The sequence below is a fragment of the Pinus tabuliformis genome, chromosome 8 (assembly GCF_031772625.1).
Source record: "Pinus tabuliformis cultivar Carrire ecotype Pingquan chromosome 8, CPIR1, whole genome shotgun sequence".
In the NCBI taxonomy this organism is placed as follows: Eukaryota; Viridiplantae; Streptophyta; class Pinopsida; order Pinales; family Pinaceae; genus Pinus; species Pinus tabuliformis.
This window is the reverse complement of record NC_142294.1, coordinates 49,743,544-49,815,632: the sequence shown is the minus strand read 5'-3', so window position 1 is coordinate 49,815,632 and position 72,089 is coordinate 49,743,544.

Below are 72,089 nucleotides of genomic sequence, written 5' to 3'. Positions count from 1 at the left end.
CCCACTTCGTAAAAGGACCGACAGTGATAACAGGGAAAAGAGGAGTTGGATGTGAATGCATCTTCCTAGTATAGACTTGACAAGGGTGGAAACGTTTGATCGCTTCAATACAATATTTGAAAATTAAAGGCCAAAATTAGTCGGCATGCAGGATTTTCTAAGCTATTGCAAGCCCTGATAGATGACCACCACAAGCTCCGCTGTGACAAACATTGAATACAAACTTTGCTTCTTCCAGAGTTAAACAACGCCTAAGGATTGAATCAACCCCTCGGCGATATAAAATATCACCAAGGATAACATAGTTCTTAGCAAGGTGACGTAATTTTCGAAGTTCATCCTTGGAGGAAGCAGGCGGAAACTTCGAATTCTGGAGATATATGATAATATCTCCATACCAGAGATCTTGTGAAGAGATGAGGAATAAATGTTCGTCTGGAAAATTTTCCTCATAAACAATGTCTTCTTCAAAAGGCAACTCAGAAATTAATTCTGAAAAAACTAATGACTTCTTAGACTTGGCTGACAAGAACTCGAGATCAAATTCTTGTAAAATAACAATCCATCGATTGTATTTGCCCTCAATCACTCGCCTATTGAGGACAAACTGAAAAGGATTAACAGCCACTAAGACGAACGTTTTGCGTAGTGGAAAATAATGACAAAGCCGTTGAACAGCATGGACAGCTGCCAAGACCAATTTCTCAACAAGAGAATAGCGTAGTTCAGGACCTACCAAGCCTCGACTCAAGTAGTAAATCACAAGCTTCATGAGAGCATCATCCTCCTGAACCAGAACCATACCTACGGTTTATTCTGTCGCTGCAAGATACAAAAGGAAATCTCTGCCATAATCCAGTGGACTCAACAATGGGGCAGAGATTAATGTTTGCTTCAAGGCATCAAAAGATTGTTGCGCAAAGTCATCCCATAAAAATGGAACTCCTTTCTTCAGCAAACGCATAAATCCTTTAGTTATCTCAGTGTAGTTTGTTATAAACCGTCTCAAGAAATTTGCCTTTCCTTGGAGACTTTGAAGTTGTCGAATGGAAGACGGGGGAGGCAACTGAATTATTGCCTCAACCTTGAAGGGATCAACTCAAATCCCTTCAGTTGATACAATGAATCCTAACAACCGACCAGATGTGACTGCAAAAATGCACTTATTCGGATTCAACCAGATTTTGTAAAATCGACATCTCTCAAAAACTAACCAAAGGTGGCTGGGATGATTGATTCTCTTTCGAGAACGAGTAGCTAAATCATCCAAGTATGCTTCGATGACATGCTTGATGTCATGGAAAGCGTAAGACATGGCCCGCTGAAACGTAGTGCCAACATTTTTAAGACCAAAAGGCATCTTTTTGTATGCAAAGGTACCCCAGGGATAAATAAAAGTTGTCTTATGCTGGTCCTCTGGACGGATAGATATTTGATTATAACCAGAGAATCCATCCATGAACGAGAAAATTTCATTTCCCACACATTCATCAACTATCTGATCAGTAAACAGTGTGGGGTAATTGTCTTTAGGACAAGCCTTGTTCAAATCCCTAAAGTCAACGCAGACTCGGATCGTTCCTTGTTTTTTGTCTACCGGGACTAGATTAGAAACTCACTCCGTTAGAGGAACGGGGTATATGAAACCCGCCTTTAGCAAGTGTTAACACTCAGGTTGTTCCCTTTGACTCCAAAGGGAATACGGCCGAGGTAACCACTAACCAATCTTTTAGCCACAGGTCCTAGCCTACCTGCAACCAGAGAGGGCTCTCTCTTTTTGATTTAGCTCTGTTTTGGTGTAATTTTAGGCTAGTTATGATGCACAGGTTGTTTTGAATTTTTTGGGATGATGATTTCAGTCAGAACTGGTATGTTTTTTCAAAATAATCTAGGCCATTGGGCATGGAGTCGATGATGGTGAACTGCTGGCAATGTTTCTTGAGAAAAAAGGTTATGCTACAGATCCAGACAGGTATCCATGGAAAAATTCTTCAAATCTGTAATATGATGGCATGAAATCAGGCTGTGAAAGGCAGCTAAGGATCTTTCACTAAACTGATAGAGGGAAAAAGTAGGAACATTATCTAGGAGCATTTAAGAATTCCTGAACAACATTCATAATGATAGAATGAATACAAACATGAGCAGTTAAGAATTCATGTTTATGATTAATTCTAAAGAAAACACAATTAACAACAGAGATTGAGCAGAGGGTGCATTCAAACAATTCCTCAGCTATTCTTTTTCTCTTTTGCTAGGCTAATGAAACATATATTTGAGTTAAGCAAACATAGAAAGACAAAATATGGTTTAGAATAACTTATTGCTCCATCAAACAACACAGGAATTCTGTAGCAGAACGCAAATCATCACTTTGACATCAAACAATGCAGAGATCATGAACTTTCCCAGCCATTTGTATTAGATAGTCTGAAAATTTACAAGACAGTGTCTCAGAGAGAAAATCACCAACCCCAAATACGTTCTGTGGGGAGGTATATATACAAAAATAAGATACAAAATATCTAGCTGATGAGTTAATAGCTCATAAACTCTATGCCAACCCCTGAGGAATTATAGCTGAAAGAGTAAATGTTGTAGTAAATATTTAATGCATTAGCTTTCCATCTTGTCAGAGAGTTTTGACTTTTGTGACCAACTGAGTCGGCTGGGGCTGCACTGTCTAAAATCTGCGTTTTTTCCTTTTTGGGCTTGCTGTCCTAGTATTTTGCTGAGTCATTATTCTCACCCGCTCTGCCTATTTTCTTCATGCTATATTCAATTTCGTTGACCTGAGGCTGACCAAGAGAGATAGAACCGAGATTATTTTGGCAAAATTTGCAGCATTGCTTGCCACCAATCTTCTTTAGGCAGTTGGTGTCTTTGTATTTTTATTAAAGTCTCATCTGCCTCTGTGTACCTGTAAAAATTGGGTGGGACCTCAAACAAGTGATTAATTTCATGTTCAATGTAAAATAAATTTTCCAGCTTATCATAGAGGCTCTGCCCTGATGGAGGTCCTGCTTCTTCTGAAGTACTTGTGGATGTTGTGATCTGATTTGAAATGAAATTAGTCATCCTGGTGGCATACTGCTCACGGGTCAGCAGTCTTCCAGCACCGGTCAGTAGGCTGGGCAATCCTTTGCCTTGCAATGCTCCCATTCTCAGCTTGTAATCATCTACCTCAGCCTGCATTTCCTGACATTTTCTCTCCAAACTTTGCACAAAATTTCTAAGGGTCAGCACCTTTTTGGCTGTTAAAACAGTCTCTGTTCTGTTGCTGATGTCTAAGGCTGCCAACTCCTCTTTAGTGTGAGTGTTCAGGAAGTGTATCATCTTGCCAGCCTGCTCAGGCATATTTCCTAGTGCTGCTCTAGCCTTTTGACTTTCAATTTGGGCTTGGCCTATTAACTCGATCTGCTCATGCACAGTTTTGATTGATTTCCACTGTCTGGTGATAGAGTGGTCAATCCTGGTCCACAAAATTTTCTTTATTTCAGCCAGAGTCTTTTCTAAATTCAGCTCCTTCTCCAAGGCCTTTATTCTGTCCTTCAGGGCCTTAATTTCTCTGGTCTGTTCAGCCACTGTCATTTTGGATTTATCATATTTTTCTTCTAGCTCAGCCAATTTTTCTTTGGCCTGTTTAATCTTTGTTGCCTGAAGCTCTAGCTCCTTGACAGCTTTTGTCAATTCATCCATGCTTATGCTAGACTCAGGAGTTGTTGTTGTTGCCGCTGCAGCATCTGAAGTTGTTGTAGTCATTGGAGGGGTCACTGCTGCTTCTGTAGCTGCAGCAGTAGTTGGGGCAGTTTGAGGTGGCTGGGAGGTCAACTCTCCCTGCTTGTCTTGCAGTGCCCTTTCCAATTCTCCTTCCATTTGGACTATTCTCTGATTCATTTGCATTAGTAGGTCCAATGTATCCTCAGCTTCTTTTTCCTTCACCAGCTCTCCCGTTTGTGGATGCATGGTCGAGGAGAGCCTCATTTGCTTTTTTAGAGCAGCAATATCATCCTCCTTTTTCTTCATTAGGGCCTTGATAGCTTTGGGATTCTTAGGATCATGCCCCAGGTCCACAATAATGTCCTCCAATGTTTTGATTCTGTTGTCTTTGGCTGTGGAGGACATTCTTTCTAAATCAAGCTGAGTATTAGTGTTCCTCAGAGATTCCTTTAACTCATGGGCCAGTGTGGCCTTGTCTACCAATGTGGCATAGACCATTTCCCCTGTTTGCTTATGTAATTCTATTTGATCCATGGGGTGAATGTCTTTTGCCATAACCTCTAACTTTGTCCTGACATAATCTGTAGTTGACTGGGTTGCTAAACCTTGGGTTTAAAATGGCTGAGAATCATTTTTTCTTCTTTGATGTCATACGCTGCCATCAACCTTTCCTGCTTGGCAGGTGTTGCTTTAAGAAATTGGTCATATAACTGTACTCTTAACAGTTCATTTTGTGCCTTAATTTCTTTAAAGGTGGCCTTGATGCTAGCTGGCCTCTTGCTTTGCTGTGTGGAGGAGGACACCTCCATGCCATGCTGCCTATCTTACTCTTGTTGGAAAGAGCTTGTAGCTGTTTGTTGACTATCTTCTCTATCTTTCCTTGGACTTCCAAGGATTTCTTCACTTACTTCCTCCACAATTGGAGAATCAACATTTTGCCTCTTGGCTTCAGGCTGCTGAGTGGACCCACTAGCAGGTGTGGAGTCATCTCGATCTCGTTTTCTGCCTCTTTCCTCATGGGCAGGAGTCTGCAAGGCAGGCACTGTTGGTGCTTCTGTTTGTTGTAGAGGAACCTGTACTTGAGGTTGCTCCATTGAAGAGGCAGGTTGTTCTGTGATCACTTCTTTCTCTACATCCATTATCTCCTTCCTTTTTGCCGTACCTATTGCTGATGTAGATGGTCCCTGGGTGGCTTGTGTGGCTGCAGCAGCGGATGTGCCTTCTCCAATTTGATGTGGCAACTTGAATGTTACCTACTGCAAAGAATCCAAGTCAAGAGTTTTTTCTAAATCCTTGACATTTTTCTCCATTATTTCCTCTTGAGTCAATTCCTCAACTAATGTGCCTTGCAACCACTCATCTTGGTTGGCATATTGTTCAATTTGTGGATATTTACAGTGGTCATAACCTAGCAGCCTGTATTTAACTCTTCTGGCACTGATAAAACCTTCCGGGTCATAAGGGACCCACCAGAAGCTCCTCTTTAGCTTATATTTGTCCCTGAGAATTTGATCAGCATCTTGCCAACCTTCTTTCTTGTTCATAATGAAGGGGCCTAGATGGTCTTTGAATTTGAGGTGAGCTTTCTTTTTGGCACTATGAAAATGGGTAAGATCAGAACTAATGAGTTGCCTATAGTATTCCAAGGCAAACAGTCTCATTGGTACATACCTTGGAAGCCTGTAAGGATAGAGCTCACAGCCATAGATTCTAATGACAGTGTGATTTTGATATAGGTACCAATCACCTATTTTGTAGCTCTTGGATAGCTGCAAGGTCTTCTGTATCTCAAATGACAATCTGGGAGGAGGGGATCTCATTAGGAGGCAAGAGACTGGGTATACAAATTGGTCAATAAACTCACAGTAAGAAAATGGAGAGTTTTGAACTTCATGGAAAACTGATGACCAGAAGATGATAGACCTCTTTTCACCCCTAGAATCCAATTTCTTGATGGGGCATTGGAAGCTTTCAGACTGGTAATGCATGAATAAGTGGTAGATATATGATGAATATTTGAATACTCCCTCCCTATCCACTTTCAATAGCTGATCATGTATTTTATTGGCTATGAAATTGGCAAAGTTATACTTGTAAGCAGGGGGTTGGCCTGGACTATATGCAGCTAATAATACCAACACTATGTGCTCACTCGTTTTGAAGCCCAGCACATACGAGATCATATCAACTAGAAGCTTGCCCACCTCATTGAAATGGACATATAAGAACGGAGGTGGCCCTGTAGGCTGGCGGTCTGCCCTCATGAATGTCTTGGTAATTTTTTCGATTTCAGAACTGGAGAGTTTGGAGCTTGCATCCAGCAAATAGTTCATGGAAAAGGGAAACAACAGCTCAGTCTGCTTGAAGTTGAGCATTTGGTTGATGGAGTCAGGAGTAATGTGGAAAAGTATGCTCCCAGATGGAGACTTAACAGCTCTCTGAGTTGGTTCATAGTTCTCGGCACATAAGCGGATGACCTCAGGAAAAATATTAACAGATGGGAGGAAGTAATAAGGTAAATTGGACTCCCATATACCATACATGTCACAGTTGCTCTGATAGTTGTTTCTCAACTGGTAGAAGGTTTGCAAGTGATTTCTGTCACCGACTAGATCTTGGATAAGGTAATCTCTATCAGCAAGAGGCATGGCTTCAAGCTCTTTGTTTGGTGGATTCATAGGAGTGACACTAAGAGCTGATGGAGTAGCCATTACAGAACTTTTCAGATGTTATCTTTAGAGTGGATGTTTTGAGCAGAAATAGGCTAAGGATAACTGCTTGTGAGGACTTGTAGAGGAGTGGCAGAATGAGTTCAGCTGAACCAAAAGTCTTCAATATTTGTGGCTGTGGTAAAAAGAACAAACTTTGCAGAGTTTGATTTAAGCTTTGGTTTCTTTTTAGCAAATTCTTTGAATTTAGAGACTGTGAGGGCCAAATTCAAAGGAGAAAAGGATTAGGCAGCTTAATGTACTGAGATTTTGTAGTGAAACGCAGCAAAAGGGAACAATGCCGAGCAGGTGTAAAGTTATATCAGGAATTCAAGCTCGAAAATGGATTCTGGCACGGTGAAATTGTGAACGGACCGTGGTTCTCTTAAACAGGGGGTGTATTAGTGAATTTAGGCCAAATTTTTGAGGGACAGCACCATTAAACTTAGGAGATTGCAGGCAATTTAGTGAATAAATTCGAGAGAACGGGAAGAACACGGGCAAACAGGTGGAATTCGGCAAATACCTGGTTTAGCTAGCGCCGAGGGTGGTTGAGTTGATTGAATGGCGAGTACTGACGTCGAATTTGCAGGTGGCGGCATCCGAATTGTTCAAATTTGAAATCTGGAGGCAATTTGGTGTGAACAGCAGAACGGTGCTCTCCAAACTTTCCAATGAAAATGACCGAAAACAGTCACTTTACGTGTTTTTAATAAAAAAATTGGCGCATATGCGCTTTTGGCGCTTTCCCGCGATGACGTCAGCATGATGTCATCAGCGGGTCCCGGGTACGGCCAAGGTGACGTGGACGCTGACTCGGATGACGATGTGGCGGGACACGGTGGCACAACGTGGACGCGGGCGGACAACGTGGCGAGTGACGTGGGGCAGCGGCGGAGACAGGGTGGTGACGTCATGGCTGACGGGAGTGCTGACGTGATGGGGCGGATGGTGGTATCCGGTTTCCCCGCACCACCTTTGAGCAAAGGCGGTTTTGGGGGGGAGGCCTCCGAACACCCCGGGCGGTCAACACATGGCGGGGTACGGCAGGGAAACTGCCCATCCCCCAAACGTTAACCCCCAGCATGTTGTGGGCTGAAAATACCCGCCCACCGTTGGATCTAGCGCAGTGTGGAATGGACGGCTGGCGGGGCTTTTGGCGCGGCGTGCAGCTTCAGAGCGGGCCCTCCCATATAGTTAAATAATATTGCGTTGTGTAGGGTCGGAACTTTGGTTTATGTGGGTTTTTGCGGGTTGGGTTAGTGTGGGGTGACATAATGTAATGTTTAATTTAAAATATTCAAACATTAAACATTAGGGTTTGACTGCGGGGGCAAATTGCAAGGGTTTAGGTGGGTGGTGGTTTAAGCATAGGTTATTAATCCTAACCAGAGGTTAGATTAATTCTGGTGTTAGGACGTGGAAGGGTTGATTATAGCCCCAAATGGACTAATATCTCCCATAACTATGTTACCTAGCTATAATGCTAGGGGGTGGGATAGTTAATATTTTTTTGGAAATTTTATATAGTTTTTTGTAGAAAATAGGGGTGGGGGATGTAACTAGGGAGCTATATAATAGGGTTAGGAGTTAATATGGGTATGTGAGGTGAAGTGTGAAGGAGAGATTAAGCTTGTGAACTAAAAACTTAGAAACAAGGAATGGATGAAGTATGAAATGAGGGTTTTACTTAAGAAATGTGGCTTCTTTTTGAAGAAGAAGGTCAAAACTTGACATGATTTTTTCAAGGGGGAAATGTAAGCAGGACTGTTTAGGCGGATTCTAAAGTCCTCAAGGGGATATTAGTAAGAAACTTTTTTAGGGGATTGAGGGGAGTTAGACATGCTTTGATGGTTCTGCCATTTAGACCATTGCTCTAACCCTTCTCTTATTGATGAGATAAGACATGATTTTCAATATATCAGGTGGTCAGATCTTGCTTCTGCAACCTCAAACTACCTACCCAGCCTAATACACCTAACATTTTTTTTTCTTTTGAATGGGTGCACTTAGCCTTGCAAACCCTGATAATCCTCTTTTCTTTTGACTGCCCTCCTATCTAAATCTACCCTTATCTCTTCCAAAGGCCCAGATTAAGCAGTTGGGCTCCCTTATTTCTCTATCTAGCTACTCATCTGCCAAGCTTGAACTGTTTGAGCAGATATTCATTCTCTAGTCTAGAACAAGCAATTTAAAACATGGCATGGTCCAGTTTGAACTGTTGGGCCATCCAGCAAGCTAGCAGTGGCATTTTGGTTAGCCACTTTCCTGGTCTTTCTTTGGGGTTCATTTCAATTATTTCTTCTGACCAATTCCTTTTCTTGCCTTTTGATCATTCTTTTAAGGCATACCCTCTTTACATTTTTTAACTCTCTGTTCTTTTCACAAAATATGGAACCTTTGTAGCATCAAAGATGAACATTTTTGGCACTTCCACTGTCAATCATGAAAAATGAAACCTATTGGTATAGGAGACTAACAGTGGCTCCACTTGGGGATGGCTTTTCCAAATGAAAAGCCAAGAACAGCAGGTCAGATCGCCTTATTTTTCCATTCTTGCTGCAGTCTGAATTTTCCTTCTGTTAGAGACCATCGATCTGAATCCTATTAACTTGTATGAAATACCCTTTGAGCTGATTTGCTGTGAAATTACAGCTCTTTTTTACTGGTTTCTCTGAGTATTCATCACCACCTTCATAGTTCCCAAGTGTTTTCTCTTGCTTTCCGATGATAGGATCAAAACATATATCAAAAAATGGTGCAGTACCCTGATCTTCCTCAAAATCTGCTTCACTTGGTCCTTTATCTATCTGCTGTAAATGAAAATACTGGAAATACAAATATTTATGTACAATATATAGCAGTGCAGTGTTTCATCAAAGGGGGTCAAAATAATGTTTGAGCATCTTCCCATTGACTGGGCCTTCCTCAGTATTTGATCCATCCAAACTATTTAGAAAATAGGTGTTATTACATTGTACAGCATAAATGAGATAAGGTCCCCTCCACAAGAAATCAAACTTGCCATGTTTTCCTTTTTCCTCTCTCTTAGAGTCCCATCTCAGCACTTTGCTTCCTATGAAGAAGTCTTCAGCTTTGGTTCTTTTGTCAAACATTTTTTTGAGCTTCTCTTGCAATACTTGGGTTCTCTCATAGACTTCCTCTCTTGTTTGTTGTAAGTGATTGATCCTTCTTTGAATATCATTAGGCTCAGCTTGTATTTCTTGCAGCAACTTGATTACAGGGATCCCTAAAGATCAAGGAAATCTTACTTCCATTCCATAAACTAGTTCATATGGGCTTGTGCCAATGGATCTTTTGGTGGTCAATTTGTCTGCCCATAGTGCATTTACCAACTTCTTATGCCAATCCTTTTTGTTCTTCTCCAAGACCTTTTTGATGATGTTGATAAGGCTTTTGTTGGAAGACTCAGCTAGGCCATTGCCTTGAGGATAATAGGTTGTGGAATGGCCCAGGGTCATGTGGTATTTATGGCAAAAGTTGATCATTTTTTTGGACTTGAAAGTAGGAGCATTGTCTGTAATAATTTTATCTAGACAGCCAAACCTGGACAGGATGTTGGTTTCTAAAAATTGCATAATAATGGAGTCATTGGCTTGCCTACAAGGGATGGCTTCTATCCATTTGGTAAAGTAGTCTGTAGCAGTCAAAATCCACCTATGCTGGCCAGAGGACGAAGGGTGGATTTCACCAATGAAGTCTAAACCCCATTGCTGGAATGGTCTCTCAGTTGAAACAGGTTTAAGTGGTAAAGGTAACAGCTTTCTCTTGCCTTCGAAAATTTGGCATTTGTGACAAGACATTACAAATTTTCTCACATTAGTAAACAAGGAAGGACAATAAAATCCGGCCCTTAGGATTTTATCAGCTGTGGATTTCCAGTATAAGTGTCCCCCACAGTCACCTGCATGAAATTCCTTAAGGACATTGTCAGTTTCATCCAATGTTAGGCAATTAAGTAAAATTCCTTCATGATTTCTCCAAAACAAAACATTGTCTATGATACAAAACTTTGATGGTTTCATTTTCAAGAACCTTTTCTTAGTTCTAGAAAACCCTGGAGGAGCTTGTAGGTTTAACAATACAAAACATATATCAGCATACCAGGGAGATTGCAAAAAGGCTTGATTGATCTGTGGAGTTGCCATCTCCTCTTCGTTGTCCAGTTCATTAATGTCAAGGGCTTGAAAATTGGTTTCAGTCATTAGTTTGGCTAGCCCTTGTCCTTTTATCAGTTTGGTAGGCTTGATTTCAATGTCATATTCTAAGATATCGGCAATCCACTTGCCCCTCTTGCCTTCAATTCCTTCTTGGGTTAAAATGTCCTTAACAACTGCATTTGGGACATAGGCAATCACATGAGAGTATAAAATATAGATTTTGAAGTCTTTGATGGCCTTTACCAAGGCATAGGCTTGCTTTTCCATAATCTGATATTTTAAGGGAGCATCTCTAAGGGCTTTGCTAAAAAATGGAATGGGTTTTTCACACCCTTGGTAATCTTTTTGTAATAGGACAGCAGCAATTGTATGCTCAGATGCGAAAGAAAAAATGATGAAATCCCTATCAAACCTAGGAATTGTGAGGACTGGTGTGTTTGTCAGAGCTCTTTTAATATCCTCAAAGGCTTGTTTAGCTTCCATGGTCCATTTGACCTCAGAATCCTTCTTCAACATATTGTTTAACAGTCTTATGACCTCAACCAAATTAGGAATGAATCTTCTCAAGAATTTGATCTTTCCTAAGAAGCCTTATAGTTCTTTGATGTTTCTCTGATGAGGCAGTTGAAGGATAGCTTGAATTCTGTCCGGATCGATCCTAATACCATCTTTTGAGATTATATGACCTAGGAGCTTACCTTCCTCTAGGCCAAACAGTGATTTCTTTGGATTCAAAGATATGCCATATTTTCTACAAATTAAGAAAACCTGCCTCAAATGTTCTAAGTTTTCTTGATCTGATTTTGAAAAAGTAGTAAGATCATCAAGGTAGACTACTAGGAAATCATGGATTTCTTTGGCAAAGGCTATATCCATTGCTCTTTGGAAAGTGGCCCCTGCATTCTTAAGCCCAAAAGGCATTTTGACATATTTAAAGGTTCCCCAAGGTGTTGTAAAGGCAGTTTTGTCTTGATCATCCGGGTGCATTAAAATCTGATTGAATCCAGAGAATCCATCTAGTAATGAGATCCTAGAGGCTCCCACTACCCTTTGTAGGATATGATCCATTTTTGGTAAGGGGTAATGGTCTTTGAGAGAGACTTTGTTCAAATTCCTTAGGTCAACACACAGTCTAATCTCTCACGTCTTCTTCCTAGTGGGCACTAGGTTTGAAATCCACTCTGAGAACCTGATTGGAGCAATGATTCCTGCTTCATACATACGTTTAACTTCTTTTTCAATGAGGGGAAGGAGAACAGGATTCACTCTCCTAAGCTTTTGTTTAAAAGGTTTTTGGTTTTCTTTCAAAGGTATGGTGTGTTGGATGACTGAGGTATCATAGGACTTGAGGTCCTCATAACTCCAGGCAAAGATATCTTGGAACTCTTTGAACAATTAAATGTATTTCAACTTCTGATCAGCTGGTAATGCCTTGGATAATTTTGCCATTTTGGGATTTTCTGTGGTTCCAATGTTATAGTCTTCAATTTCAGCATTCAATGGTTGCATTTTTGGTTTTCTTGAGATATCATTTGAATCAAACAAATCCTCCAAAGGGGTTAAAACTATGGGCAGAAAATTGTCTTTTAGATCAATTACTTCGGCTTTTGTCTTAGCTATTTCATCCAAATTTGTTTGCTTCAGCTCCTGTACATTTTCGTTATTAAAGGTAGTAGGATGCAAAACCAGATTCGCTGTTTCAGCTGATATATTCTGATTGATGGTGTGTGCCTGTTGTTGATCATCCATAGTGCTAGTATCAATGTTCATGCCGGAAAATTCTTCCTTTAAAGTGAGGAAGTTATTTATCTATGTGTCACTTTCAAAGACTTTCCAATTCTTGATGTTATCCGGGACTGCAGGTCTATGTTTGATTTCAGCAGTGAAACTGTGATTGGGTTTAAAAGGTAGCTCGCAAGTGCTGGCAAAGGTTACCAAGCTATGAGCATGTAAATTGAGCTTTCTGGAAATTTTAGTTAACTGAGATTCTGAGAAGGTGTCAAGTATTTGAATAGCTGCTCCCTTATAAGCCCTTAACCTAAGATCATTTGTGATAAAATTTCCCTTCATCTGTTGTATGATCAGATCTGAATCCCCTAAGATTGAAACTTTGGTTGCACCTAGATTTTTGATGAGTTTGAGACCTAACAAAAGGGCTTCGTACTCGGCCATATTGTTTGTGCATCGAAAGTTTAACCTATATGCATGGCCTTCAACTTGTTCATTTTGCATATTGTGAATCCAGACCCCTGCCCCAGCTCCCAACTTCTTTACAGAGCCATCAAATTCTAAATACCATAAGGTTTCATGGTCAGGGTTTGCATTGAGACTCTTAAAAAGTTGGATCATGGGAAGATTGGTTACTTGCAAGTCATTTGTTGTATCATTCTCCTTTGTTGTATCAGTTATATCAAAAGTTTTTTGATCTTGAGAAGCAAATTGTTCATTCAATCCCTCTGTCTGTGTTGCCACTAATAGTTTGGGATAAGCTTTGGTACACATGTCAGCATTATACAAAATGAATGAATCCATGTCGGAATGTATTGAATAGATGGGGAAGTTTTGGGGCTTTTCTTGACTACTCACCACATATTTCATTAATGTTTCACGGTATAATCTCTTTGGTTGTCCAAAGACTGAAATGGTGGCGTAGGACATGTCTAGTTGCAAAGATCCTTGGAGTTTGGCCCCCCAAGATCTGGATAAAAGCATACCGTACTTGGGTGGAATGTCAGCTACCACCACGTCCATCAAAATTGTTTTGGTTGGGTATTGGACCAGGGAGACACACAAATCTTTAATTAGGCCTAGACACCTGACTTGGCTTGAATTGAATGAGAACAGATCTTTATAAGGTCTTGTGATATCTAGGTCTAGTTTTTCCATTACAGATTTGGGCATTAAGTTGTGTGAGGCCCCGGAATCAAACATTGCATTGTGTAAAACCTTGTCATGAATGTTTAAACTGACATAGAAGGGTGGAACCCCTCCATTTGTTTTCTTTCCGTTAACCTCAGGACCAAACAATAATTTAGGTTGATCATCTATAACATTTACAGCATCCCTATTGTCTGATATTTGGAGTGACCTATTAATTTGTTGTCTATATACTTGATGTTTGGCCAATTCAGAAAGAGGGATAGCTATATTCAGCTTACTTATTTCTGTTTCCAAGTTGAAGGGTTTTTCCATTTGAGTCTTAGCATTAAGTGCAGCAGATTTTTCCTTTTCAGTTGAATTTTCAGTAAGCCTTTCTTCATGATTGGTGTGATTTTGAATGGTATCAGTCCTAAATTTATTTTCAGGAATGTTGTTCGAACTTGCTTTTGAGGGGAGGGATGGCTGGTTTCCAGAGGGTTGTGCATCTGATATATCCTCCACAGTGACTTCTCTAGGATGTGGGTCTGTTTTATCAGAGGATTCTGGAAGAACAGTTTTATCTTTTGTCTTTTTTAGCTGTTTATTGTCCTTTGGTTTGATAGGTTCAGGCACATCTATGGTTCTGCTCCTTAGTTTATACTGTTTGTGTACCTCATAAACCGCTGCATCATAGCCTTCCCTAAAGTCAAATGACTCTCCTGATTTGGTTTGAAATTGATTGCAATTATGGGCCTCTTGATCTTCTTGTGTTAGAAGGACTTGGTGTTCGCTGTCCAAACCCATTAGGTTGATGTGAGGGTCCTCAGTCGGTTCACTAGATGTTGAGGCCTCAGCATAATTTTCTTGAAAAGGAGGTCTAATGTGCTGGTCGGGATCAGCCCTTCCAACATTTGGATTTTGATTCTTTCTAAAATTTGGGTTTCTAGCAGTACTTGGTTGACCTTCCCATGATGATTTTCTCTCTATGGTTTCTACCCTGTCCCCAAGTCTGTCCATGCCTTTGATGATTGCATCTAGCTTTTGTTCAAATGCTGAAGGTTCTTCCTTAAAAGTAGTTCTTCTCTCAGCTCTTGCCCTATTTCTTTTAGCAATCAGATTTGCCTCTACACTAACAACTATGTTTTGCATGTCTGCCAAGGTTAGAGGGGCTCTTTCCCTCAGTTGATATGCCATGTCAGAATCGAATCCATTAGGGAATTTGATTAAGGCTAAATCAGGTGGAGGTCTAAGGTTTTGAGGGATGGCATTATAAACATTGTTGAATCTTGCACAATAATCTAGGACAGTTTCTTGTGGGCCTCTTCTTATGTTGTCATACTCAAATAAGATATGTAGTGGGTCTTTTTTCTTTTCCTATCTGTTCAAGAAGGATTGGTAAAGAGCACCCAGATCGGCTATGGAATTTGCAGCAAGTGCTCTGAACCAAGTTCTTACTTCTCCTGTTAGACTTTGGACAAAAATTTTCATTCTCACATCATCATCGTCTATTTCATAATTTTCAAAGTAGTCTTGCATTTTCTTGGTATGTTGTAAGGCAGTATATGTGTCGGTACCATCAAAAACAGTGATCTTACTTTGGTAGTCCTGCGGCATAGCCCCAGGATTGCCAGGTAGCTGTAGAGGGGCATAACGATTTTCCATATTTACAGGGATAAATGGGACAACAGGAAGGAAGGGAACGACTGGAACAACAGGGACAACAACGGCAGTTTGTGCAGTGGATGGAGGTGTTAAGAATATGTTTTGAGAAGTGGATGAGGAAGAAGGAGAAGGAGTTATGTGAGGACGAACTTATGGTTTAGCAGGGGTTGGGATATAGCTTTGTTGAACTGCTTCAGGGCTAGAATCAGCAAGATATTCTTGTTCCTCTTGCTTCCTAAAAATCTTGGGGATTAAATTAGGATTGTCAAAAACATCTGGAGGATCTGGGTCAGGATTTGACCTGGTATACCTAGTTTTCTTTTTAGGAGCCAGCTTCCGAATTTGTTTTTGGTATTTTTGGGAATGTTTTTAGAATTAACAAGGAACTGCTCAAATTTTGGAACAACTATCTAGAGTCTAAAACCAGCATGAAGTTTGACTGAAGCAGCTTTTATTTACTCCTGTAAATGTTAAGCAAGAACAATTTCAAAGGCTTTTTGGCTTACATTTAGGCTTCATCTGTAGTTTTAAAAAATAGACAGCAATCGAAAAATTCATTCTGTTCCCAGTGGAGTCGCCAATTATGTTAACGCTCAGGTTGTTCCCTTTGACTCCAAAGGGAATACAGCTGAGGTAACCACTAACCAATCTTTTAACCACAGGTCCTAGCCTACCTACAACCTGAGAGGGCTCTCTCTTTTTGATTTAGCTCTGTTTTGGTGTAATTTTAGGCTAGTTATGATGCACAGGATTTTGTTTTGAATTTGTTGGGATAATGATTTCAGTCAGAACTGGTATGTTTTTTCAGAATAATCTAGGCCATTGGACATGGAGTCAATGATGGTGAACTGTTGGAAATGTTTCTTGAGAAAAAAGGTTATGCTACAGATCTAGACAGGTATCCATGGAACAATTCTTCAAATCTATAATATGATGGCATGAAATCATGGAGTGAAAGGCAGCTAAGGATCTTTCACTAAACTGATATGTTGGGTTGTGTTATATTCTTTCCACGTAGTTAATAGGGGGTTTGAAGGGCACTCGTAACCCCACTTTATGGGGAATTTTGGTTTTGAACCATATGTTAGGTTGGGCGGACCCACCTATGGTTTTGTGCATGATTTTCGCACATGTTTTTTGGACGCGATGGTTTTCGGTCCATGGTATTGGATGCTTCGGCATGTATAAATATGTATTGTAACATTGAAAGGAAAATAATGAAAAATCAAGCTGGTAGTCCCAGTTTTGGGATCCAGGGAAAAATCTCTTTGCATATATGTTTTATGGGTTATGCTCTCGCATTGTTTATTTTCTTTGTTTAAGAATTCGTATGCAGGTAATTTCTGTACAGGGTTAAAACCTACATTTGGTATCAGAGTTGTTTTGGCTTCAAGGAGACGCCTTTGTTGCTGAGGGGTTTCGCTCGGGCCTGTTGTAGACCCTGTTCAGTGGGAGATCTGCGAGATCAATTCTGGTGGTGAAAGAAGATGGCGAGAAGTGGAAAGATAGAGATTGAGAAGTTCAATGGTCAGAATTTTGAGTTGTGGAAACTCAAGATGGAGTATCTGTTGGTGGATAAAGATCAGTGGATCGTGGTAGATCCGGGTACTAAACCATCGGGAGTGACCGATGAAGAATGGAAGAAATTGGATCGGAAGGCAAAGAGCACAATACGATTGTGTGTCTCAGATTCAGTATTGCTGAATGTATCAGGGGAAGCTACGACAAAGGCTTTGTGGGTCAAGTTAGTAACTTTGTACCAATCTAAGTCTCTGGTGAATAAACTTTTCCTACGGAAAAAGCTGTATAACCTGAGGATGAAAGATGGAGACTCGGCGACAGAGCATCTGAATGCGTTTAATATTGTGGTAAGTCAGTTATTATCTGTTGATATTAAAATTCAGATGAAGATAAGTGCATCAGTCTGTTGTGTTCTCTACCAGATTCGTGGGATAGTCTGGTTATTGCAATAGGTAGCAATGCAACTGCTTTGCAGTTTGATGAAATAGTCTCAACCTTGCTGACGGAGGAGATGAGACGGAAAAATATGGACAACCAGAATGGTGATGCCTTGTCTGTACGAGGACGGTCCCAGAATAGAAACAAAAATAAGTCATCGAGTGGGAGATCTAAATCTAGAGGGAGATCTAAATCTCCAGGAAAACCTACAAAGGTGGTGTGCTGGAAATGCGGAAAGGAAGGGCACTTCAGAAGGGATTGTAAATCTAAAGCTCCTGATAAAGGAAAGGGATCTGATGATGCTCCTTCTGCAGAGGTGAAAACCACCTCAGATGAAGGTGGGGATGTGTACTTGGCTTCTTCAAGTACACATGTAGATCATGAGGCATGGTTGATTGACTCAGGTGCATCCTTTCACTTCACTCCCCATAGAGAGTGGTTCTGTGAGTATGAGAAATACGATGGTGGTGATGTCTTCTTAGGAGATGATAGGAAGGCTAGAATCATTGGTCGGGGAAAAGTAAAGTTGAAGTTGCAAAGTGGAAGAGTTAGAACACTTCCGGGTGTTCTACATATTCCTGCATTGGCCAGAAATCTGATTTCTGTAAGCAAGTTGGATGATGCAGGTGTAAAGACGGTGTTCGAGAAAGATACCTGCAAGATGGTTCGAGGAGCACTAATAGTAATGCGGGGAGTTTGGATTGGAACTCTGTACAAGCTGCAAGGTAGCACTGTTGTTGATGGGTGCAATATTTCTATGGTTCCTGAAAATGGAGTAGAGAATGTAGTGGTCTCTGGAGAGAAGACCATGTTGTGGCATCAAAGGCTTGGACATATTGGAGAGAAGGGCCTTCGAATACTTCATGGTAAAGGTATGGTAGAAGGTATGAATAATAACTCCCTGGATTTTGATTTCTGTGAAAATTGTGTATATGGGAAGCAGAATCGGGTGAGTTTCCCCTCTGGTGGTAAGAGGACGAAACAGATATTAGATCTTGTGCACAGTGATGTGTTTGGACCTGTGAAGGTTCCATCACTGGGTAAGTCTGTGTACTATGTATCATTCATAGATGACTTCTCAAGGAATACATAGATATATTTTCTTAAGAAGAAATCTGAAGTCTTTGACAGGTTTAAAGAATTTAAGGCTCTGGTGGAAAATCAGACAGAGAAGAAGATAAAGGTGTTGAAGACAGATAATGGTGGAGAATTTTGCAGCAAGGAATTTGAAGAATTTTGTAAGAAGTGTGGTATAGCACGGCAAAAGACTACTCCATATACACCTCAGCAAAATGGAGTCGCAGAAAGAATGAATAAGACGTTGATGGAAAGGGCAAGAAGCATGCTCAGTGGTGCCGGGTTAGGACTTGAATTCTGGGCAGAGGCGGTGGATACTGCATGTTACCTGATCAACAGATCACCTTCATCAGTGTTGGAGGATAAGAATCCACAAGAAGTATGGACTGGTAAGAAACCCTCTCTTTCACATCTAAGGGTATTTGGATGTGATGCATATGTACATGTTCCAAAGGAGAAACGAACCAAGTTGGATAGTAAATCTGAAAAGTGCATCTTTATTGGGTATAAGGATGGTTTAAAGGGTTATAAGCTTTGGAACCCAGTCACACGGAAGGTTGTTTATAGCCGAGATGTGTTGTTCAGAGAGGTAAAAGATGTTATTCAACATGAAGTCCAACCAAAGGAACTTGAGAAGATAGAGTTTGAGCCAAAGGAGGAAGAATCAGACTCTGCAGCAGAGGAGGAATCAGAAGATGAAGAGCCACAAACTACGGCTGTGAGAAGATCAATTCGAGAAAGAAGGCAGCCAGAAAGGTATAGTCCATCTGCTTTCAGTTCAAATTTTGCTTTGTCTGTTACTGATAATGATCCCAGAACTATGAAGGAAGCAACGGATTCAGAGGATGGAAAACTCTGGAAAGAGGCCATGGTCGATGAAATGGCATCTTTGCACAAAAATGAGGCTTGGGATCTGGTAGAGTTGCCGACTGGAAGGAAACCCATTGGCAGCAAATGGGTGTTCAAGAAGAAGACAAATGCAAAAGGAAAGGTGGAGAAATACAAAGCTCGGTTGGTAGCAAAAGGTTATTCCCAGGTGCCGGGAATTGATTTTGGTGATATTTTTTCTCCTGTTGCCAAGGTAACTTCTATTAGATTACTTTTATATGTTGTTGCTACTTTTGATTTTGAGGTAGAATAGATGGATGTGAAGACAGCATTTCTTCACGAGTATTTGGAAGAGGAAATCTACATGAAGCAACCTGAAGGCTTTGCGGTGAAGGGTAAGAAAGAACTGGTATGCAAGTTAAAGAAGTCTCTGTATGGGTTAAAACAGTCACCAAGGATGTGGTATCAGGAATTTGATACATTTATACGGGGACTTGGCTTCACCAGAAGCAAAGTAGATCATTGTGTATATTTTAAATTAATTGCTGACCATATTATTTATCTGGTCTTGTATGTGGATGATATGTTGCTGGTTGGAAATGACAAAGAAATTATCCAGGATTTGAAGACACAATTGTCCTCCAAATTCGACATGAAAGATCTTGGCGCTGCAAACTATATTTTGGGCATGGAAATTAAAAGAGATCGGTCAAAGAGGAAGCTCTGGTTAAACCAGAGGAAGTATGTCGAGACAATACCGAGAGGTTTAATATGCAGGATAGTAAACCGGTGAAGGTTCCTATTCCTGTAGGTGTGAGGTTATCTGCTGAACAGTGTCCCAAGACACAAGAAGAGGAAGAGGACATATCCCGTGTTCCATATGCAAGTGCAGTGGTTAGCCTGATGTATGCAATGGTTTGTACTAGACCAGACATTGCACATGCAGTGGGAGTATTGAGCAGGTTTATGTCAAAACCTGGGAAGGAGCACTGGACAGCAGTGAAGCGGGTTTTCAGGTATTTGCGTGGCACTAGCGATTATGGTTTGTGCTACCAAGGAAGACCAGGATTGGATAGAGTGTTGGATATTCATGGCTTCGTTGATGCAGACTGGGCTGGAGATCTGGATCAGAGAAGATCTACAAGTGGGTATGTGTTTAACCTATTTGGAGGTGCAGTCAATTGGATGAGTAAGAAACAATCTGTAGTGTCACTATCAACTACAGAGGCAGAATACATGGCAGCCACTCATGCAAGCAAGGAAGTAGTTTGGTTGCAGAGATTGTGTTCAAGTATGGGGTTAGTACAGGGAGCTATAAGAATAGACTGTGACAGCCAAACTGCAATTTTCTTGGCAAAGAACCCTGCTTATCATTCAAAGACAAAGCACATTGATGTTCAGTATCACTTTGTGAGGGATATGATAGAAGACAGAAAGGTGTTGCTGGTAAAGGTGGACACTTTGAAGAATACTGCAGATGCATTGACAAAATCTGTGAGCTCTGAGAAGTTCTCTTGGTGTAGAGAAGCAATGGGAATCTCAGGGCTGAAAAAATGACTAAGCTCTCATGTGGCCCCCTGTGGAAAGAAAACAACAAGTGGGAGATTGTTGGGTTGTGTTATATTCTTTCCACGTAGTTAATAGGGGGTTTGAAGGGCACCCGTAACCCCACTTTATGGGGTTCGGGGCAGCGCCCCGGAAAATTTTGGTTTTGAACCATATGTTAGGTTGGGCGGACCCACCTATGGTTTTGTGCATGATTTTCGCACATGTTTTTTGGACGCGATGGTTTTCGGTCCATGGTATTGGACGCAATGGTTTTCGGTCCATGGTATTGGATGCTTCGGCATGTATAAATATGTATTGTAACATTGAAAGGAAAATAATGAAAAATCAAGCTAGTAGTCCCGGTTTTGGGATCCAGGGAAAAATCTCTGTGCATATGTGTTTTATGGGTTATGCTCTCGCATTGTTTATTTTATTTGTTTAAGAATTCGTATGCAGGTAATTTCTGTACAGGGTTAAAACCTACATGATAGAGGGAAAAAGTTAGAACATTATCTACGAGCATTTAAGAATTTCTGAACAACATTCATAATGATAGAATGAATACAAACATGAGCAGTTAAGAATTCATGTTTATGATTAATTCTAAAGAAAACACAATTAACAATAGAGATTGAGCAGAGGGTGCATTCAAACAATTCCTCAGCTATTCTTTTTCTCTTTTGCTAGGCTAATGAAACATATATTTGAGTTAAGCAAACATAGAAAGACAAAATATGGTTTAGAATAACTTATTGCTCCATCAAACAACACAGGAATTCTGTAGTAGAACGCAGATCATCACTTTGACATCAAACAGTGCAGAGATCATGAACTTTCCCAGCCATTTGTATTAGATAGTCTGAAAATTTACAAGACAGTGTCTCAGAGAGAAAATCACCAACCCCAAATACGTTCTGTGGGGAGGTATATATACAAAAATAAGATACAAAATATCTAGCTAATGAGTTAATAGCTCATAAATTCTATGCCAACCCCTGAGGAATTATAGCTGAAAGAGTAAATGCTGCAGTAAATATTTAATGCATTAGCTGTCCATCTTGTCAGAGAGTTTTGACTTTTGTGACCAACTGAGTCAGCTGGGGCTGCGCTGTCTAAAATCTGCGTTTTTTCCTTTTTGGGCTTGTTGTCCCAGTATTTTGCTGAGTCATTATTCTCACCCGCTCTGCCTGTTGTCTTCATGCTATATTCAATTTTGTTGACCTGAGGCTGACCAAGAGAGATAGAACCGAGATTATTTTGGCAAAATTTGCAGCATTGCTTGCCACCAATCTTCTTTAGGCAGTTGGTGTCTTCGTATTTTTATTAAAGTCTCATCTGCCTCTGTGTACCTGTAAAAATTGGGTGGGACCTCAAACAAGTGATTAATTTCATGTTCAATGTAAAATAAATTTTCCAGCTTATCATAGAGGCTCTGCCCTGATGGAGGTCCTGCTTCTTCTGAAGTACTTGTGGATGTTGTGATCTGATTTGAAATGAAATTAGTCATCATAGTGGCATATTGCTCACGGGTCAGCAGTCTTCCAGCACCGTCAGTAGGTTGGGCAATCCTTTGCCTTGCAATGCTCCCATTCTCAGCTTGTAATCATCCACCTCAGCCTGCATTTCCTGACATTTTCTCTCCAAACTTTGCACAAAATTTCTAAGGGTCAGCACCTTTTTGGTTGTTAAAACAGTCTCTGTTCTGTTGCTGATGTCCAAGCCTGCCAACTCCTCTTTCGTGTGAGTGTTCAGGAAGTGTATCATCTTGCCAGCCTACTCAGGCATATTTCCTAGTGCTGCTCTGGCCTTTTGACTTTCAATTTGGGCTTGGCCTATTAACTCGATCTGCTCATGCACAGTTTTGATTGATTTCCACTGTCTGGTGATAGAGTGGTCAATCCTGGTCCACAAAATTTTCTTTATTTCAGCCAGAGTCTTTTCTAAATTCAGCTCCTTCTCCAAGGCCTTTATTATGTCCTTCAGGGCCTTAATTTCTCTGGTCTGTTCAGCCACTGTCATTTTGGATTTATCATATTTTGCTTCTAGCTCAGCCAATTTTTCTTTGGCCTGTTTAATCTCTGTTGCCTGAAGCTCTAGCTCCTTGACAGCTTTTGTCAATTCATCCATGCTTATGCTAGACTCAGGAGTTGTTGTTGTTGCCGCTACAGCATCTGAAGTTGTTGTAGTCATTGGAGGGGTCACTGCTGCTTTTGTAGCTGCAGCAGTAGTTGGTGCAGTTTGAGGTGGCTGGGAGGTCGACTCTCCCTGCTTGTCTTGCAGTGCCCTTTCCAATTCTCCTTCCATTTGGACTATTCTCTGATTCATTTGCATTAGTAGGTCCAATGTATCCTCAGCTTCTTTTTCTTTCACCAGCTCTCCCGTTTGTGGATGCATGGTCGAGGAGAGCCTCATTTTCTTTTTTAGAGCAGTAATATCATCCTCCTTTTTCTTCATTAGGGCCTTGATAGCTTTGGGATTCTTAGGATCATGCCCCAGGTCCACAATAATGTCCTCCAATGTTTTAATTCTGTTGTCTTTGGCTGTGGAGGACATTCTTTCTAAATCAAGCTGAGTATTAGTGTTCCTCAAAGATTCCTTTAACTCATGGGCCAGTGTGGCCTTATCTACCAATTTGGCATAGACCATTTCCCCTGTTTGCTTATGTAAATCTATTTGATCCATGGGGTGAATGTATTTTTCCATAACCTCTAACTTTGTTCTGACATAATCTGCAGCTGACTGGGGCTGCTGAACCTTGGGTTTAAAATGGCTGAGAATCATTTTTTCTTCTTTGATGTCATACGTTGCCATCAACCTTTCCTGCTTGGCAGGTGTTGCTTTAAGAAATTGGTCATATAACTGTACTCTTAACAGTTCATTTTGTGCCTTAATTTCTTTAAAGGTTGCCTTGATGCTAGCTGGCCTCTTGCTTTGCTGTGTGGAGGAGGACACCTCCATGCCATGATGCCTATCTTGCTCTTTTTGGAAAGAGCTTGTAGCTGTTTGTTGACCGTCTTCTCTATCTTTCCTTGGACTTCCAAGGATTTCTTCACTTACTTCCTCCACAATTGGAGAATCAAACTTTTGCCTCTTGGCTTCAGGCTGCTGAGTGGACCCACTAGCAGGGGTGGAGTCATCTCGGTCTCGTTTTCTGCCTCTTTCCTCATGGGCAGGAGTCTACAAGGCAGGCACTGTTGGTGCTTCTGTTTGTTGTAGAGGAGCTTGTACTTGAGGTTGCTCCATTGAAGAGGCAGGTTGTTCTGTGATCACTTCTTTCTCTGCATCCATTATCTCCTTCCCTTTTGCCGTACCTGTTGCTGATGTAAATGGTCCCTGGGCGGCTTGTGTGGTTGTAGCAGCGGATGTGCCTTCTCCAATTTGATGTGGCAACTTGAATGTTACCTGCTGCAAAGAATCCAAGTCAAGATTTTTTTCTAAATCCTTGACATTTTTCTCCATTATTTCCTCTTGAGTCAATTCCTCAACTAATGTGCCTTGCAACCACTCATCTTGGTTGGCATATTGTTCAATTTGTGGATATTTACAGTGGTCATAACCTAGCAGTCTGTATTTAACTCTTCTGGCACTGATAAAACCTTCCGGGTCATAAGGGACCCACCAGAAGCTCCTCTTTAGCTTATATTTGTCCCTGAGAATTTGATCAGCATCTTGCCAACCTTCTTTCTTGTTCATAATGAAGGGGCATAGATGGTCTTTGAATTTGAGGTGAGCTTTCTTTTTGGCACTATGAAAATGGGTAAGATCAGAACTAATGAGTTGCCTATAGTATTCAAAGGCAAACAGTCTCATTGGTACATACCTTGGAAGCCTGTAAGGACAGAGCTCACAGCCATAGATTCTAATGACAGTGTGATTTTGATATAGGTACCAATCACCTATTTTGTAGCTCTTGGACAGCTGCAAGGTCTTCTGTATCTCAAATGACAGTCTGGGAGGAGGGGATCTCATTAGGAGGCAAGAGACTGGGTATACAAATTGGTCAATAAACTCACAGTAAGAAAATGGAGAGTTTTGAACTTCATGGAAAACTGATGACCAGAAGATGACAGACCTCTTTTCACCCCTAGAATCCAATTTCTTGATGGGGCATTGGAAGCTTTCAGACTGGTAATACATGAATAAGTGGTAGATATATGATGAATATTTGAATACTCCCTCCCTATCCACTTTCAATAGCTGATCATGTATTTTATTGGCTATGAACTTGGCAAAGTTATACTTGTAAGCAGGGGGCTGGCCTGGACTATATGCAGCTAATAATACCAACACTATGTGCTCACTCGTTTTGAAGCCCAGCACATACGAGATCATATCAACTAGAAGATTGCCCACCTCATTGAAATGGACATATATGAAAGGAGGTGGACCTGTAGGTCGGCGGTCTGCCCTCATGAATGTCTTGGTAATTTTTTCGATTTCAGAACTGGAGAGTTTGGAGCCTAAAGGACAGTAAGCGGTATTTCAAGCGGGCTCCAAGCAGTAAGCGGTATTGGATGGGTTCCACCCAAATCCATACATCGACTGACGCGTGGCACTGTGGAGGAGAGAGGAAACCGCTTTTTCGGAAGGTTAATCCCCGTGTAAGTTACGCGCCCAAAACGGACTGTCAGCCGTTGGATTAGCAGTCGCAGATCAACAATCAGGATCTGATCAGCAGATCGGCGATCGGCATGACAAAAGGGAAGACCCCCGGGGCTGTTACGACAGCGATATGCGATATTTCGATGTTCTGATGGGTCGATCAGCGATATTGACGATTGGCGAACCCCCGATACCAGGGCCAATGCACATTGCGATTGCGACTTGCGATATGGCGATAAAAAGGCAGACCCGATAAGAATTATAGACCCGATTTCATAAGTTTTGAAATCCGGATTTTCAAATTTTCTGTGTATTATCTGTGTATTGGGTTTTTTTGGCCATTACACCATGCGATAGCGATAAGCGATATTTGGACAGACCCGATAGGTTTATAGGGCTGATTCCATAATATTTGAAGTCCGAGCTAAAGGCCCATGATGTGTTTTGCGTGTGTTTCCTGTGTATTTCCGTTATTTGGTTGACACAGCCAAAGGAAGGCAAAACAACCGGGTTTTCCTACCCGCCTGTTATTTTCCATTTGTAAATGGATTCTTGTGAGGAAACAATCGGGTTCTTCAATGATGGAGGACTGTAACCGATGCATGATAAAAACACAGAGAGCACAAGTGCTGAAGGTAGCTGAAGGTTGCCAAGGGAGCTGGAGGACTGAAAAAGGTCACTGGAAGGTTGCTGAGAGTCGCTTGGAGGTCAAGCGGACTACAGAGGCATGCAGAGGCCGAGAGAGAGCTCAGAGAAGCCAGAGCCAGAGCCGAGAGCCAAAGCCGAGAGCCAGAGCCAGAGCTAGAGCCAGAGCTAGAGCCACGAGCAAGAGCCAAAGCCAGAGCCAGAGCCGAGAGCCAGAGCGAGAGCCAGAGCCAAAGCGAGCTCCAGAGCCACGAGCCAGAGCCAAGAGCTAGAGCCAGAGCCAGAGCCAGAGCTAAAGCTGAGAGACAGAGCCAGAGCCAAAGCCAGAGCCATAAAGTCGGAGAGCTTCAAAGCCATGGATAAGATGGTGTTCTAAACCCATTGTGTTCAGTATAAACTAGTGGAGTTGAGCGTGGAGCTTGTAAAAGGACTTTTCCATAATCCCAAAGAGCCTAGTCGAGTTGCCTAGAGCTCAAGGAGACATAGCCTAAGAGTTTTAGGTGAACTCCATATTATATTGTTGTTATGTGTGATTGCATGTCGCTGCATTCTATTTGCTACTTTATTTGTTGTTATATGTTTTATATCAGTTTAAGCAAATAAACTTAAGGCACATAAACAGTTTAAAGACAAAAACAAGCATATACCTATTTTCAAGCACTTTTTAATTCCGCAATTGGTAATCATAAGATCTTGGGAATATTTAAGCTTTGGAAGTGGGAGAGTTTCTTGTAAGCTTGACAAGAAGCCTTTAGTGCCCCATTTTCAGATCAGGTGGTATCAGAGCCTGAGATTGATTAAACCCACCTTCAAAGAAGGTTATATCAGAATGCTTGATTGACAAAGCAAAGATTGCTTGTCTGAAAGGTGTTTGGGCAATCAAGGATTGATTGTCTGATTGATTGTATGCTTGTTTGCAGACTAACTATCATTTGAGTTTGCAGAGGTGAAGGGAAAGCTATTGATAGCTCAGTCCAGGAAGGACAATAAGGAAGAAGGGTTAAAGGCATTCTTCTTATCACAAAGGACCTCAAAGCAATCCTTGAAGCACAAGAGGTTTGTTGCAAAAGATTGCTTGAATAAGCTCTTTATTAATCTTGTTTGAAGTTCTTTTGTTCTTTGGCATAATGACAACTTCTACAAGTGAGTCCTCAAATTCTGCTTTCTTCACAAAATTATTTGATGAAGACAAGAAGCAAGACTTGTTCACCATGATGGATATGGTGAGGGAAATGTATGAGGATGGAAGAAAGAGCAGCATACTTAGAGAGCAGTTGAATTTCGTGGAGGAAGAGAAGCAGATGCTTTCTGACAAATTGCAGGAAATGGAGAGGCAACTTCATATTGCAAATATGAACCTGAAAAGGATGCATGAGTTGGAGTCATAGCTCTCTGTTGCCAAAGAATCCTTAGTCAAGTATCAGCATGAATAAGAAGTAAACCATTCCTGTTTGTCTTCAAATTCTTCTAAGAATGTTTGTATTGTTTCTTTTGAAAAACATACCAGAGGCATAGGTTCCAAGCTAATGTCCAAGACGGGCTATGAAGGAAAAGGCTTGGGTAAACGTGCACAAGGTATTGTTGAACCAATAATGGTTGAGGAAATGCCTAAGTATTTGGGTCTTGGATATGGACAGTCTTATGGAGAAAGTTCCAAAGCTGCCATGAAGGCCATTGAAACAGATCCAAGAAGGAGTTGCATTGCAGGTCTTCTACCTCAAGAGTGTGAAGATTGTATTAAGGAGGAATGCAATAGCTTGAAACATCGTTTGCCGGATGCAAGTGTTCAGAAGCATGCACTTGAACCAGAGAGTTGTGGAAACTCTGACAGCCTTGAAGAGATTGATGGTGTTCCAAGGGAGCTGCTTCTTCATTTGATTCACCTCCTCATGAAGGTAATAAAGGTGAAAGAGAAAGGTATAAATCTGGTTCTTATCATATTCCTTTTGATTCTATTCAACATGATAAATTTCCACATAGATATGGGAAAAGAATTGCATGTTCCTTTTGTGGTTTGGATACCATAATGTTTCTAGATGTTGGAAGAGAATGGCCACATACATGAAACTTTTGAAGGAAAAAAAGCAAGAATCCAAAGGTCCATTAGACAAAGCAAATCATGCAGTCAAGATGATGCACATGTGTTTCACTTACTGCCATAAGCAAGGACATCTTGTTGCAAAATGTTGGACTCTGAATCCAGAAATGCTTCCACAAAACTTGAAGAAGGTGGAAAGAGAAAATGGCAGAAATGGAAAGGAAGTTTCCATGAATGGTGTGTTTCAGGATGATTCACATGTTGATGCTGATGTGCAGACAAAGGTAGTACCTTTGAAATGGATTGGTAAGAAATGGTTAGAGTTCTTATCCAATTAAGATTGCATGTCTATTGATGCATCTATTTGCATTTCTTTGTTAATGAGATGCAAGTTGCAGGGTTTTACCAAGAAGGTGAATGGAAAAAGTTGAGTAGGAGACTCACTTTGTTGTTGCAACATTATATTTCATTTCAGCTTCGAAAGTATAGTGTGCTTAAGCGAAAGTTGAAGGATGAAATGCATGCATGAGAATGATATTCATGAACACAGGGATGTTGATTATTTACTTGTATTTAAACATGTATGTGTAATTAATTTGAAGGGTTGGTTGCTTTGGCATGCATGTAATTCAATATTGACTTGAGAAAAGTTGATTTGGTCTCCAAGATGGAGATAATGATGAAGTGTTTCATCTTTTGAAAAGAATCCTTGAGTTATTTTCCACATCCTTTACTTGAAGGGTCATTTGTTCTAAAGGCATGTTTTGTGGGCTTGTTATCTAGTCCATCATTTGTATGCAGATGTAAGACATGGAGGTGTTCACTAGATGTGAAATATGTTTCTTTTGTTGAAGCAGGAGTTTAGGCCATCTAGTTGTTGTCTGTATTTCTGTTGTTGTTGTTGGCAGCTTTTCAAACAAGTACAAATGATAATTTTGTGAAGCAGATGTAACTTCACATTTGTTTGAGCCACCTTGGATCAATGATCAAGGCAGAGAACTTCAAATTACCTTCTGTGACCATCTCACCAGGAGTTCTACATGAAGTCAAGGAGGAAAACAGTTCTTCCCAGGAGGACCAGCAAATCCAGGAAGGAAAGTGGTCAAAAGCTTTGATTTAGAGACACTATGCAAGGCAAGTGTGTGGAGGCTAAAAGAAGAGGGTGTTTTTACTCTCATTTACTGTTCAGATCAGTATATCAGTCTTTTGGAGACCAACTTTTAGTGGGAGGCGTGATCCAAAATGGATATTGGATAGACTTCTAAGTCTAAAGTGTTCCTCACGAAGGAAAATGAAAGTCCAAGGATTCTCTTAGAAATAGCCCATTGCGTAGATCTTTTCATTTTGAATCTACTGCAACCTGAATGGGCTAAAATGGACTTCGAATGAAGGAGTTATCGCAAAAAGAAGTTTGCCTTTGTCCTTTGAAAAGGAGGCAAATTCTTATATAAATAGGAATTAAGGGAAAATGTGTTTTTAAACATAAAAACCCTTAGAACCCATCACATCGCATTATTTTATCGCATCGCAATAAACCCAGGTTGAAGGACTTAAAATAGGAACAAAGGCCTTCAGCGGACCCGACGGATTTATAAGTCAAATAGGGAAACCTTTTGAGTTCCGAAAGGAAGAGGCAGTAAGCGATATTTCGGGCGGGCTCCAAGAAGTAAGCGGTAATGGACGAGCTCCACCCGAATCCATACATCGACTGACGTGTGGCATGGCGAAGGAGAGAGGAAACCGCTTTTTCGGGCGGTTAATCCCCATGTAAGTTACGCGCCCGAAACGAACTGTCAACTGTTGGATTAGCGGTCACGGATCAACGATTAGGATCTAATCAGCAGATCAGCGATCAGCATGACCAAAGGGAAGACACCTGGGGCCGTTGCAATAGCGATATGCAATATGTCGATGTTCCGATGGGCCAATCGGCGATCGGCAAACCCCCGATACCAGGGCCAATGCAAATTGCAATTGCGACTTGCGATATGTCGAGTCTGAAGTTTAGGGAATAGATTTTGCCTTAGTTGTTTCCGTTTCACTGTAATCGCGTGCGCGTGTGGCAATGTCGACATGAGAGTTCATCATATACACATTTGAGGAATTTTCCCCTTCCTGGTTGCCCCCTGCAGAGGTACTAGTGTTCAAATTCAGGCCAACAAGTAATTGCTGCCCTTTGGGAAAAGTGTTAGTCAGGACAGCTTGGGAGCTAAAGGACCCTTGCTGCACTAACAAGCGCTGAGCATCCTAAATCTTGGGGTAGAGGTGAGTCAAATGATCTCCATTGCATAACTTGCATGGAAATTTAACCTTCTTCTTAGACTCTTTTCTACCCTCACCGGCACCATTGCCAGGCTTGTTCGCATTACCCTTCCCTTCCCGATTCTTCTTCTTACCTCGTCTCTTCTTCTTCCCATCGGATTTTTGATTTCATTTGGGGTTAGAAGCCTGGACGGCGTTAATGGAGGTAGGCTGGGAGGGCAAAGGTGTAGACGGTGCTGCTTGATTAGAAGAAGCAGTTTGTAGAGACAACTGCTGCAATTGGTTCAAAAGGTTCACAGTATTTACGTCAATTGATCCAACTATACCATTGGCATGAGGGTCGGGCTTCGGTTTGGCTAAATCAACCTTAGATCTAGGAGCTTCAAGAAGGATTTTCTGAAGAGTCCCACACTGATAATATATCAATTCTAATCGCTGGGCTCGAAAAATAGCCTGCTCTTCCAAATAAACACCAGAAAGAGAAACATCCTTAAATATTTTCAGGTTGTAAAGATTTTAGAAACCATTCGAGATGGAACTCTGGTGGAATTTCAACTTTGATAAGCCTCTTTCTCCGTCTCCATTCCTGGATTTGATCCGAAATGTGCATTGTCGTGTCTTGATTGAAATTAGCCAGAAACTCAATTCCGGTTTCATACAAGACAGGCAACTGAAAATGGTTTAAGAAAATATTATCCAAATCAGTGAAAGAAGTAAAGGTGCCCCTTGGCAACTCTATATACCACTTGGCCACATTCCTAGTTAGGGTGCACTGAAATAACCTCAAACTGATTGAATCATTTATCAGGGAGTTCGATGAGCACCATAAGTGGAATGTGGTCACATGGTCTCCCGGGTCTTCACCATTCTTCCCTTCGAATTTTAGAATATCCAATGGAAGTTTAGTTAGGACCGGATACCAAGCTGGATTGTAACAAATTGGATCATTCGTCAATTTAGTCAAGTCTAGCAGATTAAGCGTAGCCAAAAAAGGAAGTCGTGGAGTACCTTGGGAATTCCATCTGGACTAGGCAGGTTTCCCATACGTCTGAAAAGAATGACGTAGATTTTGAAAGGCACCAGGTTGCCTGAAGTAACTTGTAGAACCTACTGAACCAAAGGGTGATCCTTGTGGTCTAGTAAAACTCGGAGTTTGACCAACTCGAGCCAAAAATCCTCCATAACCGATAAAGTTACCCCCTAACGAAGTATTGAAAGGCGCTGACAGCCCCTGATAAGGGTTCCGAGCGTTAGCAAAGGGTGAAAAACTTTGAAATGAATTAACTGAGGAATACGGCACATTCCCTTGTTGGCCAAAAAACGGATTCGCAGCTCCTATCCCACTAACCACAGGGTTTGTCCAACTCTAAAAGGGGTTACCACCTTAACTTGTGAAAGGAAAAGGCATAGACCCTACTGTCGGATTGGAATGTGGTATATGACCACTTCCAAATGGGAAACCCTGAAAAGAATCTGATCCACTCATCATGGATGTGGAGGCGGTTGATGGTATATTCAACGGAACTGAAGGAATACCTTGAGAGGGCATTCCAAAAGGGAAAAATCCAAAACTAGATGCATTAGCTTGAGAACTTCCACTCGTTGATGGAATGGAAGTAGACCTAAATAAGGAAGTGCTGGGAGTGTTAGAAGGGATGGAAATAGTTCCTCCCCCTTGCACAGATATGGGAGTCTGCATGCTCGCAACACTCGTGGTGGATGCCATGCTTCCAACAGTGGTCATCAAAGGGATAGATGTGTGTGGACCTGGGCTCGAAGGCCTATGAGTCGGAGTTCCAACGTATAACAATACATCTAGATGATCAGGAGGGAGATGAGAATTCGGAGCCGCAACCGACTCTAAAATTTCTTCTACTTCAATACTATATTCCGACTAGAAGAGTACTCGAGAAATAACTGGTGTGTTCCTCTCCAACTTTGTAGTAATACCAGGTCTATCTTGTGAACTAATACCCCCAAGCGGAGGATCAATCTCTAATGCACCTACTGCCACTGGTTGAAAACCATTAGAAAAATCGCTCCTACGACTTCTAGGAGAAGGCTCTGGACTCGTAGGTGAAAGCCCACGAAGTCTCCGAGACCGTCGAGATGGTCAATCAGCCACTTTGAATTATTTTTATAAGATCTACTTAAAGACTCAAGAAAATTAAAAGCTAGGCTGACTAGGAGCACAGAACACACACTAAAAATGTCCCTAAAGAGTTCAGCAATCAAACAACTTCCAAGTATTTCCGCTCCGGGTGATTAGGACCGGACACCAAAATACAAGAAAGTTAATAATAAAGGCCTTCTGAAAATAGACTGGGGTAACTATGCCCCAGGTCTACTAGCGAAGGTATCAGAGGTAGTTACGCTGACCTCCAGACAACAACCTTTGCCGATGTAAGCCCCCAAGCTTCGCAAGGGTGCCCTCCAAAAGTATTGCTAAACGTGATGCAACATCAACCTCAAGTGCCACGGGATTCCCCTCCGCAACCACCTGTGTGGATCCCTAGGATAGGCAACTAAAGACACCAACTTGTATCAAAAGCCGAGCGGAAGAGTCGTGAGGTACGATCCGACAAGTAAGAGAGGGGTATCTCTCGTCCTTATCTTCACGAACCCTCGTGCTTAACTCCCAGTCACGGAGCTTTCCTGGTCTCCATAACGCTATTAGATTTCACTCTTTAATCAGACTTCTATGTTTTACAAATTAGAGTGGCCTTTGAGAGTTTACTCTCCTCTCGCCTAATCCAAGGCCTTAAATAAACCTAAAACTTGTTGGTGTATTTTGATGACAATACAAAAAGTTCTAATTTATTTTATTAAGCGCTTGATTTTAAATAGTTGTTCTTTTAAGTCAAAGGGATACATGGAAATGAAACCAATGGTGTTTGTATGACGCAAAAGAAATTAATGAAAAACTAACTTATATGAAATGCAATCGTTTGTTTTTCGATGAAAAGAAATTTCTACTTGGGTTCTAAAAAATTTCTATAAAGCAAAAAAAAATTATTTTTTTTTCTTATAGCACACTTCACACTCACAAAAAACTAAAAAGACTATTGATACTTTAATAATGCAAAATTACCCTAATGCAAGGTGTACATGATAATGCAAGATCCTAGACTACTCTAAAAAGAACGAAAGCAATTGTTTATAACTTATTAATAAGCCAACTTAAGTGTTTGAAAAGAATACAAATTCTGAATACAAAATCTTCTCCAAACAAGAAGGACTAATCAAAAAGATCACAAATCACTTTCAAAAAAATCAAAAGAAACCAAAATCAAACTTGGAAAAAGAAGACAAAAACAATGTTTTTTAAGGACTTTTATTTTTCAAGAAGCAATGAAAACAACCTTTAGAAAGCACTCAAAATGCCACTTAAAACTCAAAGACCAAAAGCAAAGCACAAGGAAACTTTGCAAGTTATCAATTCGACAACGAATGAAAACTTGAACAAAAAGAGTTTCAACTTGCATTAAACGACCCAAAAGGTAGCAAAAGAGCTTTGAGACACTGACCAAGAAGTCGGGAAAGAACCACTTTCAAATTCATCAAAAATAAACTTTCAAAAAGCAAGAAAAGGTGTAAGGCCACGAAATGACAGAAAGCAAAGCAAGTAGACCAATAATCAAGCTTGACACAAAGATTGAAAACAATCTGTTGTTCCAGAGGACCAGAACAATCAAGAACCTCTATAAGAAGTCTTGTTTGTCACAACACAAATCATAAAACTCACTCAAAAGCAAACCTAGGCCAAAATCTTTTCAAAGTAGAAGAGAATCCAAAACAGTAAGCTCACTGAATAATTAAATTCTAAAGACAAAAGCTGACCACTCAGAAACGAAACAGACCAAGAAACAAATATTTTTGGGCAGAAAGATTTGAAAAAAGCATGCAAAAAATGGTATATGCGACTGTGTTCAAGCACAGAGGCGTGTACACACGCTTCTGACAAAGGAAATTCGCGTATACGCGGGTTCACTTCACAAAAACGAGCATGTGTACGCTAGTGTAAACAAACAAAAGTGTGTATACAAAGCTTTGCAAGAAAAATAAAAAATGAAGCCTGATAAAAAAGATCAGACTTAAGGTCTGAGATTCTACTGGACCAAACAATATTGTCACAGCAAGCAAACCAAGAACTAAGCCTTGATTGACATTGAACAACCCAAACCAGGAATAACAAGATTGTTATCGCCAGTGGAGTCACCAATTTTGTTACAGGAATAAGTACCTGTTAAGTTATGGTATGTTCTATGCTTATAACAGTTTACTTCTTTTTCTTATTATATTCCACCGATTAGCAATCACATGTACATAAAGTAAAGTGCAGATCGAACATTAAACGATCGACATAAAACAAGCCAAGACAAGAGACACAAGATGTGGCAGCTAACCAGGGACAAACCCCACAATGTGTGGGGAAACCCTTTGATCAAATCTTCTTTTATCTTCAATAATTCAGCAGAGAGAAATAGTACAATAAATCTGATTCATATCAGCAGTAGCAAACCCTAGATCAGTAGCATCAGCATTAGCGGCTTCATTATCAAACTAGGGCAGACGATATCTCACAAACCGACCGTCGGATTGACTTCATTCCACCACCAAAAGTTTCGGCTTTCATAGGAGGTTCAGATGAACCTACAGTGCAATTCAGATGAGGATATCTTCTAGGCCACGCAAGTCAATCTTTACTTCTACAGTTGCAGCTTCAGTTTCAGCAGTTTCCGCTTCAAACTAGGGCAGTCGATATCTTGCAAACCGTTCGTTGGATTGACTTCATTCCACCACCAAAAGTTGCGGCTTTCAAAGGAGATTCAGATGAAACTACAGCGCAGTTCCAAAGAGGAGATCTTCTAGGCCACGCAAGTCAATCTTTACTTCTGCAGTTGCAGCTTCAAATTCAACAGCTTCCGGCTTCACATGTGTGAGAGAGAGAGACCCATTTCAGCGCAGTAGAGAAGAGACTCATATCTGCGCAGTACAGAGAGAGAGATGTGATGAGATGAGTGAGTCTAAATGAGGAAAAGTCCTCTTATATTTATACACAACGTTGGTGGGTGAATAGATGCGACTGTTGGGCTTCTGAGCCTACATGAGTTGTAGGTCGGCTTGATAATAATTCCATAATCAAAATAAATTCATATCTCCATGAATACTTATCGGAATTGGATGATCTTTATATCAATCTTACACCTCTTGACGAGAGGAATCTAATAAAAATATTATCAGCCATGAATAAGATGACCCACATGAAGTTTTTCCCTGGCTGCCAATTTTAACACTCCCTCTCAACCATGGAGAACTTCATCTGCAATCTGTCTATCGGTTGTGACTATTCATCCATCAAATGCACTGCCCTGTATAGCCTGACCCTTGCCCTGCTCTGCTCTATTCTTCTGTGTCTTGTTCTGCCTGCACTGATTTGTACTATTTTGCTCTGTTCTGCTCTGCTCTTGCATTGTTATGTTCTGCTCTGCTTTTGTCCGAATTATGAAGAAGAAGAAATGATCGAGGATGTATCATACTGACTCAAAGTCAGTCTCAGAGTATGTACCACTGGTCCCAGACCAGTCTCAACCAACCCAAAGTCACCGTCATAGTGAGTACAACTCCAATGGTCCCAGACCAACATCATCCTACACTGACTCAAAGTCAGTCTCAGAGTATGTACCACTGATCCCAAACCAGTCTCAACCGACCCGAAGTCAGTGTCATAGTATAGTACAACTCCTACCACTGGTCCCAGACCAGTATCATTGATCCCAGATCAATGGAGGTCATCCTAGCGTAGGGAGTACAGTAGTTACAACGATGCGTCCATCGGTACTACTATGGTCCCTAACTTCATTTCCCTACTCATTGATCAGATGAGAGGTACTTCCCATGAGTCCTAGACTGCATGGGTAGGATGCCTCGACAGGAGAACTAATCAATCTTGTCCTCACATGAGAACACATCAATCCTGCTACAATTGCCATGGAGAACACATCAATCTAGGCCTCACAGGAGAACACATCAATCCTGCTACAATTGCCATGGAGAGCACATCAATCCAGGCCTCACAGAAGAACTAATCATCCTGCTACATAGGAGAGCGAATCATCCTGTTCCACAAGAGAGTGAATCATCTTGTCCCACAAGAGAGCGAATCATCTTGTTCCAGCGTGCACCGCCAGGGGAGGGTGAGTCACCCTGTGGTCATATGTTGCTCCAGTAGGAACCGCAAGCCCTCGGAGCTCCTAGAGCTCAATGTATGTAACATGCAAGACCCTTGTACAAAGGTTTCTTGCTGACTTCAAGTCGTTTAGGAAAATCACAGATTAGATCTTTCCTCGGGGCTTTGACAAGGTGTATCAACCTGTACATCATCTTAATGTGATGGAGCTTCATTGCTCATTGACTTATCATATCCCAGATGATGTCTATCTGCTGGAGCAATTGACGAATACGGGATTCCTCAATAATCGAATCCCACCTCTGGTTGTTACAGAGAATCACAGTGGTATCCAATGTAAATCCAAACAGCTCACTGAAGAGCTTTCGCAACCAGACTGCCTCACACGAGGTTATGCTAGCAACAATATATCTTGCTTCGGCGGTGCTCAAAGCCACCGACTTCTGCTTCCTGCTCATCCAAGATATCGAAGAAGATCCCAAGGTGAAATAGTACCCGGAAGTGCTCTTACGGTCCACCACACTGCCTGCCCAATCAACATCAGTATATCCAAGTAGTCTCACATCTGCGGTAGTGTATCTTAATCCATGAGAGATTGTGTCCTAAAGACATCTCAGAAGATTCTTGGCATCAATATAGTGAGGCTCAACCAAATATGAGCTCACAATGCTAACTGCAAAACATATGTTCGGACGGAGGTTCACCAAGAACATCAATGCGAATGAGTTTTTGAAACTCAGAGGCATTTCCCAAGTCTGGTCTGACATCACTACCATATAACTTCTAAAAGTTAAGATCCTCGAGGTAGTCACAGGCTTGCAGTCCATCATACCGAATCTTTCCAATATATTTACCACATATTTTCCTTGAGATAGGAAAATTTCCCTTGGCTTCTGCCACACTTCAAGTCCTTGGTCCTTCATTTCAAATTCAGAAGCCATCTCCCTCTTACATTTGTGAATGAGAGGGTTTGCACCTATTAGAAAGAGGTCATCCACATACAACACTAGTATGAGAGGCTTGTCATCTTCAACCTTAAAGTAAAGGTTAGGATCAGCTTCACTCCTAGTGAATCCCAGCTTCATCAAGTAGCTATCGATCCTCTCATACCATGCTCGGGGTGCTTGCTTCAGCGCATAGAGAGCTTTCTTCAAGCTGCATACATGAGATTTTCGATCATAAATCTCAAATCCTTCAGGTTGCTCCACGTAGACCTCTTCTTTGATCGAGCCATACAAGAACGCAGTCTTGACATCCATCTGATGTAGGTTCCATCCTTGTGAAGCAGCAAGGGCTATGATTGAGCGGATGGTCGTATATCTGGAAACAGGTGCAAATATTTCAGCATAGTCTATACCTTCCTTTTGGGAGAAACCTCGAGCAACAAAACGAGCCTTATACTTTTCCGTGCTTCCATCTGCTTCATGCTTTATCTTGTAAAGCCATTTTGAAGTAACAATTGTCTTGTCTAGGGTCTGGGAACTACTTCCTAGACATCATTCTCCATAATAGACTCATATTCTATGGTCATAGCATCCTTCCATAGTTAATTCTTGATGACATCTGAGAATGATGAAGGTTCATTTTGTATGATCGTGCTCATGATGGTCAGGTATCCCTGATACCTGTTAAGTTCCTTACTTTGATGGAAGGTTCCTCAGGGTGCAGCATGTCCTTCAGCATCATCAAGTATCCCCCTAAGCCATGAAGGCCTCTTCCTAGAAGAGGAAGGCTCATGTGGATGAGGATCAATCGGATCCATGGGTTCTTCTACATCAGGCATTGATTCATCATCCTTTTCTTTTGGTTTTTGGTGTCGGCTTCTTGAGAGCTCCTCAAAGTCGGAAGATTGATCACCTTGCTGAGAGCCATATCTTCGTCAAAGGTGACATCATGACTAATTATGACTTCCCTTTGACCGGCTACATAGCATAGCCCACAAAAATTCCCTTCTTTCCAGATGCTCCCAATTTATTTCTTTTCTCTTTCGGCACATGAAAGTATACAGGGCTTCCAAAAATTATAAAATGAGAAACATCAGGTTTCTTACCGGTGAATTTTTCTTCAGGAGTCTTGGAACCCAATGCTTGATGAGGGCATCAATTTTGTACATATACGGCAGTGTTTGCAGCTTCAGCCCATAGAAACTTTGGAATTCTTTGATCATGTAGCATGGCCCGGACAGCTTCCATCATCGTGTGGTTCTTCCTTCCCACCACACCATTCTGCTCAGGAGTATGTGGTGTAAAAGTCTCCCTCTTAATGGCAACCTCAGGTATGCCTGAGTAAACCAATTGTAATATATCAGAGGTCTTGCTTTGGCTTGAGGGGAATGGTCCCCTTTTGAGCTTTCCTTTGGCACATTCTGGACATACACCTTCTTTCTCTACTCAGAATTCAGGCATCCCTGTCACCATTTGTCTTACACTGAGTATAGCTTTATAATGAAGGGGGGCAAACCTCTAATGCCAAAGTTCAGACTGAAGAGATGTGTCATAAGACATGACACCAAGTAGACTTCCATCGACCTGATATAATGAATCAACTCGAAACCCAAGAGTGAAAGCATCTTTAACATTATTTTTCCAAAAGCAGCAGGAGGACCTTTAGGCAAGGGCATTTCCTGCTATTCTACCCTTGTTTGTTCTTGAATGAATCTAGCCATTAATTCCTCGAAACCAGGAATTACATTTTTGTTCAGAAGAGTAGTCTTGAACACATACCATTCAGATGGTAATCCTCCGAGAGTTGTGAGTGCCATTTCTCTGTCAGTAATGGTTTTCCCAATAGATAGGAGATCGTTCTTGATCTCGGTGATTCTTAAGAAGTATGCTTGCATACTTTCATCTTTACCCTTCTTGATTTCCCTCAACTTATTTCTAAGAAACAAAACTTGATTTGCATCATTAACTTTAAATAAACTCACCAATCTGTCGTAGATTTCCTTGGAGGTGTCTAGATCAGAGATGTAGGCCACCAAGCGCTTGTCGATAGAGTCTCGGATGATCTTCTTTGTTTTGACTTCTCCATTTTTCCATTTGTTCCAGGCAGAAACAGATGCATTTGATGAAGGCTCAACAATATTGCCTCTTACATGGTCCAGCACTCCTTGATCTTCAAGGGTTAGATCGATAGACATCTTCTATCTGTGATAGTCAGCTTTCTCACGGAGCTTGTCTTCGGCAGGAAAGAGTGTTGAGGACCCCATAGTTCTTTTAGGATAGCCTTGCCAATCTTCTCTTCAATGATTGCTCTTGCTCTTGCTCGGGCTTTGTCTTCACCTCAGCTCTGATACCATGTTAAGTTATGGTATGTTCTATGCTTATAACAGTTTACTTCTTTTTCTTATTATATTCCACCGATTAGCAATCACATGTACATAAAGTAAAGTGCAGATAGAACATTAAACGATCGACAGAAAACAAGCCAAGACAAGAGACACAAGATGTGGCGGCTAGCCAGGGACAAACCCCACATTGTGTGGGGAAACCCTTTGATCAAATATTCTTTTATCTTCAATAATTCAACAGAGAGAAATAGTACAATAAATCTGATTCATATCAGCAGTAGCAAACCCTAGATCAGTAGCATCAGCATTAGCGGCTTCATTATCAAACTAGGGCAGACGATATCTCACAAACCGACCGTCGGATTGACTTCATTCCACCACCAAAAGTTTCGGCTTCCAGAGGAGGTTCAGATGAACCTATAGCGCAGTTCAGATGAGGAGATCTTCTAGGCCACGCAAGTCAATCTTTACTTCTGCAGTTGCAGCTTCAGTTTCAACAGTTTCCGGCTTCAAACTAGGGCAGTCGATATCTTGCAAACCGTTCGTCGGATTGACTTCATTCCACCACCAAAAGTTGTAGCTTTTAAAGGAGGTTTAGATGAACCTACAGCGCAGTTCCAAAGAGGAGATCTTTTAGGCCACGCAAGTCAATCTTTACTTCTGCAGTTGCAACTTCAAATTCAACAGCTTCCGCTTTCACATGTGTGAGAGAGAGAGACCGATTTCAGCGCAGTAAAGAAGAGACTCATATTTGTGCAGTTCTGCAGTTGCAGCTTCAGTTTCAGCAGTTTCCGGCTTCAAACTAGGGCAGTCGATATCTTGCAAACCGTTCGTCGGATTGAATTCATTCCACCACCAAAAGTTGCGGCTTTCAAAGGAGGTTCAGATGAACCTACAGCGCAGTTCCAAAAAGGAGATCTTCTAGGCCACGCAAGTCAATCTTTACTTCTGCAGTTGCAGCTTCAAATTCAACAGCTTCCAGCTTCACATGTGTGAGAGAGAGACCCATTTCAACGCAGTAGAGAAGAGACTCATATCTGCACAGTAGAGAGAGAGAGATGTGATGAGATGAGTGAGTCTAAATGAGGAAAAGTCCTCTTATATTTATACACAACGTTGGTGGGTGAATAGATGCGACTGTTGGGCTTCTGAGCCTAGATGAGTTGTAGGTCGGCTTGATAATAATTCCATAATCAAAATAAATTCATATCTCCATGAATACTTATCGGAATTGGATGATCTTTATATCAATCCTACACCTCTCGATGAGAGGAATCTAATAAAAATATTATCGGCCATGAATAAGATGACCCACATGAAGTTTTGCCCTGGTTGCCAATTTTATCAGTACCCTAGGGCTTTGGGTTGAAACCCCAACAGAACAAGAGAAAACTACAGTGAGAAACACTCATACAACTCAGGAAACATGCTTATATAAACAAACTATGCGATAGTGATCATACCTATATGTCCTTCATTTGGGTAGTTCCAGCAGGGTTCAGACCCTCTGCAACTCCTGATGATCTTTGAATCTGCAAATCAACCAATCTGAACATACATAGCAGCATATAAATAAATCATCTTAACGAAATCAACTTTATATCATATAATCAAGATGATTAGTTATACATCAAAGTGACATTCATACATGAATTACAACAGTATATGATGCATAAACAAAGTTAATCTCAAGAACAAGACAGTGTTTCTTTTAATTGTAGAAAGCTATAACCAACACAAAGAGAATTCACCTGAGTCTTCTTCTTCCGGCTCCAAGCGGAACCGTCCTTCAGATCCGTCCAGTCCCAGTCTTCAACAGCCTCCTTCCATAACCAATACCATGATATCTCAAGCAAGTGGGAGAATATCAACACTCAAGGAAACAAAGGTTTCCTGAAACTTGGGGAAGTGCTTGAAGCACAGGGATACTTCAGACTCAGTCAAGGGATAATCTCAGTATATTAATTCTATCTCTTCTCCTCCTTAAGGCCTTCCCATAGAAGTCTATTTACACTTCTCCCAATTAGTTTTTTAGTTGCAAAACAGTTGGGCCATGGGCACTAGGAGGTAATCAACAGGTAAAACCCGCAAACTCCGCCCATAGTTAAGGAAATTTAATTTTTTTAAGTGTTTTAACACATATACGTAGGTTGGGTATTAACTAACCCACGTGTACATGCTTTTATCACAGGGAAAAGTAGCGTACAGGGAATAAAACATTGTTTTTAAAATATTTGGACCAAGTCTAGAAGGAGGGGTTGCCCTAGGCCATAAACCAAGTATCACAAATACCAAGGGTGATATTTGGAGCTACAACAATCATGATGAGTGTCTCAAATATTTTTTGAAATTAACATCACACTCAATATTTAACCTTTGAAGGGAAAATTGATCTAGAATCATCCTTAAGAGGAGTACAAATCCTGATGCAAACTATTACTCAAAGAAGAATTAATATTAGATTTGTAGCGGCCAATATCACATGAACTTGTAGATTTTTAGTCATTATAGTATTTTTGGTAGAACACTGTAACAAGAAGGAAAATCGGTACACAAGGCTTAATTTGTAAGAATCTGATGCATCAAAATTCAGAGTGAAATAGTTGGAAAAGAGAATTGAATGGAATGTAGAGACACATGTAGCGCATTTTAAGGATTAGTTCTCATATCAGTACAGGTATCTTTCATCAGCGTTAGACTAAGATGTATCCATAAATCCATGAAAACACATCCAGCAGCTACTATTACACGTAATCTGAGAAGAATAATGAAGACATATGGAACAAATACAGAAGGAGAACATACTATAGATTCAGATGAGCTGGAATCGCCAAAAAATTGTATTAATCTTCCACAAAGCATAACATACATTGCATTTGACAGTAAACATAACTTCTCTCTTGGAAAACACAAAATTTTGAACCCCTCGTTTAGTCTCATAAAATTGTTTTTATAGGGCCTCAGAGGGAGAGCCCGTTACAAAATATTATTTTTTATTTCATTACAATGGACAATCATAACAAAAACCTTAGCGTGATCAATGGCACAGTTGTACTAATCGAAACCCTAACTGACTGGCTGAAAATAAAATATTACATAAACATGAAATAAAAAGTGTCATAAACGACACGATATGTAGTATTAGTGGTCACAATGGGAAGGGTGCAGACGCTGCATAGAAGGCTCGATGATCTGGAGCATAGGAGGGTTGACGAACTGCTCACATATTTTCCACAGTGTTAGCATTGGTAGAGGAGCTTGAAAAAACCATTGATATGCAATCTTGACGTTAGTCGAGCCTATGTAGGTCAGTCTAGGGTGAAATAAGGTTTTGATCGTCCCCAACAGCTGAAAGTCCCACTTCAGATAGTTAACCACAGTCTTTCCATTCAAAGTAGCAGTGTTCTCATGAGAAGAGTCTACTTTGCTTTTGGCCTCCACTAATCTTTGACTATATTGTCCCCACTGGATAAACACTCCCCCAAACAGCAGCTAGGAAAACTTTCTCTGACAATCCTATCAAACTCAAAGTTGAAAGCATCCACATTCTTTGACACCACCTCTAGGTACTCCTCAACGTTTACCCTAGATTCCTCCTTCTTGACAACCTTGGAGATATCCATGATAACAGATACTCTGTCCACCACATATATGGGTCTCAATTCAGTGAGTGGCCTCTCATTCACAAACTGAATGAACCTTTTAGCAATATGGGAGTTCTTTTATCCTTTTTTGGCTGATAAGACAAACCCTTAATCCTTGATAACAATCCTCTGCTCATAAGTTTATGTACTCCCAGTGGTTCTTCATCTCTCTAATGATCTTGTCTCATACTAGTTGCTTTGCTTGCATAATACTAGTTGCTTGGCTTGCAGCAAGGACATGTTTCCTTTCAGCTTTGCCTTGAGCTTAGAGATCTCCTGTTTTGCTACCTGTAGATTCTTGCCAATGATTCTGCGTTTGTCTTGGCAGTCTCCAGCTACTTCTCTTTTTGTGTTAATCTTTTCTAGGCAACATCTAGATCATTGTGCACCCTTTTAAGCTCCCCCTTTGAAAGTTGGAGCTCAGTGAGGGTCTTAGTGAGTTGTTCAATTGGATTCTAAGGGTATTTAGGCACTATCACTGCACATATATGTGAACTATCCTCTTTTGCAACTTCGTTGTCTGTTGCTTCAAGGCCACTATTTCATTGTTCGCGACGATGAGCTCTTTGGCCAATATCTCCTTCTCTTCTTCTACTTGTGCAAGCTCCTTGGATTGGACATGCTCACTACCTGGCATCTTCAACTTATGCCTCGACTCCTAGATTTTTGTTTGGAAGCTTTGGAGGAGAGATTCACACTTGTTAGTCCAATGAAACATCAAAGGCTTTAAATAGGGAACTTGAAGGCAGAGACTATGCCAATGGATGTTGAAGTGAAAACTTCATCTGATTTCTTTCTAAATCCAAAGCAGCGAACAGTTTGATCTAATATGGAACCGAGTGAGATGCCATTTGTTGTTGCATCTCCTCTCTCACCTTATTTATTTCTTCAATTTCCTTTCCAATAGGCCAACTTGATCCAGTAGCAGTTGTACTTCCTTTTGCACCTTAAACATCGACCTCTGAAGAGGATGAGGTAGCAGCCTGTGATGGTCCCTGTTAGCTTTGCTATGAACTTATGCATTTGGAGAACCAAATTACTACTGTGGTAGGGTTTTTTCATGCCTAAAAAGCTCGTGGCAATTGATTTAATCTTTCTCCCTTCATTTTCTTTATACCCTTGTAACTCCCGCTACCTCCATTCCCTCCTCCCCTTCTGTTCTCCTTATTCACCCCTTAACCTGTTATTCCTATTTCCTCTATAATCCTTCATAAACCCCGTATAAGTCCTTTTCCTTCGGACCTCGGGCGCAAAGATAATCCATGACACTGTGGTCATATAGCCCCGGCACTAAGGTCTTAATCCTTTTAGGCTACGCACATACGAAAAAGTGTTATCGTCGTGCCTGTCCCTGTCACGTCAATCCAAAACATGCACTTTTAAACCTGGGCCGTCCGATCCTCCACCTCATGATCTGACGACATACGCTGCTCCATTCCCGCAAATCTGCACAAACATTAGTCCGTGGGGAAGGCGGTTTCCCGGCGGACCTACCTGTCACATGTCGCATTTTTGTTGGATCGCGCGATCACATACGGATACCGCCTACCTCCGATAAGCGGTGCGGGGAAACCGCTTACCGTCGTCCGCCTGTCCTCCTGCCCGTTAATCTCCACTCACCTTTTACACCTGATCACCATCAGATCTGTTCAACCATGATCCAACGGCCCACATCTATCTCCACCCGTTTTCCCGATAGCTCCCTCCAATTCAACTGCAGGATCCGACGGCTGTTGTTTTTTCTCATCATGCCCATGCATGGTCCATGTTATTTTTGTGCCTCCAACATGTATCATTCACCTGAAGGATGAAGCGATCAGCTACCAAGTACTCTGCACAGTTAATTTTTCAAAAACCGCATTCAACAAGCAGCATGGCCGAAGAATCAAAGTACAGCATCAAGCAGTTAAACGCCTTCAGCAGTTATGGGAATTTATTCATACAACATTCCACCTATTTGAGGAGTACACCCAAGTACCAAGAATGCCAAATTTTGTTCATTAAAGCAAGCAGAATGTAACAGAGACTCCATTTTAGATAGTTAATATGGTTGGTGGTCCATTATGACCCCTCCATGCATAAGATAGCAGATATTTGTGTAATCAACCTCTATATATATTCAGAAGACATAATGTAATAGGGTTGATGGATATTTTTTTGATGTAAGGTTCAACTTCTGGAGACTGTAACCACTGTGATACCTATAGCATCTGGTCTTCATTTTCAGCTAATGCAAGCTTCTTTTGTTGTTAATTGCTCACTTTCCACTTCTTCTTTGTTCCAGGCTGTGCCTGTTATGCATTTTTCATGTGCTCTTGATGTTTAGCACTAGAGAGGTTATCATCCCACCTCTATGTTAAAATCTAGTATGTATTATTGAATGTGTATGCAAGTTTCTGTTGTTTTAATGCCAGAGAGCTGTCATCCTGTCTATGCATTAAGAAATAGATTTACAGACCTTTTAACTGGTTGCAGCCGGCCATCACATGGTCTTGTGCATCTACTAGTGTGGCTAGTATTCTCCATGTTCACTTATTTTTCAAACTGTGAGTAATTGGTGGTCTAAAGCCTTGTAGTCTGGGGGTGTTCACCCATGTCTGGAGTTAAGCATAGTAGAAGTGGTTATCTGGATTGATATGCATCATTCCTTCCATTCATCCATTTATTTCCAACATTTTTTGTTGAGTTTGTAATGTTCCCGAGCATCTCCGAGATACAACCTAGGAGAGTTTCTTGGGGTGATAACATTAATTGGCGTCGTTGCCGAGGAGAGGATATTGAAGCTCAGCTTCCCTCGGAAACAACACAGTGCCAGATTTTGATGATAGACAAAGTCTGGGCACATTTCTGGTTGTATTCATCTATCTAGCGACTCCATTGGAGGAAGACCAACCTTTGGCAACTCCACATTGAAGTTCTGGCTCAGTTAGTGAGACATACTCGAATAAATCCTTATAAATCACCAGCTGAGCCATTGCCTAACCCTGAGAGGACTGTCAAATCGAAGAAAGCATCACAGAGAGGGGCATCAGGATCAAGTAAGCCTAAGAAATCTCGTGCATCTCTAAAAGATAAATTTATTGTTGAAAATATACAGTTTGAAGATTTAGAGCTCAGCACTGTTAATAAGGAAATTCCTTCAGAGATTAATACAGCCCCTTGTTCAGTTAGTTCCCCTTTGAATCTTAGTCCAAAGAAAGTTTCCCATACAATCCAAAGCATCCATTTGTCTCTGTCGTCCATTTCATTGTTTCAGACTGCTCAATCTGCCAGTGTTCTTCCACATACCTCAGCCATGGCAGGACAGCAAGCACCTACGAGGATAGAAAGAATTGTAGCTGCCAGGTATGGACCTTTGGTCCTACCCATTCCTTTTAATCTCATGCATGTGGGAGAATATCAAAAGTATATGCCCAAATTCACTGGCACAGAAAGAGTAACAGTAGAAGAACACCTTGAAGCTTTTTACAGTTATGTTGATAACTTAGATATAAGTGAAAATGATGTGTGGATGAGAGTTTTTGTCCAGAGCCTTGATGGAGAGGCCAAAAAATGGTTCAGAGAACTGCCCCCTAGATCTATTGTTGATATTGAAGATTTAGATGATGCATTTTTGAAGCAATGGGGAGATAAGAAAGACCTGCTATATTATCAAACTGAGTTTGGTAATCTAAAGAGGGAAAGTGGGGAATCTTTGCTTGATTTTAATAAAAAAAATCAATCGTATGTATAGTAAGATACCAGCTGAAGTAAAGCCTACTCCCACCTCTGCCAAACTCACTTATGCCAATGATTTTGACTCTGATTTCTGCCTATTGTTGAGAGAAAGAAAATGTGCTACTCTGACACACATGCAGGATGCAGCCCTAGAAGTTGAGTCTAATATCATGGCTGTAGAAAAACTTAAAACACATGCCGATAGAAGGAGACAGAGAATTGAGGCTTCTTCTTCCTCTGCCTCGTCTTAAGAGCCTAAATTAGATAAAATGACTAAGATGATAGAGTCATTAGCTGCAGATATATCTAAGCTGAAGGTTGAGTAGAATCCAAGAAAGACAAGGCAATAGAACACATTTGCTCCAAGAAACCCAAATTCTTTCAGAAGAGCAAATGAACAGTTACAAATAATTCAGAGGGGTAAAGAACCAAATGAAGAACAGAAAGTTAAAGCTCCCTTCCAGAATGTAGTCATGGAAGAGGAAAAATTTGAAGAAGATGAGGATGAAATTCACTGCATGGAAGATAAAGGTAGTGTTGCCTTTTTGACATTGGCTGCATTTGAAGAATCTTTGTTGCATGAACAAGACAATCAAATGTGGGACAGAGAGGTTGTTCTGCAATCTAGCGAACAGCAAAGATATAATTTGAGATCACATGCAAAAAATGTCAAGGAGAATCCTGCCCAAAGAGCTGTTGTCCAAATAGAGTCATAGAATAACAGGCAGAGAAGACCAACTGCTGATCCAGTCATTCTCAAAGCTCCAGTTCAAGAGGTAAAAGGTTCTGATAGGTCACCTTCCTCTTTCAGCTTTGAATCAGAAGTTAAAAAGTTAAAAATATATGTGCCTCTGGTAGAGTTGGTAAAGAATGAAGTGTTTAGAAAGTCTATCCTTGAAGCTCTTGAGCTGGAAACCAAACAAACCTTCACTGACTCTGTCAATTTGCAAGATGATAAGCCTATCGTTGTGCTTAGCCCCATGATTGAACCTGCTGATAATAATTCCCCATCATTTTATGTCTCATTGACCATTCATGACAAAATCCTCCACAATTGCCTGCTAGACACAGGGGCCAGCCACAATTTGATGCCTAAATCTGTCATGGAAGAGTTAGGCCTTGACATCACTAGACCTTATCATGATTTATTATCTTTTGATTCAAGGAAAGTGAAAAGCCTAGGATTAATTAAAGACATGGCCATTACCTTAACGCAGCTGCCCATGAAGAGTATGATGATGGATATTGTGGTGGCATATGTCCCTCCCAAGTTTGGCATGTTGTTTTCAAGAGGATGGATTAAAATACTAGGTGGGACATTACAGAATGATCTATCTTATGCTACTGTCCTAGTTTTTGGAGTAGAAAGCAGGAGATTATACATAGAAGCACAACTGGCATACATTATCAGTGATGAGAAGAACCCTACTAATCATTCTATATATGTTGTGGACACGGATTTTGGAGCATGTATTCTCCAAATAGAAGAATCTCAGAAGGCCTCAATGCAGATCAAGAAACCAATAATTCAGGCCTAGCAAGAGCAAGGAAGTCAGGTTTGGAAGATGTTCTTTGATGGAGCATGTTCCAGGGAGACTGCAGGAGCAGGGGTGGTGCTGGTATCTCCACAACAAGAAAGCATACAGCTGTCTTTTAAGCTGGCCTTCCAAGTCACCAAAAATATAGCAGAGTATGAGGCTCTACTATTGGGACTGAACGCAGCTAAAAACAGAGGAATCAAGAACATAAAAGTGTTCGGAGATGTTGATCTAATCATTCAACAAGTAAAGAAAACATTTCAGGCAAAGCACCCAAGGCTGAAAGCATACAGAGATGAGGTATGGAGACTCAAAGATTTCTTTGATTATTTCTGTATTTCATATATCCCTAGAGCCAAAAATCAACTTGTTGATTCCCTTGCTGTGTTTGCTAGTTTGTTTATTCATCCCGTGCCTCCCAGACTAGTATATGAAGTCCAAATGAAGTATAGACCATCCTTGCTTGATAATGTCCAGCAAATGGAAAGTTTTTAATGATGATGATGAAATAAATAGGTTTATGCAAGTCATTGATGAATTTTATGAAATGCAAATTGACCAAGAAAATGAAGCCTTGGAAGAAAAACCCCAATCCCAGCTTAGAAATAAAATTGGAAAAAATAGCATTTTCCAGCTTCCCAGCAATCATATTCCTAAGGGTTTAATTCCTCTAGAAAGACTGTTTGACCAAAATGATGTGCCTTACAAGGCTGCCCAAAAAGAGGATCAATCTGCACTCTGTAAGCATGATATAGGGAGTCCGGGTCAGCCTAGGTACATAAATCTGTCTTCACATCTGTCTGTTGACCAATGTTCTGAATACTGCAATTTAATGAAGCAATTTGCGGATGTGTTCACCTGGGAATATAGTGACCTGAAAACCTATGATAAAAATATTATTCAGCATAAAATCCCTCTTGAGAAAGACACCATACCTTTCAAACAGAAGCTTAAGAAAGACACCATACCTTAAGAAATTGGTCATATAACTGTACTCTTAACAGTTCATTTTGTGCCTTAATTTCTTTAAAGGTGGCCTTGATGCTAGCTGGCCTCTTGCTTTGCTGTGTGGAGGAGGACACCTCCATGCCATGCTGCCTATCTTACTCTTGTTGGAAAGAGCTTGTAGCTGTTTGTTGACTATCTTCTCTATCTTTCCTTGGACTTCCAAGGATTTCTTCACTTACTTCCTCCACAATTGGAGAATCAACCTTTTGCCTCTTGGCTTCAGGCTGCTGAGTGGACCCACTAGCAGGTGTGGAGTCATCTCGATCTCGTTTTCTGCCTCTTTCCTCATGGGAAGGAGTCTGCAAGGCAGGCACTGTTGGTGCTTCTGTTTGTTGTAGAGGAACCTGTACTTGAGGTTGCTCCATTGAAGAGGCAGGCTGTTCTGTGATCACTTCTTTCTCTACATCCATTATCTCCTTCCCTTTTGCCGTACCTGTTGCTGATGTAGATGGTCCCTGGGTGGCTTGTGTGGCTGTAGCAGCGGATGTGCCTTCTCCAATTAGATGTGGCAACTTGAATGTTACCTGCTGCAAAGAATCCAAGTCAAGAGTTTTTTCTAAATCCTTGACATTTTTCTCCATTATTTCCTCTTGAGTCAATTCCTCAACTAATGTGCCTTGCAACCACTCATCTTGGTTGGCATATTGTTCAATTTGTGGATATTTACTGTGGTCATAACCTAGCAGCCTGTATTTAACTCTTCTGGCACTGATAAAACCTTCCGGGTCATAAGGGACCCACCAGAAGCTCCTCTTTAGCTTATATTTGTCCCTGAGAATTTGATCAGCATCTTGCCAACCTTCTTTCTTGTTCATAATGAAGGGGCCTAGATGGTCTTTGAATTTGAGGTGAGCTTTCTTTTTGGCACTATGAAAATGGGTAAGATCAGAACTAATGAGTTGCCTATAGTATTCCAAGGCAAACAGTCTCATTGGTACATACCTTGGAAGCCTGTAAGGATAGAGCTCACAGCCATAGATTCTAATGACAGTGTGATTTTGATATAGGTACCAATCACCTATTTTGTAGCTCTTGGATAGCTACAAGGTCTTCTGTATCTCAAATGACAATCTGGGAGGAGGGGATCTCATTAGGAGGCAAGAGACTGGGTATACAAATTGGTCAATAAACTCACAGTAAGAAAATGGAGAGTTTTGAACTTCATGGAAAACTGATGACCAGAAGATGATAGACCTCCTTTCACCCCTAGAATCCAATTTCTTGATGGGGCATTGGAAGCTTTCAGACTGGTAATGCATGAATAAGTGGTAGATATATGATGAATATTTGAATACTCCCTCCCTATCCACTTTCAATAGATGATCATGTATTTTATTGGCTATGAACTTGGCAAAGTTATACTTGTAAGCAGGGGGTTGGCCTGGACTATATGCAGCTAATAATACCAACACTATGTGCTCACTCGTTTTGAAGCCCAGCACATACGAGATCATATCAACTAGAAGCTTGCCCACCTCATTGAAATGGACATATAAGAACGGAGGTGGCCCTGTAGGCTGGCGGTCTGCCCTCATGAATGTCTTGGTAATTTTTTCGATTTCAGAACTGGAGAGTTTGGAGCTTGCATCCAGCAAATAGTTCATGGAAAAGGGAAACAACAGCTTAGTCTGCTTGAAGTTGAGCATTTGGTTGATGGAGTCAGGAGTAATGTGGAAAAGTATGCTCCCAGATGGAGACTTAACAGCTCTCTGAGTTGGTTCATAGTTCTCAGCACATAAGCGGATGATCTCAGGAAAAATATTAACAGATGGGAGGAAGTAATAAGGTAAATTGGACTCCCATATACCATACATGTCACAGTTGCTCTGATAGTTGTTTCTCAACTGGTAGAAGGTTTGCAAGTGATTTCTGTCACCGACTAGATCTTGGATAAGGTAATCTCTATCAGCAAGAGGCATGGCTTCAAGCTCTTTGTTTGGTGGATTCATAGGAGTGACACTAAGAGCTGATGGAGTAGCCATTACAGAACTTTTCAGATGTTATCTTTAGAGTGGATGTTTTGAGAAGAAACAGGCTAAGGATAACTGCTTGTGAGGACTTGTAGAGGAGTGGCAGAATGAGTTCAGCTGAACCAAAAGTCTTCAATATTTGTGGCTGTGGTAAAAAGAACAAACTTTGCAGAGTTTGATTTAAGCTTTGGTTTCTTTTTAGCAAATTCTTTGAATTTAGAGACTGTGAGGGCCAAATTCAGAGGAGAAAAGGATTAGGCAGCTTAATGTACTGAGATTTTGTAGTGAAACGCAGCAAAAGGGAACAATGCCGAGCAGGTGTAAAGTTATATCAGGAATTCAAGCTCGAAAATGGATTCTAGCACGGTGAAATTGTGAACGGACCGTGGTTCTCTTAAACAGGGGGTGTATTAGTGACTTTAGGCCAAATTTTTGAGGGACAGCACCATTAAACTTAGGAGATTGCAGGCAATTTAGTGAATAAATTCGAGAGAACGGGAAGAACACGGGCAAACAGGTGGAATTCAGCAAATACCTGGTTTAGCTAGCGCCAAGGGTGGTTGAGTTGATTGAATGCCGAGTACTAACGTCGAATTTGCAGGTGGCGGCATCCGAATTGTTCAAATTTAAAATCTGGAGGTAGTTTGGTGTGAACAGCAGAAAGGTGCTCTTCAAACTTTCCAACGAAAATGACCGAAAACGGTCACTTTACGTGTTTTTAAGAAAAAAAATGGCGCATATGCGCTTTTGGCGCTTTCCCGCAATGATGTCAGCATGATGTCATCAGCGGGTCCCGGGTACGGCCGAGGTGACGGGGACGCTAACTCGGATGACGATCTGGCGGGACACGGTGGCACAACGTGGACGCGGGCGGACAACGTGTCGAGCGACGTGGGGTAGCGGCAGAGACAGGGTGGTGACGTCATGGCTGACGGGAGTGCTGACGTGATGGGGCGGAAGGTGGTATCCGGTTTCCCCGCACCACCTTTGAGCAAAGGCGGTTTTGGGGGGGAGGCCTCCGAACACCCCGGGCGGTCGACACATGGCGGGGGTACGGCAGGGAAACCGCCCATCCCCCAGACGTTAACCCCCAGCGCGTTGTGGGCTGAAAATACCCGCCCACCGTTGGATCTGGCGCGGTGTGGAATGGACGGCTGGCGGGGCTTTTGGCGCGGCGTGCAGCTTCAGAGCGGGCCCTCCCATATATTTAAATAATATTGCGCTGTGTAGGGTCCGAACTTTGGTTTATGTGGGTTTTTGCGGGTTGGGTTAGTGTGGGGTGACATAATGTAATGTTTAATTTAAAATATTCAAACATTAAACATTGGGGTTTGACTGCGGGGGCAAATTGCAAGGGTTTAGGTGGGTGGGGGTTTAGGCATAGGTTATTAATCCTAACCAGAGGTTAGATTAATTCTGGGGTTAGGACACGGAAGGGTTGATTATAGCCCCAAATGGACTAATATCTCCCATAACTATGTTACCTAGCTATAATGCTAGGGGGTGGGATAGTTAATATTTTTTTGGAAATTTTATATAGTTTTTTGTAGAAAATAGGGGTGGGGATGTAACTAGGGAGCTATATAATAGGGTTAGGAGTTAATATGGGTATGTGAGGTGAAGTGTGAAGGAGAGATTAAGCTTGTGAACTAAAAACTTAGAAACAAGGAATGGATGAAGTATGAAATGAGGGTTTTACTTAAGAAATGTGGCTTCTTTTTGAAGAAGAAGCTCAAAACTTGACATGATTTTTTCAAGGGGGAAATGTAAGCAGGACTGTTTAGGCGGATTCTAAAGTCCTCAAGGGGATATTAGTAAGAAACTTTTTGAGGGGATTGAGGGGAGTTAGACATGCTTTGATGGTTCTGCCATTTAGACCATTGCTCTAACCCTTCTCTTATTGATGAGATAAGACATGATTTTCAATATATCAGGTGGTCAGATCTTGCTTCTGCAACCTCAAACTACCTACCCAGCCTAATACACCTAACATTTTTTTTTCTTTTGAATGGGTGCACTTAGCCTTGCAAACCCTAATAATCCTCTTTTCTTTTGACTGCCCTCCTATCTAAATCTACCCTTATCTCTTCCAAGGGCCCAAATTAAGCAGTTGGGCTCCCTTATTTCTCTATCTAGCTACTCATCTACCAAGCTTGAACTGTTTGAGGAGATATTCATTCTCTAGTCTAGAACAAGCAATTTAAAACATGGCATGGTCCAGTTTGAACTGTTGGGCCATCCAGCAAGCTAGCAGTGGCATTTTGGTTAGCCACTTTCCTGGTCTTTCTTTGGGGTTCATTTCAATTATTTTTTCTGACCAATTCATTTTCTTGCCTTTTGATCATTCTTTTAAGGCATACCCTCTTTACATTTTTTAACTCTCTGTTCTTTTCACAAAATATGGAACCTTTGTAGCATCAAAGATGAACATTTTTGGCACTTCCACTGTCAATCATGAAAAATGAAACCTATTGGTATAGGAGACTAACAGTGGCTCCACTTGGGGATGGCTTTTCCAGATGAAAAGCCAAGAACAGCAGGTCAGATCGCCTTATTTTTCCATTCTTGCTGCAGTCTGAATTTTCCTTCTGTTAGAGACCATCGATCTGAATCCTAGTAACTTGTATGAAATACCCTTTGAGCTGATTTGCTGTGAAATTACAGCTCTGTTTTTACTGGTTTCTCTGAGTATTCATCACCACCTTCATAGTTCCCAAGTGTTTTCTCTTGCTTTCCAATGATAGGATCAAAACATATATCAAAAAATGGTGCAGTACCCTGATCTTCCTCAAAATCTGCTTCACTTGGTCCTTTATCTATCTGCTGTAAATGAAAATACTGGAAATACAAATATTTATGTACAATATATACCAGTGCAGTGTTTCATCAAAGGGGGTCAAAATAATGTTTGAGCATCCTCCCATTGACTGGGCCTTCCTCAGTATTTGAGCCATCCAAACTCTTTAGAAAATAGGTGTTATTACATTGTACAGCATAATTGAGATAAGGTCCCCTCCACAAGAAATCAAACTTGCCATGTTTTCCTTTTTCCTCTCTCTTAGAGTCCCATCTCAGCACTTTGCTTCCTATGAAGAAGTCTTCAGCTTTGGTTCTTTTGTCAAACATTTTTTTGAGCTTCTCTTGCAGTACTTGGGTTCTCTGATAGACTTCCTCTCTTGTTTGTTGTAAGTGATTGATCCTTCTTTGAATATCATTAGGCTCAGCTTGTATTTCTTGCAGCAACTTGATTACAGGGATCCCTAAAGATCAAGGAAATCTTACTTCCATTCCATAAACTAGTTCATATGGGCTTGTGCCAATGGATCTTTTGGTGGTCAATCTGTCTGCCCATAGTGCATTTACCAACTTCTTATGCCAATCCTTTTTGTTCTCCTCCAAGACCTTTTTGATGATGTTGATAAGGCTTTTGTTGGAAGACTCAGCTAGGCCATTTCCTTGAGGATAATAGGCTGTGGAATGGCCCAGGGTCATGTGGTATTTATGGAAAAAGTTGATCATTTTTTTGGACTTGAAAGCAGGATCATTGTCTGTAATAATTTTATCTAGACAGCCAAACCTGGACAGGATGTTGGTTTCTAAAAATTGCATAATAATGGAGTCATTGGCTTGCCTACAAGGGATGGCTTCTATCCATTTGGTAAAGTAGTCTGTAGCAGTCAAAATCCACCTATGCTGGCCAGAGGACGAAAGGTGGATTTCACCAATGAAGTCTAAACCCCATTGCTGGAATGGTCTCTCAGTTGAAACAGGTTTAAGTGGTAAAGGTAACAGCTTTCTCTTGCCTTCGAAAATTTGGCATTTGTGACAAGACATTACAAATTTTCTCACATTAGTAAACAAGGAAGGACAATAAAATCCGGCCCTTAGGATTTTATCAGCTGTGGATTTCCAGTATAAGTGTCCCCCACAGTCACCTGCATGAAATTCCTTAAGGACATTGTCAGTTTCATCCAATGTTAGGCAATTAAGTAAAATTCCTTCATGATTTCTCCAAAACAAAACATTGTCTATGATACAAAATTTTGATGGTTTCATTTTCAAGAACCTTTTCTTAGTTCTAGACAACCCTGGAGGAGCTTGCAGGTTTAACAATACAAAACATATATCAGCATACCAGGGAGATTGCAAAAAGGCTTGATTGATCTATGGAGTTGCCATCTCCTCTTCGTTGTCCAGTTCATTAATGTCAAGGGCTTGAAAATTGGTTTCAGTCATTAGTTTGGCTAGCCCTTGTCCTTTTATCAGTTTGGTAGGTTTGATTTCAATGTCATATTCTAAGATATCGGCAATCCACTTGCCCCTCTTGCCTTCAATTCCTTCTTGGGTTAAAATGTCCTTAACGACTGCATTTGGGACATAGGCAATCACATGAGAGTATAAAATATAGATTCTGAAGTCTTTGATGGCCTTTACCAAGGCATAGGCTTGCTTTTCCATAATCTGATATTTTAAGGGAGCATCTCTAAGGGCTTTGCTAAAAAATGGAATGGGTTTTTCACACCCTTGGTCATCTTTTTGTAATAGGACAGCAGCAATTGTATGCTCAGATGCGAAAGAAAAAATGATGAAATCCCTATCAAACCTAGGAATTGTGAGGACTGGTGTGTTTGTCAGAGCTCTTTTAATATCCTCAAAGGCTTGTTTAGCTTCCATGGTCCATTTGACCTCAGAATCCTTCTTCAACATATTGTTTAACAGTCTTATGACCTCAACCAAATTAGGAATGAATCTTCTCAAGAATTTGATCTTTCCTAAGAAGCCTTATAGTTCTTTGATGTTTCTCTGATGAGGCAGTTGAAGGATAGCTTGAATTCTGTCCGGATCGATCCTAATACCATCTTTTGAGATTATATGACCTAGGAGCTTGCCTTCCTCTAGGCCAAACAGTGATTTCTTTGGATTCAAAGATATGCCATATTTTCTACAAATTAAGAAAAACCTGCCTCAAATGTTCTAAGTTTTCTTGATCTGATTTTGAAAAAGTAGTAAGATCATCAAGGTAGACTACTAGGAAATCATGGATTTCTTTGGCAAAGGCTATATCCATTGCTCTTTGGAAAGTGGCCCCTGCATTCTTAAGCCCAAAAGGCATTTTGACATATTTAAAGGTTCCCCAAGGTGTTGTAAAGGCAGTTTTGTCTTGATCATCCGGGTGCATTAAAATCTGATTGAATCCAGAGAATCCATCTAGTAATGAGATCCTAGAGGCTCCCACTACCCTTTGTAGGATATGATCCATTTTTGGTAAGGGGTAATGGTCTTTGAGAGAGACTTTGTTCAAATTCCTTAGGTCAACACACAGTCTAATCTCTCCCGTCTTCTTCCTAGTGGGCACTAGGTTTGAAATCCACTCTGAGAACCTGATTGGAGCAATGATTCCTGCTTCATACATACGTTTAACTTCTTTTTCAATGAGGGGAAGGAGAACAGGATTCACTCTCCTAAGCTTTTGTTTAAAAGGTTTTTGGTTTTCTTTCAAAGGTATGGTGTGTTGGATGACTGAGGTATCATAGGACTTGAGGTCCTCATAACTCCAGGCAAAGATATCTTGGAACTCTTTGAACAATTCAATGTATTTCAACTTCTGATTAGCTGGTAATGCCTTGGATAATTTTGCCATTTTGGGATTTTCTGTGGTTCCAATGTTATAGTCTTCAATTTCAGCATTCAATGGTTGCATTTTTGGTTTTCTTGAGATATCATTTGAATCAAACAAATCCTCCAAAGGGGTTAAAACTATGGGCAGAAAATTGTCTTTTAGATCAATTACTTCGGCTTTTGTCTTAGCTATTTCATCCAAATCTGTTTGCTTCAGCTCCTGTACATTTTCGTTATTAAAGGTAGTAGGATGCAAAACCAGATTCGCTGTTTCAGCTGATATATTCTGATTGATGGTGTGTGCCTGTTGTTGATCGTCCATAGTGCTAGTATCAATGTTCATGCCGGAAAATTCTTCCTTTAAAGTGAGGAAGTTATTTATCTATGTGTCACTTTCAAAGACTTTCCAATTCTTGATGTTATCCGGGACTGCAGGTCTATGTTTGATTTCAGCAGTGAAACTGTGATTGGGTTTAAAAGGTAGCTCGCAAGTGCTGGCAAAGGTTACCAAGCTATGAGCATGTAAATTGAGCTTTCTGGAAATTTTAGTTAACTGAGATTCTGAGAAGGTGTCAAGTATTTGAATAGCTGCTCCCTTATAAGCCCTTAACCTAAGATCATTTGTGATAAAATTTCCCTTCATCTATTGTATGATCAGATCTGAATCCCCTAAGATTGAAACTTTGGTTGCACCTAGATTTTTGATGAGTTTGAGACCTAACAAAAGGGCTTCGTACTCGGCCATATTGTTTGTGCATCGAAAGTTTAACCTATATGCATGGCCTTCAACCTGTTCATTTTGCATATTGTGAATCCAGACCCCTGCCCCAGCTCCCAACTTCTTTACAGAGCCATCAAATTCTAAATACCATAAGGTTTCATGGTCAAGGTTTGCATTGAGACTCTTAGAAAGTTGGATCATGGGAAGATTGGTTTCTTGCAAGTCATTTGATGTATCATTCTCCTTTGTTGTATCAATTATATCAAAAGTTTTTTGATCTTGAGAAGCAAATTGTTCATTCAATCCCTCTGTCTGTGCTGCCACTAATAGTTTGGGATAAGCTTTGGTACACATGTCAGCATTATACAAAATGAATGAATCCATGTCGGAATGTATTGAATAGATGGGGAAGTTTTGGGGCTTTTCTTGACTACTCACCACATATTTCATTAATGTTTCACGGTATAATCTCTTTGGTTGTCCAAAGACTGAAATGGTGGCGTAGGACATGTCTAGTTGCAAAGATCCTTGGAGTTTGGCCCCCCAAGATCTGGATAAAAGCATACCGTACTTGGGTGGAATGTCAGCTACCACCACGTCCATCAAAATTGTTTTGGTTGGGTATTGGACCAGGGAGACACACAAATCTTTAATTAGGCCTAGACACCTGACTTGGCTTGAATCAAATGAGAACAGATCTTTATAAGGTCTTGTGATATCTAGGTCTAGTTTTTCCATTACAGATTTGGGCATTAAGTTGTGTGAGGCCCCGGAATCAAACATTGCATTGTGTAAAACCTTGTCATGAATGTTTAAACTGACATAGAAGGGTGGAACCCCTCCATTTGTTGTCTTTCCGTTAACCTCAGGACCAAACAGTAATTCAGGTTGATCATCTAGAACATTTACAGCATCCCTATTGTCTGATATTTGGAGTGACCTATTAATTTGTTGTCTATACACTTGATGTTTGGCCAATTCAGAAAGAGGGACAGCTATCTTCAGCTTACTTATTTCTGTTTCCAAGTTGAAGGGTTTTTCCATTTGAGTCTTAGCATTAAGTGCAGCAGATTTTTCCTTTTCAGTTGAATTTTCAGTAACCCTTTCTTCATGATTGGTGTGATTTTGAATGGTATCAGTCCTAAATTTATTTTCAGGAATGTTGTTCGAACTTGCTTTTGAGGGGAGGGATGGCTGGTTTCCAGAGGGTTGTGCATCTGATATATCCTCCACAGTGACTTCTCTAGGATGTGGGTCTGTTTTATCAGAGGATTCTGGAAGAACAGTTTTATCTTTTGTCTTTTTTGGCTGTTTATTGTCCTTTGGTTTGATAGGTTCAGGCACATCTATGGTTCTGCTCCTTAGTTTATACTATTTGTGTACCTCATAAACCGCTGCATCATAGCCTTCCCTAAAGTCAAATGACTCTCCTGATTTGGTTTGAAATTGATTGCAATTATGGGCCTCTTGATCTTCTTGTGTTAGAAGGACTTGATGTTCGCTGTCCAAACCCATTAGGTTGATGTGAGGGTCCTCGGTAGGTTCACTAGATGTTGAGGCCTCAGCATAATTTTCTTGAAAAGGAGGTCCAATGTGCTGGTCGGGATCAGCCCTTCCAACATTTGGATTTTGATTCTTTCTAAAATTTGGGTTTCTAGCAGTACTTGGTTGACCTTCCCATGATGATTTTCTCTCTATGGTTTCTACCCTGTCCCCAAGTCTGTCCATGCCTTTGATGATTGCATCTAGCTTTTGTTCAAATGCTGAAGGTTCTTCCTTAAAAGTAGTTCTTCTCTCAGCTCTTGCCCTATTTATTTTAGCAATCAGATTTGCCTCTACACTAACAGCTATGTTTTGCATGTCTGCCAAGGTTAGAGGGGCTCTTTCCCTCAGTTGATATGCCATGTCAGAATCAAATCCATCAGGGAATTTGATTAAGGCTAAATCAGGTGGAGGTCTAAGGTTTTGAGGGATGGCATTATAAACATTGTTGAATCTTGCACAATAATCTAGGACAGTTTCTTGTGGGCCTCTTCTTATGTTGTCATACTCAGATAAGATATGTAGTGGGTCTTTTTTCTTTTCCTATCTGTTCAAGAAGGATTGGTAAAGAGCACCTAGATCGGCTATGGAATTTGCAGCAAGTGCTCTGAACCAAGTTCTTACTTCACCTGTTAAACTTTGGAAAAAAAATTTCATTCTCACATCATCAGCGTCTATTTCATAATTTTCAAAGTAGTCTTGCATTTTCTTGGTATGTTGTAAGGCAGTATATGTGTCGGTACCATCAAAAACAGTGATCTTACTTTGGTAGTCCTGCGGCATAGCCCTAGGATTGCCAGGTAGCTGTAGAGGGGCATAACGATTTGCCATATTTACAGGGATAAATGGGACAACAGGAAGGAAGGGAACGACTGGAACAACAGGGACAACAACGGCAGTTTGTGCAGTGGATGGAGGTGTTAAGAATATGTTTTGAGAAGTGGATGAGGAAGAAGGAGAAGGAGTTATGTGAGGACGAACTTATGGTTTAGCAGGGGTTGGGATATAGCTTTGTTGAACTGCTTCAGGGCTAGAATCAGCAAGATATTCTTGTTCCTCTTGCTTCCTAAAAATCTTGGGGATTAAATTAGGATTGTCAAAAACAGCTGGAGGATCTGGGTCAGGATTTGACATGGTATACCTAGTTTTCTTTTTAGGAGCCAGCTTCCGAATTTGTTTTTGGTATTTTTGGGAATGTTTTTAGAATTAACAAGGAACTGCTCAAATTTTGGAACAACTATCTAGAGTCTAAAACCAGCATGAAGTTTGACTGAAGCAGCTTTTATTTACTCCTGTAAATGTTAAGCAAGAACAATTTCAAAGGCTTTTTGGCTTACATTTAGGCTTCATCTGTAGTTTTAAAAAATAGACAGCAATCGAAAAATTCATTCTGTTCCCAGTGGAGTCGCCAATTATGTTAACGCTCAGGTTGTTCCCTTTGACTCCAAAGGGAATACGGCCGAGGTAACCACTAACCAATCTTTTAACCACAGGTCCTAGCCTACCTACAACCTGAGAGGGCTCTCTCTTTTTGATTTAGCTCTGTTTTGGTGTAATTTTAGGCTAGTTATGATGCACAGGATTTTGTTTTGAATTTGTTGGGATAATGATTTCAGTCAGAACTGGTATGTTTTTTCAGAATAATCTAGGCCATTGGACATGGAGTCAATGATGGTGAACTGTTGGAAATGTTTCTTGAGAAAAAAGGTTATGCTACAGATCTAGACAGGTATCCATGGAACAATTCTTCAAATCTGTAATATGATGGCATGAAATCATGGAGTGAAAGGCAGCTAAGGATCTTTCACTAAACTGATATGTTGGGTTGTGTTATATTCTTTCCACGTAGTTAATAGGGGGTTTGAAGGGCACTCGTAACCCCACTTTATGGGGAATTTTGGTTTTGAACCATATGTTAGGTTGGGCGGACCCACCTATGGTTTTGTGCATGATTTTCGCACATGTTTTTTGGACGCGATGGTTTTCGGTCCATGGTATTGGATGCTTCGGCATGTATAAATATGTATTGTAACATTGAAAGGAAAATAATGAAAAATCAAGCTGGTAGTCCAAGTTTTGGGATCCAGGGAAAAATCTCTTTGCATATATGTTTTATGGGTTATGCTCTCGCATTGTTTATTTTCTTTGTTTAAGAATTCGTATACAGGTAATTTCTGTACAGGGTTAAAACCTACATTTGGTATCAGAGTTGTTTTGGCTTCAAGGAGATGCCTTTGTTGCTGAGGGGTTTCGCTCGGGCCTATTGTAGACCCTGTTCAGTGGGAGATCTGCGAGATCAATTCTGGTGGTGAAAGAAGATGGCGAGCAGTGGAAAGATAGAGATTGAGAAGTTCAATGGTCAGAATTTTGAGTTGTGGAAACTCAAGATGGAGGATCTGTTGGTGGATAAAGATCAGTGGATCGCGGTAGATCCGGGTACTAAACCATCGGGAGTGACCGATGAAGAATGGAAGAAGTTGGATCGGAAGGCAAAGAGCACAATACGATTGTGTGTCTCGGATTCAGTATTGTTGAATGTATCAGGGGAAGCTACGGCAAAGGCTTTGTGGGTCAAGTTAGGAACTTTGTACCTATCTAAGTCTCTGGTGAATAAACTGTTCCTACGGAAAAAGCTGTATAACCTGAGGATGAAAGATGGAGACTCGGCGACAGAGCATCTGAATGCGTTTAATATTGTGGTAAGTCAGTTATTATCTGTTGATATTAAAATTCAGATGAAGATAAGTGCATCAGTCTGTTGTGTTCTCTACCAGATTCGTGGGATAGTCTGGTTATTGCAATAGGTAGCAATGCAACTGCTTTGCAGTTTGATGAAATAGTCTCAACCTTGCTGACGGAGGAGATGAGACGGAAAAATATGGACAACCAGAATGGTGATGCCTTGTCTGTACGAGGACGGTCCCAGAATAGAAACAAAAATAAGTCATCGAGTGGGAGATCTAAATCTAGAGGGAGATCTAAATCTCCAGGAAAACCTACAAAGGTGGTGTGCTGGAAATGCGGAAAGGAAGGGCACTTCAGAAGGGATTGTAAATCTAAAGCTCCTGATAAAGGAAAGGGATCTGATGATGCTCCTTCTGCAGAGGCGAAAACCACCTCAGATGAAGGTGGGGATGTGTACTTGGCTTCTTCAAGTACACATGTAGATCATGAGGCATGGTTGATTGACTCAGGTGCATCCTTTCACTTCACTCCCCATAGAGAGTGGTTCTATGAGTATGAGAAATACGATGGTGGTGATGTCTTCTTAGGAGATGATAGGAAGGCTAGAATCATTGGTCGGGGAAAAGTAAAGTTGAAGTTGCAAAGTGGAAGAGTTAGAACACTTCCGGGTGTTCTACATATTCCTGCATTGGCCAGAAATATGATTTCTGTAAGCCAGTTGGATGATGCAGGTGTAAAGACGGTGTTCGACAAAGATACCTGCAAGATGGTTCGAGGAGCACTAATATTAATGCGGGGAGTTCGGATTGGAACTTTGTACAAGCTGCAAGGTAGCACTATTGTTGATGGGTGCAATATTTCTATGGTTCCTGAAAATGGAGTAGAGAATCTAGTGGTCTCTGGAGAGAAGACCATGTTGTGGCATCAAAGGCTTGGACATATTGGAGAGAAGGGCCTTCGAATACTTCATGGTAAAGGTATGGTAGAAGGTATGAATAATAACTCCCTGGATTTTGATTTCTGTGAAAATTGTGTATATGGGAAGCAGAATCGGGTGAGTTTCCCCTCTGGTGGTAAGAGGACGAAACAGATATTAGATCTTGTGCACAGTGATGTGTTTGGACCTGTGAAGGTTCCATCACTGGGTAAGTCTGTGTACTATGTATCATTCATAGATGACTTCTCAAGGAATACATAGATATATTTTCTTAAGAAGAAATCTGAAGTCTTTGACAGGTTTAAAGAATTTAAGGCTCTGGTGGAAAATCAGACAGAGAAGAAGATAAAGGTGTTGAGGACAGATAATGGTGGAGAATTTTGCAGCAAGGAATTTGAAGAATTTTGTAAGAAGTGTGGTATAGCACGGCAAAAGACTACTCCATATACACCTCAGCAAAATGGAGTCGCAGAAAGAATGAATAAGACGTTGATGGAAAGGGCAAGAAGCATGCTCAGTGGTGCCGGGTTAGGACTTGAATTCTGGGCAGAGGCGGTGGATACTGCATGTTACCTGATCAACAGATCACCTTCATCAGTGTTGGAGGATAAGACTCCACAAGAAGTATGGACTGGTAAGAAACCCTCTCTTTCACATCTAAGGGTATTTGGATGTGATGCATATGTACATGTTCCAAAGGAGAAACGAACCAAGTTGGATAGTAAATCTGAAAAGTGCATCTTTATTGGGTATAAGGATGGTTTAAAGGGTTATAAGCTTTGGAACCCAGTCACACGGAAGGTTGTGTATAGCCGAGATGTGTTGTTCAGAGAGGTAAAAGATGTTATTCAACATGAAGTCCAACCAAAGGAACTTGAGAAGATAGAGTTTGAGCCAAAGGAGGAAGAATCAGACTCTACAGCAGAGGAGGAATCAGAAGATGAAGAGCCACAAACTCCGGCTGTGAGAAGATCAATTCAAGAAAGAAGGCAGCCAGAAAGGTATAGTCCATCTGCTTTCAGTTCAAATTTTTCTTTGTCTGTTACTGATAATGATCCCAGAACTATGAAGGAAGCAACAGATTCAGAGGATGGAAAACTCTGGAAAGAGGCCATGGTCGATGAAATGGCATCTTTGCACAAAAATGAGGCTTGGGATCTGGTGGAGTTGCCAACTGGAAGGAAACCCATTGGCAGCAAATGGGTGTTCAAGAAGAAGACAAATGCAAAAGGAAAGGTGGAGAAATACAAAGCTCGGTTGGTAGCAAAAGGTTATTCCCAGGTGTCGGGAATTGATTTTGGTGATATTTTTTCTCCTGTTGCCAAGGTAACTTCTATTAGATTACTTTTATATGTTGTTGCTACTTTTGATTTTGAGGTAGAATAGATGGATGTGAAGACAGCATTTCTTCACGAGGATTTGGAAGAGGAAATCTACATGAAGCAACCTGAAGGCTTTGCGGTGAAGGGTAAGAAAGAACTGGTATGCAAGTTAAAGAAGTCTCTGTATGGGTTAAAACAGTCACCAAGGATGTGGTATCAGGAATTTGATATATTTATACGGGAACTTGGCTTCACCAGAAGCAAAGCAGATCATTGTGTATATTTTAAATTAATTGGTGACCATATTATTTATCTGGTCTTGTATGTGGATGATATGTTGCTGGTTGGAAATGACAAAGAAATTATCCAGGATTTGAAGACCCAATTGTCCTCCAAATTCGGCATGAAAGATCTTGGTGCTGCAAACTATATTTTGGGCATGGAAATTAAAAGAGATCGGTCAAAGAGGAAGCTCTGGTTAAACCAGAGGAAGTATGTCGAGACAATACCCAGAGGTTTAATATGCAGGATAGTAAACCGGTGAAGGTTCCTATTCCTGTAGGTGTGAGGTTATCTGCTGAACAGTGTCCCAAGACACAAGAAGAGGAAGAGGACATATCCCGTGTTCCATATGCAAGCGCAGTGGTTAGCCTGATGTATGCAATGGTTTGTACTAGACTAGACATTGCACATGCAGTGGGAGTATTGAGCAGGTTTATGTCAAAACCTGGGAAGGAGCACTGGACAGCAGTGAAGCGGGTTTTCAGGTATTTGCGTGGCACTAGCGATTATGGTTTGTGCTACCAAGGAAGACCAGGATTGGCTAGAGTGTTGGATATTCATGGCTTCGTTGATGCAGACTGGGCTGGAGATCTGGATCAGAGAAGATCTACAAGTGGGTATGTGTTTAACCTATTTGGAGGTGCAGTCAGTTGGATGAGTAAGAAACAATCTGTAGTGGCACTATCAACTACAGAGGCAGAATACATGGCAGCCACTCATGCAAGCAAGGAAGTAGTTTGGTTGCAGAGATTGTGTTCAAGTATGGGGTTAGTACAGGGAGCTATAAGAATAGACTGTGACAGCCAAACTGCAATTTTCTTGGCAAAGAACCCTGCTTATCATTCAAAGACAAAGCACATTGATGTTCAGTATCACTTTGTGAGGGATATGATAGAAGACAGAAAGGTGTTGCTGGTAAAGGTGGACACTTTGAAGAATACTGCAGATGCATTGACAAAATCTGTGAGCTCTGAGAAGTTCTCTTGGTGTAGAGAAGCAATGGGAATCTCAGGGCTGAAAAAATGACTAAGCTCTCATGTGGCCCCCTGTGGAAAGAAAACAACAAGTGGGAGATTGTTGGGTTGTGTTATATTTTTTCCACGTAGTTAATAGGGGGTTTGAAGGGCACCCGTAACCCCACTTTATGGGGTTCGGGGCAGCGCCCCGGAAAATTTTGGTTTTGAACCATATGTTAGGTTGGGCGGACCCACCTATGGTTTTGTGCATGATTTTCGCACATGTTTTTTGGACGCGATGGTTTTCGGTCCATGGTATTGGACGCAATGGTTTTCGGTCCATGGTATTGGATGCTTCGGCATGTATAAATATGTATTGTAACATTGAAAGGAAAATAATGAAAAATCAAGCTAGTAGTCCCGGTTTTGGGATCCAGGGAAAAATCTCTGTGCATATGTGTTTTATGGGTTATGCTCTCGCATTGTTTATTTTCTTTGTTTAAGAATTCGTATGCAGGTAATTTCTGTACAGGGTTAAAACCTACATGATAGAGGGAAAAAGTTAGAACATTATCTACGAGCATTTAAGAATTCCTGAACAACATTCATAATGATAGAATGAATACAAACATGAGCAGTTAAGAATTCATGTTTATGATTAATTCTAAAGAAAACACAATTAACAACAGAGATTGAGCAGAGGGTGCGTTCAAACAATTCCTCAGCTATTCTTTTTCTCTTTTGCTAGGCTAATGAAACATATATTTGAGTTAAGCAAACATAGAAAGACAAAATATGGTTTAGAATAACTTATTGCTCCATCAAACAACACAGGAATTCTGTAGTAGAACGCAGATCATCACTTTGACATCAAACAGTGCAGAGATCATGAACTTTCCCAGCCATTTGTATTAGATAGTCTGAAAATTTACAAGACAGTGTCTCAGAGAGAAAATCACCAACCCCAAATACGTTTTGTGGGGAGGTATATATACGAAAATAAGATACAAAATATCTAGCTGATGAGTTAATAGCTCATAAACTCTATGCCAACCCCTGAGGAATTATAGCTGAAAGAGTAAATGCTGCAGTAAATATTTAATGCATTCGCTGTCCATCTTGTCAGAGAGTTTTGACTTTTGTGACCAACTGAGTCAGCTGGGGCTGTGCTGTCTAAAATCTGCGTTTTTTCCTTTTTGGGCTTGTTGTCCCAGTATTTTGCTGAGTCATTATTCTCACCCGCTCTGCCTGTTGTCTTCATGCTGTATTCAATTCTGTTGACCTGAGGCTGACCAAAAGAGATAGAACCGAGATTATTTTGGCAAAATTTGCAGCATTGCTTGCCACCAATCTTCTTTAGGCAGTTGGTGTCTTCGTATTTTTATTAAAGTCTCATCTGCCTCTGTGTACCTGTAAAAATTGGGTGGGACCTCAAACAAGTGATTAATTTCATGTTCAATGTAAAATAAATTTTCCAGCTTATCATAGAGGCTCTGCCCTGATGGAGGTCCTGCTTCTTCTGAAGTACTTGTGGATGTTGTGATATGATTTGAAATGAAATTAGTCATCCTAGTGGCATATTGCTCACGGGTCAGCAGTCTTCCAGCACCGTCAGTAGGCTGGGCAATCCTTTGCCTTGCAATGCTCCCATTCTCAGCTTGTAATCATCTACCTCAGCCTGCATTTCCTGACATTTTCTCTCCAAACTTTGCACAAAATTTCTAAGGGTCAGCACCTTTTTGGCTGTTAAAACAGTCTCTGTTCTGTTGCTGATGTCTAAGGTTGCCAACCCCTCTTTCGTGTGAGTGTTCAGGAAGTGTATCATCTTGCCAGCCTACTCAGGCATATTTCCTAGTGCTGCTCTGGCCTTTTGACTTTCAATTTGGGCTTGGCCTATTAACTCGATCTGCTCATGCACAGTTTTGATTGATTTCCACTGTCTGGTGATAGAGTGGTCAATCCTGGTCCACAAAATTTTCTTTATTTCAGCCAGAGTCTTTTCTAAATTCAGCTCCTTCTCCAAGGCCTTTATTATGTCCTTCAGGGCCTTAATTTCTCTGGTCTGTTCAGCCACTATCATTTTGGATTTATCATATTTTGCTTCTGGCTCAGCCAATTTTTCTTTGGCCTGTTTAATCTCTATTGCCTGAAGCTCTAGCTCCTTGACAGCTTTTGTCAATTCATCCATGCTTATGCTAGACTCAGGAGTTGTTGTTGTTGCCACTGCAGCATCTGAAGTTGTTGTAGTCATTGGAGGGGTCACTGCTGCTTCTGTAGCTGCAGCAGTAGTTGGGGCAGTTTGAGGTGGCTGGGAGGTCGACTCTCCCTGCTTGTCTTGCAGTGCCCTTTCCAATTCTCCTTCCATTTGGACTATTCTCTGATTCATTTGCATTAGGAGGTCCAATGTATCCTCAGCTTCTTTCTCTTTCACCAGCTCTCCCGTTTGTGGATGCATGGTCGAGGAGAGCCTCATTTTCTTTTTTAGAGCAGCAATATCATCCTCCTTTTTCTTCATTAGGGCCTTGATAGCTTTGGGATTCTTAGGATCATGCCCCAGGTCCACAATAATGTCCTCCAATGTTTTAATTCTGTTGTCTTTGGCTGTGGAGGACATTCTTTCTAAATCAAGCTGAGTATTAGTGTTCCTCAGAGATTCCTTTAACTCATGGGCCAGTGTGGCCTTATCTACCAATTTGGCATAGACCATTTCCCCTGTTTGCTTATGTAATTCTATTTGATCCATGGGGTGAATGTATTTTTCCATAACCTCTAACTTTGTTCTGACATAATCTGTAGCTGACTGGGGCTGCTGAACCTTGGGTTTAAAATGGCTGAGAATCATTTTTTCTTCTTTGATGTCATACGTTGCCATCAACCTTTCCTGCTTGGCAGGTGTTGCTTTAAGAAATTGGTCATATAACTGTACTCTTAACAGTTCATTTTGTGCCTTAATTTCTTTAAAGGTTGCCTTGATGCTAGCTGGCCTCTTGCTTTGCTGTGTGGAGGAGGACACCTCCATGCCATGATGCCTATCTTGCTCTTGTTGGAAAGAGCTTGTAGCTGTTTGTTGACTGTCTTCTCTATCTTTCCTTGGACTTCCAAGGATTTCTTCACTTACTTCCTCCACAATTGGAGAATCAAACTTTTGCCTCTTGGCTTCAGGCTGCTGAGTGGACCCACTAGCAGGTGTGGAGTCATCTCGGTCTCATTTTCTGCCTCTTTCCTCATGGGCAGGAGTCTACAAGGCAGGCACTGTTGGTGCTTCTGTTTGTTGTAGAGGAGCTTGTACTTGAGGTTGCTCCATTGAAGAGGCAGGTTGTTCTGTGATCACTTCTTTCTCTGCATCCATTATCTCCTTCCCTTTTGCCGTACCTGTTGCTGATGTAGATGGTCCCTGGGCGGCTTGTGTGGCTGTAGCAGCGGATGTGCCTTCTCCAATTTGATGTGGCAACTTGAATGTTACCTGCTGCAAAGAATCCAAGTCAAGAGTTTTTTCTAAATCCTTGACATTTTTCTCCATTATTTCCTCTTGAGTCAATTCCTCAACTAATGTGCCTTGCAACCACTCATCTTGGTTGGCATATTGTTCAATTTGTGGATATTTATAGTGGTCATAACCTAGCAGTCTGTATTTAACTCTTCTGGCACTGATAAAACCTTCCGGGTCATAAGGGACCCACCAGAAGCTCCTCTTTAGCTTATATTTGTCCCTGAGAATTTGATCAGCATCTTGCCAACCTTCTTTCTTGTTCATAATGAAGGGGCATAGATGGTCTTTGAATTTGAGGTGAGCTTTCTTTTTGGCACTATGAAAATGGGTAAGATCAGAACTAATGAGTTGCCTATAGTATTCAAAGGCAAACAGTCTCATTGGTACATACCTTGGAAGCCTGTAAGGACAGAGCTCACAGCCATCGATTCTAATGACAATGTGATTTTGATATAGGTACCAATCACCTATTTTGTAGCTCTTGGACAGCTGCATGGTCTTCTGTATCTCAAATGACAGTCTGGGAGGAGGGGTTCTCATTAGGAGGCAAGAGACTGGGTATACAAATTGGTCAATAAACTCACAGTAAGAAAATGGAGAGTTTTGAACTTCATGGAAAACTGATGACCAGAAGATGACAGACCTCTTTTCACCCCTAGAAGCCAATTTCTTGATGGGGCATTGGAAGCTTTTAGACTGGTAATACATGAATAAGTGGTAGATATATGATGAATATTTGAATACTCCCTCCCTATCCACTTTCAATAGCTGATCATGTATTTTGTTGGCTATGAACTTGGCAAAGTTATACTTGTAAGCAGGGGGCTGGCCTGGACTATATGCAGCTAATAATACCAACACTATGTGCTCACTCGTTTTGAAGCCCAGCACATACGAGATCATATCAACTAGAAGATTGCCCACCTCATTGAAATGGACATATAAGAAAGGAGGTGGCCCTGTAGGTCGGCGGTCTGCCCTCATGAATGTCTTGGTAATTTTTTCGATTTCAGAACTGGAGAGTTTGGAGCCTGCATCCAGCAAATAGTTCATGGAAAAGGGAAACAACAGCTGAGTCTGCTTGAAGTTGAGCATTTGGTTGATGGAGTCAGGAGTAATGTGGAAAAGTATGCTCCCAGATGGAGACTTAACAGCTCTCTGAGTTGGCTCATAGTTCTCGGCACATAAGCGGATGATCTCAGGAAAAATATTAACAGATGGGAGGAAGTAATAAGGCAAATTGGACTCCCATATACCATACATGTCACAGTTGCTTTGATAGCTGTTTCTTAACTGGCAGAAGGTTTGCAAGTGATTTCTGTCACCAACTAGATCTTGGATAAGGTAATCTCTATCAGCAAGAGGCATGGCTTCAAGCTCTTTGTTTGGTGGATTCATAGGAGTGACACTAAGAGCTGATGGAGTAGCCATTACAGAACTTTTCAGATGTTATCTTTAGAGTGGAGTTTTTGAGCAGAAACAGGCTGAGGATAACTGCTTGTGAGGACTTGTAGAGGGGTGGCAGAATGAGTTCAGCTGAACCCAAAGTCTTCAATATTTGTGGTTGTGGTAAAAAGAACAAACTTTGCAGAGTTTGATTTAAGCTTTGGTTTCTTTTTAGCAAATTCTTTGAATTTAGAGACTGTGAGGGCCAAATGCAGAGGGGAAAAGGATTAGACAGCTTAATGTACTGAGATTTTGTAGTGAAACGCGGCAAAAGGGAACAATGCCGAGCAGGTGTAAAGTTATATCGGGAATTCAAGCTCGAAAATGGATTCTGGCACAGTGAAATTGTGAACAGACCGTGGTTCTCTTAAACAGGGGGTGTATTAGTGAATTTAGGCCAAATTTTTGAGGGACAACACCATTAAACTTAGGAGATTGCAGGCAATTTAGTGAATAAATTTGAGAGAACGGGAAGAACACGGGCAAACAAGTGGAATTTGGCAAATACCTGGTTTAGCTAGCGCCGAGGGTGGTTGAGCTGATTGAATGGCGAGTACTGACGTCGAATTTGCAGGTGGCAGCGTCTGAATTGTTCAAATTTGAAATCAGAAAGGCACTCTTCAAACTTTCCAACGAAAATGACCGAAAACGGTCACTTTACGTGTTTTTAATAAAAAAATTGGCGCATATGCGCTTTTGGTGCTTTCCCGCGATGACGTCAGCATGACGTCATCGGCAGGTCCCGGGTACGGCCGGGGTGACGTGGACGCTGACTCGGATGATGATCTGGCGGGACACGGTGGCACAACGTGGACGCGGGCGGACAACGTGGCGAACGACGTGGGGCAGCGGTGGAGACAAGGTGGTGACGTCATGGCTGACGGGAGTGCTGACGTGATGGGGTGGATGGTGGTATCCGGTTTCTCCGCACCACCTTTGAGCAAAGGCAGTTTTGGGGGGGAGGCCTCCGAACACCCCGGGCGGTCAACACGTGGCAGGGGTACGGCAGGGAAACTGCCCATCCCCTGGACGTTAACCCCCGGCGCGTTGTGGGCTGAAAATACCCGCCCACCGTTGGATCTGGCGCGGTGTGGAATGGACGGCTGGCGGGGCGCCAAGCGTGCAACTTCAGAGCGGGTCCCTCCCGTATATTTAAATAATATTGCGCTATGTAGGGTCGGAACTTTGGTTTATGTGGGTTTTTGTGGGTTGGGTTAGTGCAGGGTGACATAATGTAATGTTTAATTTAAAATATTCAAACATTAAACATTAGGGTTTGATTGCGGGGGCAAATTGCAAGGGTTTAGCTGGGTGGGGCTTTAGGCATAGGTTATTAATTCTAACCAGAGGTTAGATTAATTTCGGGGTTAGGGCGCGGAAGGGTTGATTATAGCCCCAAATGGACTAATATCTCCCATAACTATGTTACCTAGCTATAATGCTAGGGGGTGGGATAGTTAATATTTTTTGGGGAATTTTATATAGTTTTTTGTAGAAAATAGGGGTGGGGATGTAACTAGGGAGCCATATAATAGGGTTAGGAGTTAATATGGGTATGTGTGGTGAAGTGTGAATGAGATATTAAGCTTGTGAACTAAAAACTTAGAAACAAGGAATGGATGAAGTATGAAATGAGGGTTTTAC